This window comes from Amphibalanus amphitrite, unplaced genomic scaffold (genome assembly GCF_019059575.1).
Source record: "Amphibalanus amphitrite isolate SeventyFive unplaced genomic scaffold, NRLGWU_Aamphi_draft 001081F_arrow, whole genome shotgun sequence".
NCBI classification, from domain to species: Eukaryota; Metazoa; Arthropoda; class Thecostraca; order Balanomorpha; family Balanidae; genus Amphibalanus; species Amphibalanus amphitrite.
Genome location: NW_024882575.1, coordinates 72,493 through 133,440, shown reverse-complemented (window position 1 = coordinate 133,440; position 60,948 = coordinate 72,493). Strand labels below are relative to the sequence as shown.

The window sequence follows — 60,948 nt, the reverse complement described above, 5'->3', positions numbered from 1 at the left end:
TTAGTGCAGAGAAGTGCAAAGGACATCACAAAAAGGCGTATGTAGGTATATAAGAATTGTTCATGGGGAACCGGGATATAAATTGATTCACCGACCACTCCGACGCTGTGTACGGTCTCGACCGGCCTCCGGACTGGAACAACAAGCAACAGAGGTCTAGCAATGTAGTATGTGTTGTTCATCTTCTAACAAATGCTTTGCATTGTCAGCAGAGACTTGCATCAGCTTTTGGCAGACGGGTACCCCCGCCAGGACCGCTGAGCTCACTTGGGGGTAGTGTGGGGATTCCACAGGGATTCCTGTTCGTGCCGTCCCTCGGATTCCCCTGTGGTGCGCGGCAGGCTATCAGGATGTGGGGCACGGGAAATCTGTCCAACAGGCGCTTCGGTCGACGTCCGGCCTCTCGACTCTTCGCGTCCCACGGGCACGTCTTATCCGTGCATCAGGCATCCGTACACTTCACCCACTTTTCAAACCCTTGCTGTTGCCTGTATTTGTTTACATCCCTTTTAAGGGCTGCCGTTTTCGTCGTCGTGTACACGCGCCGTCCTGAAATCATCGGCGATCGGGTAGCGTCATTTTTGCAGGGTTGTGCTCGACTCAAAAAAATTTGCCGACTCGACTCATCATTCAACTTCAGAATGCCCTGACTCAACTCTGACTCAAACAAGGAGCTGATTTTTTCCCTTGACTCGACTCATGACTCAAGCAGCTCAATGAAAAGATGAGTTGACTCAAACTTGACTCAATTTTTTTGTTGAGTCAAGTGTGTTGACTCAAAATTGACTCCGATAAAAAAGTTGTTGAGCGGGGGGGGGGGGGTGAAAAAATCCGGCAGCAGGGCCAGGCCAAAGTTGTTAAGCGGGGGGAGAATGAAAAACTTATACTATATATTGTTTCTAGAAAGTTGAGTCAGCTGACTCATGTTCCTAAATGTTTTTGACTCAACTCAATGTCAAAAGTTTTTTTACTGACTCAACTCTGACTCAACTCAACACCTTAATATTTTTGTCCGACTCAACTCTGACTCAACTCAACAGCTCAACATTTTATCCGACTCGACTCAAATCTGACTCATTTGAGTCAGAGTTGAGTCAAATTTCTGACTCGACTCATGAGTCAAGCACAACCCTGGTCATTTGCCGCTCTTCCACCAGCTCCCCAACGCGACACTGACCCAACCTAACAGGGAGCCTACTGGGTGAGCTGTGACACTCCATCCAGTCGCGTATTCATCGCGGAAGATTGTTTTCGAAGATTGCTTCGAAAAACAACGCAAATCTGGCGTTGTTGGATGGTATAAACAACAGTGCACATTAAGCATAGGGGGCTAATTATTTCTTCGATGTGTCTTGATCACCGATTTGGTTTTCTCATTAGGTATATTTCCAACAAGACTCAATACAAATGAAGTTGCGAGCGATCATGTGGTCAGCGCCCGATCAGACACACATCTGAACTCACGGCATCATTTCGAATGCGGTGTATTGAGGCAATACCATACCCCATCACAACCAGTAACCGTGCATCCTTTGACTGGCCCCATCCAAGCATGAAGAACGGGAAAACAACTCACCTTGGGCTACCTTACGGTATTGAATGCTCAAATTGGACAATAAATAACCACCACTGCGACATGGAATCGTTTAACGTCTGACGTTGGTAATTGGTATACAAAAAAAAAAGACACGCTTAAAATTAACGACTTACAGTCTCAATGCTTGTGCATTTACGATACAAATGGTGAAAAGATGCAAATGAGCACAATATTTAATGATACAAGTGTAATATCAGAACAAAGTTCATCAAGCTGAGGATCGCGAAGAGAGCCTGGATTCCATATGTCAGGTAACCATACATGAAATAGATTCAAGTCTTCATTTATCGATATATCGACAATAGACATGCAGTACGTCTCGCTATCTATGAACCGTTTATGAGCTTACCACTAAGCCCATTTGGCACTTGAGAGCTGCTGTATAAACACTATAAATACGTTTCTAGGAATCACAAACAACTCGACTGCCCTTTCTTTGGCTGTTCTTCCGTAACTTGTCTAGCACTGCACGACTCAGTACACGAGACAAGGCATAGACGACACATTACCGCACCTCACTATAAGGCCCTGCGCCTACCGGGAACCAGCGACCCGTCATACTGCTTCGGACCCGAGAAACCAACCGAACCGAGACAGCACCCTGCCGCCACCAGCCGCCCAGAACAGACCTCCCCTCCACCAACGACCTCCAGCAGCGCCGTGATCAGGACGGCGCCCACTGGCACCGACCTCCAGCAGCGCCGTGATCAGGACGGCACGCTCCAGCCGTACGGCGGCGGCTGAGCGGCGGCGGCGGCTCCGGCTCCGGCTGCGGCTGCGGCGGGCGGCGCGCGCTGACTCCTGAACAGGCCGCGGGGCCGTGTGACGGTGACCCGCGGCGGGCGCGGCTCCCACTGGTCGGCGTCTGCCCAGCGCCAGCGCCAGAGGACGGGCAGCGCGGCGGCCACCAGCAGGCCGACACCGACCAGCGGCCGGAACCACAGCCAGCTGACGGCCACTGTGGCCAGCGAGACGGCCACCGAGACGCTGAAGTTGAGCGAGGTGACGCCGAGCGCCACCACCTCGCGCACCACCGGGAACCGGCTCACTGCAGAGGGTAGAGGGGGCGTTAAGGTCAGACGCAGCTCACACGGCGGACAGAGAGGGAAGGGCGGTCAGGCACGGCTCACTGCCGAGGGTAGAGAGAGGGAGTCAGGTGTGTGCCGTACAGAGGGGTAGAGAGAGAGGGAGTCAGGTGTGTGTCGCACACGGCTCACTGCGAAGGGACGCTGGGGGGGGGGGGGGGGAGGGAGCTGAAGTGCGAGCACGGCTTACAGGTTTACAATTCATCACAGTGATCGTTGTATCCAACTTCCAAAGGGTCAAAGGCTGATGGGAGTACGAGCCTAATCGACTCGTAGCCTAATCGCACACCGGGCAAGTTGGAGAGTTCAGCAACACGTCGTGTAGCTCACTGAGATGAACTTGTCATACACTAGGAAATCCACACGGAAACTCGGAGACCATATTTGACACCCCCACTAAGACCAGCCCCTTCCAGCATCCCGCCGCCGCCGCGCTCACCGAGCACGTTGAGCAGGCTGGTGAGGCAGCTGAGGCCGACGAAGGTGAGCAGCCAGCCGGCGCCGCGCAGCCACCAGGTCAGCGCCCGGTTCGACGACAGCTCGTCGGCGAAGATGTCGTGGTGCGTGCGCCGGCCCGGCTGCAGCAGCAGCAGCTGGTGGCCGTTGGAGGTGCGGTACGGCACCAGACGGTCGCCCTCCTGCTTACCGACCACGCTCACCTGCAGGGAGGGGGGGGGCGTGAACGGTAACAAGGGCAACCAAATGGGGACGGTAAAGACTCAGGGGAAACGGGACCGGCGACGACGAGAGGAATTCAGGCCCTCAATGATGGCGCACACTGCACAGTCGCTGACGTGAAAACTATGCTACGACGCGTATGATAAAACGCACGCCGCACGGTATATCACAACGTAAAATAGCGTACAATTTTAGATGACTCGAACATTGACAAGGGATGTAGTATTTCTAACCCATCTCTCTAACATATGACGATATGTAAGTTATAATTTATGAATTGTGTGCTGATTGAATGTATATCTGCGTTTGCAAGTGCAACAGAATCTGTTTGAAAAACACCTCGTTGTTAGTTATCAGGATGATGAAGCGTAAAATAAGTTTTCTACGTCACTGGTCAAGGGACAGAGCCGTCAGCATGTTAATGTTGCCCCGCTGCAGGCCGGGGATCAACATTGCAGCGATTCCGGCTACTCCGTGTGATCACGTATAGCGCTGACCAACATATGCGCAGTTAGCGTCTCTAGTGGCCGGGATTGTGTAAACAAACACCGTCACCCTTCCACTGGAACCCAGCCGACGGACTGCCACCACCCGCCCCGCGGCGTCCCCCCCCCCCCCCCCCCCACTACCCTCGTGACCCTGGGTCTGCCAAACACTGGAGACTGGAGAGCCGCCTGTCCTATGTCCGCAGCCGCGTCTGCACTATGTTTATGGGGTCAGACGTAACTGTAAACAGCGCGCATCGCTGTGCTAAAACATATGCCCAGGATGCTCCGCAATCCTCGATGCAATTGCAGCCGCTGCCGGGTCCGAAATCCAAATGTTGCAAAATGTTGCAAGTGACTTGGGGCCCAGCTCATTAAAATGTTTAGGGGCCCGCCAGCCTATGATCGGCCGCTGCTGCGGTCCGGCGAAACATAATTGGTAAAATATTCTGGTAAGTTTTAGCCCTCTTATCAGCCAAACAAAAACGCGTTGCCGGGCCGGAGCGTCTTCTTAGAAACATCAGCGGCTGGGGGAGCTAATAGAGACCACTCAGGCCCCTCCCTCCCTTCCCCCCACAACACACCCATCCACTCAGCAACCGACTGCAAACATGCACCAGCCACGAGTGTTCCATCGCTACCCGCGAGGTCAAGAGCTATGCAGCCCGTGTGATGCGATCTGATTTGCAGAGGCACTGCTGTTGAGAGCGCCCATGCTCTCCGACAAGTGGGTCTGTCAAAGATGTATGACAACTTCAAGAGTGGATTGTTTGATTGATTCGCGCTTTGCCATGACTCTTGTTAGTGCAGCCTGCAAAATGTTATGTAACGGGGTCAGCAATCAGTCGAGGACATGGACACACTCTGTTACCACGTCCATATCGAACTACACGGGCTGCCAATATCACAGCACGGTGCGCCAGCTTATCATCAACTGGTACTCGGAGATGGGCACCGAGATGAGCAGTGAGCGGTGATCACCATGGCTGTAATTGGACACCACACAAGTGCCATGGTCCCTCATTTTAGTACATCCTCATTTAGTACCAAACATTTTAATGTATACCGAATACCGATATAACACTAATTGCACATTCAGGATAGCTGCTCTTCATATTTATACTATAGTAATTAAAGTTTGTTAGTGAGCTCTTAGACAGGGTTTTAGACGATAACAGTCGCCCATTTCTTTTTATCTGATGAAAAAATGCGATGACGAGGAAAAAAGGATGTTTGTCCATATCAACCCTCGAGCTAAACAGAAAATGTGAAGTGCTAATACAAAAGAACCTGATGACATGCTAGTTCTTCACAGCAGCCTCGGCCCGTTGCTATCACAGCGAGGAGAGGCAAACAGCTCCGATGTGAGATGTATCGGTATGACGTCCACGAGTCCTAACTGTACCGTGCTGATGCTGACCGCCGGGGGCAGAGGGTGCGCACAAAGAAGGCAGTCCAGGCGGCGGCACGACCTGGTAACCAGCAGAGGCCACCTTGACACGTCGTGGTCATCTGTTACCGTAGTCAAATGCACGCGGGCGCGCACGGCTTCGTTTTGATATAAAAACCAACAATATAGGTAACCAGCCTCTGGATTACTCGAGCAGACCAAGCAGCTGTCAATGCCACTTTGATGAGTGATGTTACATTTTTTAAGTAGAAGATAAACAAATAAAAGAAACAACTAACAAGCAGTATCATGCACCGTCATCCGCGCCAGCCGCTCCGATTGGGATGACGCCAACACCACCGAGTCATCTCGAGCGGCCGATTCTGCCCGGTCACGCAGGCGACAAGTGTTTACAGCGAATACCGTCCTGATTAGCAGTCTGGCTGTGTGTCTTACACTCGAGAACGCCTATCAGGGATGATTGTCAGCCTAGGAGCAGTGCCACATCACAAAAGCCGTCCAAAGTCTCTGACGATTCACCACTCGAAGGACCACGACGGGTCACGGGGTGCGATCAAGTCGCCTGACGACAATGCGAACGTTCAAACGCAATAAAAAGTGAGTGCCATTCGGCCGCGAGATCAGATATCTATCAGCATTATCGGTGTGCGAGGTCATCCAAGCACAACTGCCTGGCGACCGACCGCCTCCTACCGGATGACGGACCTCGATAGGGCGAGCTGAGAAACCCGCCACTCCCAGTTCCCCAGTCTAATTGCTCGGTCCGGCGCTCCCAGTTTGCTAGCCTCACTGTCGCCAACCTCATCTTAGCAACCGATGTGGGATGTCTAATTGGAAACACGAAACATGCAGCGGCCATCGTGTGTTTCACATCGTCATTTCGGAGAGTTCACCATCACCACACAACCACACAGCAATAAAGTCAATCCTTCCAACCCGTCCCTCCCTCCGTCGATGTGTTCCCAGCCCGACTCACCGTGTCTCCCGACTTCCCGGCGTAGGCGAACTGGACGCGGATGTCGCCCACGGCAGGCGACTCGATGTTGTCGCAGTGGTAGAAGATGTCGCCGTGCAGCTTGATGCTCCGGTCGGCCGGCCGCTCGTCAGAGGCGAACACCGTGAAGCGCGTCAGCAGCTGACGCAGCTCCTCGGTCACCAGAAAACCGGCCAGGTGCGCCACGGGCGCCTCCTGAATCCGCGACTCGAGCGGCATCGTCCTGAGGAGGGAAGGAAGGGCTGGGTGAGAGAGACGAGCAGAGGTAGCGGGCGAAGGTAGCAGGTGGGGAAAAGTGGAATATTTCGTGCTAGCTATACAATATTATGCTGGCAGATTATTATGTCATTTCGGCAAATCTCCCCAGTTTCCGTTGGATATTTCGCTGGAAGCGGATGGGTCCTGGACGCGCAGCGCAGACCTGACATCCTAGACAGTAATACTTGTCTGTCCGAACAGCGGAGCAGGGATCGTCACGCGGAACACAGGTCGGTGTCGGTCCGCTGACCACGTGAAGGTGACTCAGCACGGAGAAACAGCTACGCCGAGCACTGACTCAGAGACGGCGGGTCAGGCCGGGGTCAACGACGAGCACCTACGACATGGCGATCAAATATACGTGACACGAATCCACAACGGGCGTCATCGCTGACAGGGGCAGGCTTTGTGGAAAGGACAATCATCGTCTCATGACAGACATGTGATTAGAGGTGCCACAAGCGGATTGAAATCAATGAAGTTATTGCTAGGAAAGAGGTCTTCCATTCCTTACTGCTTATATTGGTTAGTTATCATTTAACTTCTTTAAATAGCGCATGTTGTCGCAGCCCGTAGCGCACGTTGATAATCAGCCGCTCCAGTGGTAGATCTGGCCGCGCAGCTTGATGCGTCGGTTCACCGGACGCTGGACCGGACGCCGCTACTTATCCCAGTCATCTTCCAATTGCCCTTAAACGTAGGAGTCATTAGGCCGATCGTGTCGTTTTAACTAAGCCTTTCCAGAGCACGATTTCAGAGGACGTATGTAGATCTGACTCTGGATACACGTCGACTTAAAGTTGCTATCCCGATCGATTTATATCCTGGTCTGATAATACATTCCGAGTGGTTTCAATGATAACAGGACAGGCGGATATGATTGTGCTGTAAAGGAAGATCTTTTCTTAGTTGGAAAGTACTTTCCGTCATTGCCGGACATAGACGTTTTTCGACCGTCGCTGAATAGTCAGCGGGCAGTTTTACAAACAAAAAGGGGCCGCCAGTTCTTCCCGAGGACGAGATAAATAGGAAGGGCCCACAACATACTTTCTTGCTCCTGATGCTAAAAGGCACAAACTGACAAACAAGGTCATTTAATGTAAGCATTCAGACAAAAATTAGTCAGTTTGTCGGCAACATTAACAATTCTAAGAACCTGGAAGATAAACTATCGCCCAGCACTGCATTTCAGCACCAAACACAGCATCCTATATGCACGGGCTACAAAATATCCTCCCAATCCCATCACAGTTCATACTCTAAAAGCCACTCTCATCTTCAGAACATAGAAGATGTGAGTAAAATGAAAAAGACAATGTAGGAGCGTAAACAGCGTCGACATGGGTGAACAGTTAATTCGATAGTTTTTTTTTTCTTGAATGGTGAAATGTGAGACTGATATGGGTAGCAGTTCAGTGTCGGCCATTGCAGGAGAAGCTTAAATCAACCTTAATCTGGCTGGGGGAGGAAGGTTTTAGCGTCCAAAGGTGGTGGAATAGAGGTTTAAAAACTAGAAGCAGAACTGCAGTTTGGCGACTGATTACGCTGAAACTTCTAACGAAAGCTAACCAGAGGTCTAAAGAAGGTCAAAACAAGCAATATATTGCAATGCAGCGTTAGATCTTCACCATGTCGACCATCCAAAAAATAGGGAGAAAAATAAAGCAGTTTCGAGAAACTGAAATCCTATGAACCACCATTGGCATTCAATGATATTGGCTGTTGACTTGGCACTGCCTTTGAAAAGAAAAATATGGCAATGCACCATACCTACACATTGAAAACTTGCAAGTCATGTTTTCCTTTAGATCAGCTAAGTCATCTCCCAAGCACCGGCTGGTACTGTCGCGACTACGATGCAGCGAACACGCGCTGCATTGAAATGCCTTCAACACCACGACAGCTGATAAGGTAAACATTGATAAGTTAGAAATTATGTAAGCAGCTGCTAGCCAGTTTTATATAACGTAACTACTAATTCGGATTCCACGCCGGCGCATGGTTGTATGTGTGTGCTGTATCATATCGACATGCCGCATTCCATTTCGAAAATACTCGTAGTACTGCAAACGAAGACTACAGTTGCTTGATATGCAATTATACGCTAAATCGACAGATGCTGTAAAATATATGGAACACTTAATGAGCTAAAAAAGGTTATTGGGGGCACAATATGAGGCATGACAACGCACTTTAATGTCGAAACATTGACGAAATGTCAAAGTAACGTAAAAACCGGAAGTCATGTGAGATGATAATCCACTGGAGCACAAAATCGTCAGTGATCATCGAGTTCATATTTGGGAAACGACTAGAACGAACGGATCGGCTTAGTTGATGTCGGATATTTACGATAAACTGAGCCGATGATGCGACGTTTCTCAACACTCACTTTGGGTTTTCGTGGTTGAACGGCGAGTTGAACGACGAGCTGTCCACCAGTTTGTCTTTCCATGTTTTGTAGTAGTTGTACGATGTCTCAACTTGTTGTCCATCGGCCGTTTCCACTGTCCTGGGAAGATTGAAAAAATGTATCAAAACATGGCAGGACTATCTGCTCATCAGTCGCATAAAATCGACCTCACTTGATTGAAGCTAACAAAAATGTGAATACGAAAAAAAACAACCAAATGTTTTTAAATATGCACTGCTTTTCCCTGATACTGCCCTAACAATCCACAGAAGATTATGGAGTATGGAATAGCTTCCAGCTGTCTGTGAACCAGCTCCACCCACCAGGCCTGCTTTGATGCCTTTGATGCCTCTGAAGCCCCTGCCTAGCTGACCCACCGGCTGTTCCACTCCTCCACCCACTACGGCTGCTCTGACGCCTCTGACCCACCTGCTGCTCTGTTCTTCCACCCACTGGTACATCTGGACGCGCCGCTTCAGCTTGACGGCGGCCACGGCCACGCCGTAGCGCGGCTCGGTCAGCGGCTGCGGCACCTCCAGCTGCGCCGTGAAGTGCACCAGGCGGCCGTCGTTCTCCGGCAGCGGCCGCTGCGGCGCGCTCAGCGGCACAGCGCTGCTCAGACCCTCCGACAGCGCCTTGGCGCGCTCCACCGCCCGACCCTGGCGTCAGAGCCAGGTCAGAGGTCAGGAGTCTAATGAATTTTAAGTACCACACCCAAAATACCAGAATGTTAAGCTATGCACAACAAAATAATACTATAACACTAAACACAGTCAACAAAAATTTAGATGTTCAGAAAAAGTAAGAGGCTATCAGACATCACATGGAATGATTTAGCATCTCCACATGAAAAAAATATCAATTTATCCTCTCCATGACCTTCATAGGTATCATTTTTCACTGGATAAGATATCTAAAAATGTATCTTCAAAATCAATTCGATGAAGTTAACATAAAAGTATTAGCAATATTTTGAATTCCTTAGGACAGGAATGTGTTGCAAATACACTGAGTCAGTTACCTCATTCCAAAATTGCAGTCCAATACCACCAAAAAAGATAGTTATGCCAACAAGGGATAGCACCATGCTAGCCTTGATGGATTCCCAGAATGATGGCGGCTGTCTGGCCTGAGTCCTGGAGTGTAGCAGTGGCTCAGTATCATCCCCAGCAGCCCCAGTTTGCCTCTGTCGTAGCCCATCCTCGTCCATCCTGAAATAAAGATCAAGATAAGTGGTAAGGTTTCATCCTGTAACAACTCCACCAATATAAAATAGGTTTCTCACATAGAAATGTAGTCATTAGTTATCAGAAACTATGTGTGATAGATAACTGAATAAGTCTGCACAAAGTCAGTAGGCGGAACTATGGTCAAGCGTACCCATTTTCGGGAACGCATTTTCGTTCCCATGTTTGGGAACGATAAACCCAAATATGGGAACGCCATGTAGGCATTATTTAAAACAAGAAAAAGAACCGTTAAATGACGTCCAAAAAATATAAAACGATCGTGAACCGCCTGATCGTTGTCTCAATATTGTTGGGAAAGAGTTTGATATTGTAAGGCCCATCGTAGTTTCAAATCGTTCCCCTATTTCTAAAGCAGTCCATCATCCGGGCCGCGAGCCCAAATTTGGGAACGCTCTCGTACACTGGCGCTGCAAGCGTTCCTTATTATGGGAACGGCGTACCCAAAATTGGGAACGATTTCACCGACGCCTTTCAGGGGCTCTTTTCATTAACAAGCATCACGTCCAACGCCGCAAATTATTGGTAACGCAACAATCATCAGATGACCTTTCCGGCAAGACCGTTGCATGTTTCGCCCGGTCTTCTGCGCTTTTATTCCCGTCGATCTCGCAGCGGGCACGCCCCCCTCTGCAGGATTACGTAATCCACAACGCTCAGCGATGTTCAACAAGGTCTTCCATACCTATATCCACCGTCCGCGCCGAGGGTGGAGACATGTCAAGCACCTGTCTGCTAATCACCGAGAGTTGACGAGCACAAGAAGTATCCAAAAATGGGAACGCTGAATATGTTACACCCTCAAAACACCTAGTCCCAATGAAAATCTAGTTTTTTCCTTTCTTAATGAGTGTAAGTGGCAAAAGGCCTGGTAGGATGGGCACGAGGAATGATCGAAATCAGCATAAAAATTATAAATAAGCCACACAGAGCGACCTATATCAGAGAAATTCCCCCCAAACGATCATGCTTAGAAACGCCGAAGACAAAAACCACGCTCATGACGCTGCTTATAAAACAACGCTAAACAGCTAGCATCCAAATAAAATATGTCTTTCAGGGCTGATAAAATACAGCTGAATGATTTTAAACCACTGAAACTGAGTTTACAACAGTAGTTCGGTAAAATCACTGACGTTCCACGCGGTCGATCGCCCCGACACCAAAAGTCAACAATATTACCTCGGGACTGTCCGCGTGTTCGCTTGCATATGTCAGCATCTGGTGTCGCTAGAATGAAACTTCATAACCAGGCGAAAATTATTATACTTGACCTCAAAATGTAAAAAATGCTTCATTTTCCTTAAAATTGCATGTTAAATGTCGTATAACCCATATTTCCACCATTCTGTCATTTTTAAAAAATCATTAAAAATATCATTCCACGGTCAATTTCCTTGTTCCACGGTCAGATTAAAGATAACTTTATGGAGATTTAGTAGATACTTAAATCAGCGTGCACTTTTTTGAGACGTGATGCACTTTTGAGTTTTAGTGGGCGAACGGCCGAAAAATTGCCTTCCGTTCTCATAAATGGGAACGCCCGTTCCCATATTTGGGAACTCCGTTCCCAAAAATGGGAACGTTCCTATATTTGGGTACTCATGACCATAGTTCCGCCTACTGAAGTCACTGGGATATCCTATAGCACGTAATGCATGATTCTTTCATGTATCTCACCCAGCTGAAAAAAAAAATATTTCCCTCACAAAGAATAATGTTTTAAATAATGCAGCAGTAGGTATAAAAAAACTCAAGGAGCATTTCAAATCTGTTGTTGTTAGTAGGTACCAACCTCACCTATCAGCAATGTACGTATAACTCAAGACAAGTAGGTACCTATTGATCAAGTTTGAAAGTCTCTGCATTGCCAATTGGCATGCTCCCACCACACATCATCTAATAATGCCTTTCTAGGTCTGTCATTGGAAAAAAATGTAGAATAATACTCAAGCTTGCTAAGCAGCTTGAAACCATTGCCATGCCTAAATCAAACCTTTGCGAGGGGATAAATTGGATTATTTTCACATGAATGTAAGCTGAACCATACACATTACAGCCTACTTAATGGCTGTTACATAATAATGAAACGTGCATAGGCACGTACATACCTGGTACATACCAGTACATACCTGTTTCTCGGCAAAATCAAAATACCTATCCCAGAAAGCGTGCCAAAGGTACGGCCCTTGGACCGGACAAGGCAACGTGATCTCCGGTTATCTTCCAGTACAGTGCTTCCCTAGATCATGGTTCACTATTCAAGAGCTTCAAGAGTAATCTGAGATCAACACTCCTGTCTCCTGCCCGTTTTGGCCTAGGTATTTGAATAAATCCAATGAAATCAATGAAATACGACCTATGATGTTATTTTCCAGTCTGATGAAAATAAACGTAAAGTCGCAACTGCGCATGATATGTAGCAAATAGAGCTGCCATATGAAGGAATGAGCAGAGGAATATACCAAAATACCTCCGCGAGGATAGCTTCAACATGCACTGGGTGGTTCTGCATCTCGTTGACTGCCCGCGGTCGGCCTCTGCAGTATGGCTTCCACGTGCACCTCGCCAACTCGGAAAGACTGAGTTCTTGCATCGGCTCATATCATGCAGACATATAAGAATAGCTGCTGGCTGCTGTTATATCATTTTTACCGTTATTACACATTATTACGGCTCAAGCTACTTCATAGGCGACGGAACGTACGGGACGGAACACCGTGCCCCCCGTTGATTTTGCCATTTTAACATTAGCCATATGGGCGTTGCATGGAAAGAATGGGACCAAAAGTTGGCAGTGCCCACCCATACTAAAGGTTAACACCCTTTTAAAGGTGTTCCGCCGCTACTGAGCTACTTCCTCAGCCTCTGCTAATACATAGACGTTTAATATTTCCCTTTGGCTATTTCACACTTCTCTATGCCTCGGACCGAAATCGGGGGGGGGGGGGAGAGACCCGCCAAGAACGCGTGTGTTTAATGAAGAGACGCATTGGCCAGTGGCTACCCCTCTTAGGCTGGATACACTGTGCGAGCCCCCCCCCCCCCCTCCGTTGTTTATATCTAAAATAGTTTACCATTGCCAATGTTTGGAAGTCCTTGTGGTTCTGTGGTTGGGTTGGTGTTGGGTCTTACTTCAGCCACCACATGTGCGTTGAACATCCGATTTCTACTCTTTCGTTTCATTTTGCATTGTGAGTCCAAAGGAGAAAGTATCCAATTTCGCCAATAACAGATATTCAGCAGGGTAAATATTATCATTTTGACTAAAAGCTACCCCTGTCCATAGTGCCGCACGCACACCACCAGGCACCAACCCCAGTCCAATAGTAAAACACAGTTCGTTCGGTACCACAGACGGTATATTATTTCACATTGCGTCAGTATCGTCGCATTAAGACACTCTCCAACGCCCCACCCTTTAGGCCCTCATCGGTGCAGGGCCGGCCCCGCCGCCGCTGGCGGGCGAGGCTGGCCCGGTGCTCACAGTGTGAACCGCGCCTACAGCTCCTTGTCGAACATGTACTCGGCCAGGTTCGGCTGCGAGACGAGCATCCTGCCCAGCTTGGCGATGTGTCCGGAGAACTCGCGACTGCCCTTGTGCTGTTCGTCCAGCATCTCTGCCGTCAGCCAGTCGGCCGCCTGCGAACAGAGACGAGAGCGCTAATGAGGAGACATCGCTAGCCCAGAACGGACCAAGGTGGTAAGGCATCGGTAGTTTGTTTTGTTAGAGACAAGCTATGTTTGTTCCGTGTTTTACTACTCGCCTCTAGCAATACCTACAAGAAACAGAACAACTAACAAGCTCAGTGGTGGATCGGCGCAAAAGATAAACTTAAATTAAAGCGCCTCTCCAAAATGAAAACAAAACTGACAGTAATCGCGCAACTGGGGTCCGTCAGTACCGACCCCGCCGAGCAATCCCCTGGACTGGTAGGGCTCCCCGGACGCCGGGCGGCCCCAGCCCGGTCAGCTGGTGGTAGGGGTTGATGTGGTGTGTCAGTATGTTTCGCTTTATGCTGTTCTGTGTTGGCCGTTAACGCATGACGTTGGACTGTGCGGACCACCGACGGTGCGCCGCAGCGGCAGAGACCGTCCCCGTGGGGAACGTCCCAATGGAACAGCCAGACCTGCCGCTCAAACGGTCACCCCACAGAGGGAGTGGTCTTGGTGGGGGCCTGCCCTCAACATTGGTTATCTGGTGATGTTGACCGCCAGCCCAGAAAAGGAACCGTGAGGGGAATGCAGATGGGTTTGTCCTGAGAATGGCGAGGATGGATGGAAAAGAGGACCGAGGTGATAAGGCGCATCCAGCGTCTTATATCGGTCGTCATCTGCTGGTCTGACTGTAGTTTTCAGTAGCTTCAAACACCTAAATCACATCACATCCTCCCAACACGCCGTACTCCGTCCCTAGCCATCGATAGTCAGTACACCTGACGGTTAGGCTGTGCCGCACGACACCGATGTGCTGCGGGCTAGCCTATCTTTACACTTCTTAGACGTGAGAGGAGGGCGTGACAACGTAACCACAATCGCGATACTTGATTCTAATGATTCTTGTGGTACGTAACCACAATCGCGATACGAGATAGCTATAGCATGACATGTCATGGACATCAGACATCTACGTAATTGGTCGATGCCTCATCAGGGTGGTAGTAAAGAATGGCAGGCATTGGTGTTTTCATTTGTACGTTTTTGCGGCTATTTAATGACGCGCCGAGCGATAGAGGCATCATTTAAAAATGAACGAAATACTTAAGACATTATTGTAGTACCATTACCCTAAGCCAGCACCATTACCTTACATTAGAACCATTGGGTACAGGCATGTATTCCCAATCACATTCACATGCCGCTTACCATGTCATAGAGTTCAGAGTTCAATGATACATCTATTATTAAAACAAATTTATTCCCACACGAAAAAAAAAAACGAGACACAGACGACACGACTGGTCGGTGTACTCACATGCCTATCCCGCTCGCTCATGGGAAGTGGGGATGGGGAGGGGGGTATAGAGACGGCTGGTTGGTATATACTCACGTGCCAGTCGCGCTCCCAGGCAGAGGATGGGGGAGAGTTAAAAGATACACGACTGATGGGTGTGGGTACTCACGTGCCAGTCGCGCTCGCAGGCGTTGATCATGTCGGACACGTGGCGCGTGACGGCCTTCTCGATGGCGAGCGCGTCCGTCAGACCCTCCAAGACGTTGGTCCAGCTGTACTTCAGCGGGGCCTGGGGGACGGGAGGCGGCAGGCGTTAGACGGCAGGGAACACCAACCAGCTTCCTCACAGAGTAGACTTATCGTGTCTCCGATTAAGAAATATCTGCTTCACCATAGTTGAACTGCTGTGGTAGCTGGTTTTACTATGTGACTACCTATGTATTAACACGACTGCAGCCGACGTGTACACCGCGGGGACGTACGTAGGAGGCCTGCAGGTAGCTGGTGTCGCGGTCTCCGCGCATGGACAGGTAGTCGGCCAGCTTGATGGCGTGCTCGCGCTCCTCCTTGGCGTGGTCGAAGAAGATTTTGGACACGCCCGGCCGGTTCACATTGTCCTGCGCAAAGTGGGCGCCCTGCAACAGCACACACAGCGCTGTAAGCACGGGGCGCCCTGCAGCAGCACACACACAATACTTCACACACAGCCTGCTGTTATCACGGCGAGAAATCAGTCGCACATGCACGTAATATATTGCAACCAATGATCGAACGTTTAATTTCTAACGTCGTTTAATTTCTCAGACTCACTGATACGGGTCAGGTCACGTAAAATGTCAAATTTCTGTCCGCTGTCGAGGATCAATTTAGAGGTCGAGTCAGTGTTCAGGCCAGAAGCCAGGTCAATGTCAGGTAAGGTCAGAAGTTCCATCTGCGTTAAGGTCAAATGTGGTCACATGTCAGGTCGAAGGTCAGGTCCGGGTCCGCTCTGGGCCGGCTCCGGGCACTCACGGCAGCCAGGTAGGTGAAGGAGGCCTCCAGCTCGCGGCTGATCTGGTTCCGGATGGCCGTGGCGCAGCCCTCGTCGTAGTTGAAGTTCTTGGCGCAGGGCTGACCCTCACCTAGGCGCAGACAGGCCGTCAGTGTCACGCCATGATGAACGAAAGGCGAGCTGGTCAGTCGTGTTTATCACTAATAAACATCCATGTAAGCCAGGCAGCAGCACAAACGTTATTGTTTCCGTGTTAAAGCAAAAGCACTTAAATCAAAAGGCAGAAACAAACGCGGCGGCGGCCGAGCGGTTGAACTCACACTTGTCCTGCGGGTCGTTGTAGTTGACCTGCAGGGTGGCCTGGGCCGCGGCCGTAAACGCCAGCACAATCAGCAGCCTCTTCATGGTGAGCTGGAGGGAGGTGGGTCGCCGCAGAAGGTCCCCGCGAGAATAGCTGGCCGCCGCGCTCGAGTCGCCGCACTGGACGCTCTCTGAGCTGTGTTATCGTGGCGCGGCGGCGGCCGGCGGACCGTCGGAACACCCCGCACCCGCCGCCCCCTCCGGCTGCAGCCAATCGCGACACATCCGCTGGCAGGCGTCAGCGCCAGCCAAAGATCAAACAGGGGCGCCCACAGCACGGCCGACGATATTTTACAGATATCTGCCTTGTAGTTGAGTTAAAACAACTTCATTAATTTGAATTCATTGATATAAGACCTAATTTTGAAGCTTGCTATTCCAATTTCGAGCCGTATCGAGATGACAGCGGGCCGTCCTGGTCAGACCCCTGACCGTCTTGACCGTCGGGCCGGGAGCAAACAGAGCGGCCCTCCGAGACGGACCAATGGCGCGCCGTTGCCGGGCGGCCGCGGCCAGATAGAGCCGGCCGAGCCGCGTTAGTACGTCGGTCGAGCATTCCCAGAGCGGACTCTCGCCGCGCAGAGCAGCGCCCGCCGCACAGAGCAGAGCCCGGACTGCAGCCAGCCCCCGCCGGACATACAGAAGGTAACGGCCGCACTGCCAGTCGGCCCGCCGGACCCAGTGTGAAACTGGCCCGCGCCACCCGCACCGACACCGGTCACAGACCCTCCCTCGTGTCGGTGTTTCAGTGATTGATTTGTTTTAGTGATTCTCGTTCGATCCCTCTCGGCAAACCATGCGTAGGAGCCCACTTATGAGCGACTTATTTCTCGGGTGTCTGTTGGCCAAGACCATGGTTGGATTTCACCGTTCATTTGTTTACAGTCAAAGCCGCCACACATCGATACTGTTTTCTGATGATTATTTTCCTGGTGTCGTGTCTGATTTTTTTTACATGCGAACAAAATACGAAGTTAAACATAGCGGTACTGACGGATGCATTGGACGCTACAAGGGCAATCTTTAGTAACATTACGTTAAATTGACTTCTTTCGGCCCTTCTAATGTACTTTTTACACACGGTGCGATGTTATCGATTTATAGGCATAATACACAGTTTACAAATAGGCAGCGACCGACCGTCTCCTTTTATAAGTCGAATGTTGTCAATAGCTGTTCGTTCAAAAACAAGTGTCGGTATCACTCGTACTCAGTAGCGGCGGAATACCTTCGATTAAGGGGGGGGGGGACACTGCCGATTTTTGGTCCCATTCTTTCCATGCAGCGCCCATAGGGCTAATGTTAAAATGCCAAAATCAAAAGGGGGCACGGTGCCCCGATGCCCTTCCCGTTCCGCCGCCTATGCTCGTACTATAATATCCAATGCAGTTTGGTCGGTCGGCTATTACAGTCGGTTAAAAAACAACTAAAAAAAAAACATAATAGTGTGCAACATAGTGTGCTGATATCCAGTGTCCAGAAGGAGTAAGTTAAAAGATTACTCGATTTACTTTACAAATAAAAACGGTAGACCTTTGGAAAGGTTTACGAGATATCATCGACGGATAATAAGTGTTATTCACTTTAACATGTTCATTGTCCAAAAATTTACACTTTTGTCCAATGTACGGCCACAAGCCGTTCCCTGTCGGCCGAGTCGTTGCCCGGGACTGTTTCCAGCAGGTGATATAAATACGGTCACGGGGACACGTCCAGCTCCTATTTCTGTCAGTCTGAGACCGCTGTTCCCTGCCTGTCCCTCAGGTGCGACCCCACAGCTGTCAGGATGCGCGTGCTGAGCTGATCCCTCCCGGGTTCCCTGTCCCTCAGGTGCGACCCCACAGCTGTCAGGATGCGCGTGCTGCTGCTGACCCTGCTGGTCGGAGGCGCCCTGGCCTGCCAGAACCGCCTGGACACGGTGGTGCAGGAGGCCATCGGAGGCGCCACAGGTGGGTCCCATGGTGAAGGAATGTCAGGTCAGATGGCTGCCGGGGCTTGGACGTAGGTCAGAGAGTGATACACAGACAGACAAAGCTGTTTGTTAAACAAAGCTGAGAATTATTTATAGTTATACCTAACCCCAGACTGACTGAGTCTGTACAGTCTGTAGCCTGGACTTCTCCCTGCTGTGACCCCAATGACCAAAAAGTGCGCCGGGAGTGTCATGACCTGACCGTGCCCCGTGTCCGTGCAGACCTGTCCACATCCGTGCACGATGACTGCAACAGTGACGTGGGAACCTTCCTGGCCGCACACGCGCCCAACTACAAGCACGTGCTCAGGAAGTCCCTGTCGCTCTCCCTCAAGTACCTGGCCATTGTGAGTAGTTTGATCGGCATATGGCGCCAGTTGTGCCCATTGAGGTGAACTCAAGCGGCGCAATTGTTGGGTACAATATCGGCATCATTGTCTGTTTCAATCCCCCTTTGATTGTTTCTACCACCTCTTATCGCACATGATACGAATTTAGGCACACCATTTTGGACGAGAGAAATGTACAAATAGCTCTCGTGTTTTCCACGTTGATGGCGCTAACTTTCGTCGTCTTTGCCACCCAGTCCAGCCACTTCGGCAGCGACCTGAACCACCGCCTCGGCTTCAAGAAGCTGTTCCGTGAGGCCTCCGACCAGCGCTTCGACCAGGCCATCGACATGATCAAGTATGTCATCAAGCGCGGAGGCAACGTCAAGGAGCACTTGAACGTGAAGGTGAGGACACATCGCGGCGACAGGAGGCCGACCTCACAACATTTCCGGGCGAGGCATCGATCGCCGTGCAGGGAAACGCATCGCCTATTATTTCTGAGCTGAGACTGCCGCAGCGAGCTCGGACACCCGTGAGTGACCCGCCCTGACCCTCACAGGTCACTGCAGCGCCGCTGAGGCCCCAGGCGCTGTCGTCGCTCGGCCTCGCGCTGGCTGACGCCAAGGACATGTACGCCGAGCAGGCGCGGCTGCACAGCGCGGCGCTCTGCCTCAGCCCCAGCGCCGTCGGCTGCTCCGTGGACGCCGACGTGAGTAGAACGCGCCGCATCCGGGGGAGCCGGGATTGAACGGGAGCTGGGAGGGACGGGAGCAGGCAGAGCGGGGACCAGAGAGTGGGAGCGAGAGCGGGACTGAATACCAGGGCACCCGGATGATAGCATTATCCTGAATGGAGATCTCACTAGTTGCGAGATAGTTTGTAGCTACTAGATACTGGATAGTAAATTACAGCATAAGTCGGTGCCGTCGGGAGCGATACCTCCTGTACCTCACGTCTGACGCTACCGGCCGTGTTTCAGCTGGCGCACCAGTCGCAGGACGCCATCGAGTCCGAGGTGGAGCGTGTCAACGAGCTGGCCAGCAAGGCCAACCAGCTGGCGGCCATGTTCACCAGCACCGAGTACAGTCTCGCCGAGCACCTGTTCGACCAGCACCTGCTCTAGGGCGCCCCTGGCGGCGGAAGGACGAAGCTGTGTATCCGGCCGTCGACACCGGGCGGCGCTGTGACGGTCGGCGGCTGACAGCGGACGGCGGGCGGAACGCGGTGTTCTCTGTTTGGAAGTGTCTTTGTGCCGTGATCGCTATCGACTACTGATGTTGGTGAAATAATACACTCGGCCAACCCTGACCTGTGATATTAACTGACGACAGAATTTTGTTCTGGAAACGGAAAACCGACCGGCATTTCGAGGTTTTGGTGTTTGCCGTAAGGTCTCAACCGTGACGTCTATTATTGAGACTCTAGCTTGACTCAAATCGGGCTGTATCAGGTATATAGAGCTGAAAGCGAGACAGAAAAAGAAGTCCTGCTACTGGTAGTCCGTACTGCAGAGGAAGCGACATATTGCACACAACATATCATTGTCCGTCCTCCGTAAATTCCACAGGAAACGCCTCCGGAAATGCAGCGACCACTCTGGAGGAGAGTGTATGCCACGGGAGGAGGGGGTGCAGCGGCAGTTGCGGTGGGCACTTGCGCCGAATTGGTGATAGCAGTCACCCGTGACGGAGCGACTCAACCCAGCATCGTGCCTCCGTTCTCAGAACAAAACTAGGGACGGCGCAGAGGACCATTTCCAGTTTTTGATTTACAGTTGTTTTGGGACATTTTATCAAGCTAAACTCCCACTTATATCGACGTTTGTATTGAGTATTATAGCCGTTTAATATCACAAAGGAAAAATGTGACATCCTTCAAAAAGTCGATCTTGGTATTCGGTATTCACGCTTGTCAAGACTGTGTAGGAAATAAAAACGCACACCTACCGGACAAGGCGCTGAATTATCCATGTCATTCATTCGTGTTAATAACGTGACAAGCTATGAAACATGTCACTTCTGACACTTCTAACCTGCTCATCCCTGTATTTCTGCAATCCTGGCCTTAACTCAAGAAATGATGTGAAGGCATGAAACAAGTACTATGAATGAAAGACGTTACAAGTATATTCCTATTCAACTTCCGAAAATTACGCACACCATAAACATCCAGTAAGACCACGAGTTTCAAATAGGACAGAAAGCGGACCACCCGTGACAGAATACTGCTCATGTTCCTGTTTTTCACGGCCCCGCAGCCACCACTGCCCGCCGGCCGTGTAAGCCAGTGACGTTCTCAGTTGGGCACACCGGCGGTCCTGGCCGCCTTCAGGGCGTCCACGTACCAGGTCAGCTCGGTGACCAGCCGGGCGGCGTTGGTCTCGATGCGCTCGTTCTGCGGCTGTCCGTCGGCCGAGTAGCTCTGGGTGACGGTGGGCACGGTGAACTGGGCCGGGATGCTCACCAGGCCCAGCTCGCTCAGGTGGGGGCGCGCGAACGCCGCCGCACGCATACCGCCGAACGGACCTGGACAGGCGGGGAGGGAGAGTCAGGGGACAGCCAGACCATACCGCCGAACGGACCTGGACAGACGGGAGGGGGTCAGGTCAGGGTCTGCTGAATCATACCGCCGAAGCGATCTGGACAGGCGGAAGGGGCAGGGCAGAGGATTGCTGAAATATATCGCTAACGAACTTGGCCAGTAGGGAGATGACAGAGTACAGACTGTACCGGGAACGAAAGAATAAAAGGGGCTTGAGAAGCCATGATGTGCCACCAAACATTTCCGGTATGGGGTGTAACATCAACCTGGATAGTGCCATCATCATCCGTCAGACATGCTTATCGATCCGTATCATTGGATTCAGCGACACATCTGCATGTTCCAGTCTTTTAACGAGCACCTCTCGCAGTCCAACACCTTCTAAACTGGCACACGAGATCCGCCTATCTCGACCTCCCTGTGACAGTGGCAGCACTGTAGCCCGTCCAGCCTCTGCACCAGTGTCTGGCGGCGCCACTGGGGCCCGTCCAACCGACCTCTCCTGAACCACGGCGACACCTGGCGGCCGACCGAGGCGACCATCGAGCGAAACTTACCGAATAAACTTACCGAGCCAGCAGTAAACTCACAGAGCCAGCTGTGAAGTCACTGAGCCAGCAGTAAACTCACCGAACTAGCAGCGAACTCACCGAGCGAGTAGCAGGCGATGCCGACGGGCCGGTGTCGGAAGGAGGCCGGCGGGAAGTGGTCGAGCATGTTGACCAGCGCCGGCGGCAGCGAGCAGTTGTACTCGGGCGTCACCACCACGAACCCGTCGGCGGCCGCGATCTCGGCGTTGGCGTCTCGCAGCCACTGGGGGGCGGCCGACTGGTCCGGCATAAAGTGCAGCGGCTGCCGCAGCAGCTCGAACGGCATCTTCAGCGGGTCTGAGGCACAGCGCCGGACGTCACGGTCAGTGGGTCTCACATCAGGGTCAGCGGCGCAGCGGCGGATGTTAGAATCACTGCATTATTGTTTTCATCGTCCACGGTAGCGTGAACAGCTTATTTCATGGTCCAATGTGCCCAAGCACCAGCACATGGATTATGGAACCAAACCTGAGCAACTGTTTTCGATCACCGGAGAAAAGACAGCGACTTCTTGTTTTACGGCACTGTTCATTCATTCTATAAGTCACACATTGGAAAGCAATTCAGCCTCGGTGGCACGGATGCTCACCGAAGAGGTTGACGGAGTGGTTTTTCTCCTCGAGCAGCTTGATGAGGTGTTTGGCGACACGCTCTCCATTGCGCCCGTCACGGGTCGTACCCAGGAACATAATGATGCGCGACATGACTGTCGGAACTCACAGCCTGAAACACGGCCAGGCCCGGTCAGACGAACGGAGCGGTAGTGGGAGCAGTCAGAACGGGCTTAGACTACAATGGCAGGCTCACAGGTGACCAACCGAACGACAGAGGTCTTTTCATAGTTCCAGGGGAGGTTATGACAGGGACAGGACCCTATCTAGCATCAGGGCTAGTCATAGAAAGCCAGACTGTGGGTAAGATCGGCTGGGGAGGGAACACAAGGTAGGAGGGAATACAATAACGCCTGCAATGTGCAGGCGTGTGCTCTGCGGCGGCACCAAGACCGGTGCCGACCATCCAGCATGACTCAGCAGTTTTCGACGGAGGGCGACTGGCAGGGCGCCATGGCGGCACCCGTGCGTCCCAGAGAGCGGGGAGAGAGAACGATTAGCCGCGCACTGTGACAGCCCGACCCGCACAGCCGGCCAGCTCGGCTCATGGGACAGCACTCTGTGGGCTTCACACGGGAAACATGCCGCACGAATGGCTGTTTGAAACATGCTATGTTGCGTGCCATGAGCCATGAGGGTCAAGTAGTCCTCACACGCCCAGGGTGTTTCTATCTAAAGCCGTCGTTCGATGAAAAAAGAGCGACTTGTTAGAGAGCGGAGTTGTGTACACACAAGGCACTAAAGCTACATACATTTACACGTAAATTTATCAGCATTTTGGCCACAGACATCAACCATCAACCAAAATTTCAGCACCCACGTGCCGACCCGACGTGCTACCCCCAACCCTCTCCCCCGCTCAGACCTCACCTGTGTTTGTGACGACGGCGGCAGTGCTGACAGTCCCAGTCGCTCCCTCGCCGTCCTCTCGTCTTCTGGTCCGGCCCACACCTCCACGCGGGTAACGCTGCCGCCGCCGCCGACGGACGTCACTATTGATGTGAGCCGCCGGCCGCCGGCTAGACCCAAGGACGTCTGTAGAGCTGCAGGTTACGCGCCCCACAAACCCGCCGCGGCTCCCATGAGTCGAGTGGGAGCCCGGGCCCGACACTGGCCCAAACCACTGTCTCTGAACGTTCAGCGCGGGCAGGTTCATCACCTCAGGTGTGTTCTGCAGCGCAGCATCATGCTTCGCCTGGGTGAAAAGCTAGCGGCTCTAAGTTACAAGTCATCATGAGGGATGCAAGGTGACTCATCTCCTACTGGAAACGGTTGGTGACAGGCATGTGTTAGGCGATGCGGTATTGGGCGTCGTAAAGTAATCTTGGCTATCGCCACCGTGTTAACACATATGGTGCCGAGTCCATTCAATAGGACAAGGCCTGTCTATTGCTGGAGAACGCGGGCAGCCCGAGCCTGCAGCCGGACGCCTTCAACAAACAGTACTTTTTGCCGCCGACTGTGGTCTTTATCGACCGTGTCATGGGCGTCGCCAGGGTCGGTCGATAGCAAGGTCAGGGCATCGTCGGTACTCTGAATGCGCCGTAACAAACCATGGGACGACGGTCAACACTACTGCCGGCCCCAACTGCCGTCAACGACCACTTCGGAGTACCCAGCGTTTAGACCATGCCAGAGGAGGCTCGGGCCTCGGTGTATTTTAGCAAATGTTTGACTAACACAAAACTCAAATAAACATAGAACGGACGTCACCACTGCTCGAAATAGTCGTTGTTGGCCAGCCGGTGGTACACCCGGCCGCCACACGAGTCCCTCCACGGCTTCGGAGGGTACAGCATCGCCTTCTCCAGGCCCGGGATCGACGTCTTGACGGCGTTCAGCGTGATCGGCGAGGTGACGAAGAAGTCGGGGGTCCGGCGTGGCCCGCACAGGCCCAGCTTCTGACAGTCGTCCTCCGTGAGCTCGTTGATGAGCGTGTGATCCGGGGTGAAGCCGACCACGAGGCCGTCGTTGATGCACAGCAGAGGGTTCCTCGGCTCCGGGGGCGGGTACGGACAGGGGTCCACCATGCTCGCCGGCTTACGAAAGTTGGCGACGTAGTCACATTTTTGGTGATGTGAATTACGGGAGAAGTCTCGAGAAGCTGACTGAAAGCCCGGGTCGCCCGGCGACTCCAGGTAGGCGGATAAGTTTGTTCCAGTTGGAAGGCTGGCAGGAAACTGGCCCCCAACGTTGCCGCAGACAGGGGCGATGCTCGGAGGAAGTGGGGTGTACTTTGGCCGGAAGCGCAGCTGCATCGGGATGCACTGGCCGGCCTTGTCCCTCCCGGCCACGAAGTTCCGCTGGTTGTGGTGGTAGGACGGCGCACATCGTGTGTATGGAAGAGGCGAGACCGGTCCGCCGAAGCAGCTGATCTTTTGAGGACTGCTGGGAAAGCCCAGGGACCTCCGAAGCTCCTGCTGAAACAGCACTTGCCGGATAGTCCTGGCACGGCGCTGAGCCTGATACAGACACTGCTGCTCAGGCATCCTGTGTTCCGAGTCTTTCTCCGGCAATACGAGCAAAATATGAGTTTAAATTATGTTCATCGTCTGTAATGTAAAAGTCAGCATCTTAAAAACCTAGTGTAATTAAAATGCTTTCAAACTAAAAATAATGCAAAAAGAAGACTTTCTTTATATGATTTTGTCAATAAATTTGCAATTCCAGGTTCATGTCAAGGTTCATGTCTCAGTCACTTTTTGTCTGGAGTTGCTCGTGCATTCGTCCAAGTGATCTTTCTTACATACGGTGCCGAACAACAGGTCCGCTGAACAAAAGTGTATTGACCTCTTGGAGTTCTCTTGGAGATGTTTAACCATTGAACACGCAGAGAAGAATGACGACTTCTGAGTCATCCTACGTCACAACTAGGTATCGTAAATTAAACTGAAGTCTTTGTTGAATTACACCGAGCACAGCTTGGGCATAAGGGGGTTGAACTTAAACTTCAACTATTTCCTTCTTTCGCACCTCATCCACATCGTACCACACATCAGGATAAAACAGCGCGGCAAAATACAAACGTCTCAACATGAGCCATAGCCAGTGGGACGTTTGCAAGGGATGAACATTCGCATTCAATGCTTCCAAATACCATACGTTCTTTGCTACACTTGGCATTCAATAGACAAAACAATTCAAACAATAATCTCCAAAAAGGGTTTTGCGCTTCACATTGGAAAGACCACTAGACCACAGCTACACACATAGAAAGTAGCAGAATGTCACCATTATGCTGTTGGCACTTGGCTGTGCCACTTGCAGCAGGAATGACAGCCGACACCCACAAGGTGAGGCAGCGATCGACCAGTTCAGCCGCTCACAACAGTAGTCTGTACAACGCACCGCGCAAAACGCAACACGATCGAGATCAAAATCAGCACGAAACACCGCGTTCACTCATGTCCATGCACGATTCACCGCGCGACTTTGTTCGGCTCTGCCGCATTAATTCAAACCTGCAGCTCGACTCCGGTCCTCTCGGTGAGCTGGCGCGCTGCGGCTTCAAACTTGCAGCTCGACCCCGGTCTGCTCGCTGAACTGACGCGCCGCCTCGGCAGAGATGGCCGGGCAGTGCCGCGCGGTGACCGAGCGCAGTTTGGCGCAGCGGCGCAGCAGTGGCAGCACCTCGGCCGTCAGCGCGCGGCAGCCGCTGATGTCCAGCCGTTCCAGTGGCGGCGCGTCCGGCCCGGCGAGCGCCTCCAGGCCGGCGTCTGCGAGCCGCAGGCAGCCGCTCACGTCGAGCTCCGTCAGCTCTGGCAGGCGCTGCGCCAGCTCGCGGCAGCCGGCGTCGCTGACATCCGTGCCGGCCACGCTGAGCCGCCGCAGGCGCCGCAGCCGACTGCTGGCGTCCGTACAGCCGGGCCGGGCCTCCGACGGCGGCGACAGCAGCTCGCGCAGCCGCGCGTCCGTCAGGCCCTCGCAGTGCGCCAGGTCGAGCGTGTGCAGCAGCGCGCAGCAGGGAGTGCGCAGCGCGGCCACCGTGGCGAACGGCAGTCCCTGCAGGCGCAGGTGGCGCAGGTGGCCGAGCCGTCCGACCAGCCAGGCCAGCTGGTCGCCGCCCAGCTGCGCCCAGCTCAGCTCCAGCTCGGCCGGCTGACGGCGCATGATGAACACCAGCTCGTGCTCGCCGATGCGCCGGTGGGCGGCCGACAGCTGCTGCCACAGCCGGCGGTCCAGCGCCGCAGAGCTCCAGGCGCGGCAGACCAGTAGGCAGGCGGCCCGGTCGGCCGGCCCCAGCCGCTGGAACACGGCCACCAGCGCCTCCCTGTGCAGCGCCGGCTCGGCAGCTGCGGCCGGCTGCGGTGGCGACAGCGGCCGGACCGGGTACAGCGGCCGCCGCAGCTGGCGCCGGCTGCGCGCCTGCACGTACTCGCTGAGGTTGCGCAGTGTGGGGATGCGCGTGCCGCCGTCCTTCTCGGGGTGGACGAGCGCCGGCGCCGGCGGCTCGGCTGGCTCTGCCGGCCCGGCGGACACCTACAGCAGCGAGGGGGGCTGCTGGCACCACACCGAGACCCGGGCGACCGTCAGCGGCACCGCCCGGCGCAACGCGGCTCTGCACCGACACCGGCCGGCGCTCCGGGCCAGCGCGGAGGACCAGGCGACCGCGCCAACATACCGGACTCGGACCGGCAGCGTACAGAGCCGAGTTACGCCAGACGCTGGATATGCGGACACCAAAATATACTGACGCATCTTACCTAGGCATTACGCACGTTTTAAGCTCTGATTAAAATATGAATATTAACTAGCACGACTAAAAAGCATCAATTAAGATACTTTTTCTGACACGTACTTTGCTGTCGCATCAATGTCATTTGTCATAGATGTGATGTCATGTCATGTGATGTCATAGGTGTCATGATGACATAGCCATGACAATGTCATAGACATTGTCATGGCTAAAAACCGGGTGGCTTGATATACATCAATTAATTCTTAATCCCGGCATAACATGCCCAATCAAAACTGTAGTGTGAACGTTCTTGAAACGTCGTATAAGCAGCATTGCAAAAATGTTGTGCAATTACTTAATTTTGAACAATAAAGCCAGCTTCCTAAATTTGCAGCAATCATTCATCTCCATGAACATCATATACCTACTATACATATGTGAAAATGGTTTTTCATTTATACAGCTTAATTATGCACGGCGGTGTAGCCTCAGGACCCAAGCAAGAACGCAAAATGTTGGGTGACGATGAAACACCCCTTCGATCTGGCCTTGATTTAGCTCTGTCCTTGTTTATCTTTGGTATAATTCAGATGCTATTCACCTTACGCCTGTGCTGGCCATGCGTCCACCATGAATTCCAAGGAGCCAAGAGAAAGCCGCATAGATCGATGATGTAGCTGCACAAGAAAATAACTGTGGATGCTGATTTGGTGCTGATTTGTCTTGAGCCACTGCCATGAGTTACTGGTGTTTGACAACTGCTGCAGTGGCCGGCCCCAGTTCACTCTGACCCGTGTGTGGTGTATGACGTGTGGGTGTGTGGCTGTGCGCGCCCCCGTCGGACTGACCTGGCCGGGGTCGGGCGGCGGCGCGCCCTCGGGGCTGAGCTCGGGCCGCTGCCGCTCGTCCACGGAATCCAGAGAGAGCGGCGCCGTCAGCGGCTCCTGGGGCTCCAGGGTGGGCGGCGCCGGCGAGTCGGCGCCCGAGGCGCGCTCTGCCCCCTCCGCCGTCTGGGGGACAGGTATGTACAGGACAGTCAGAGGAGAGACAGTGGTCAGAGGTCACGGAGTCGGCGCCCGATGCGCGCTCCGCCGCCTCCGCCGTCTGGGGAACAGGCACAAAGCAGTCAGAGGTGAGAGGTCACAGAGCCGGCCCCCAAGGCGCGCTCCGCCACCTTTTCCGTCTGGGCCAGGCGGAGATGACACGTCATAGTTCAGAGTCGGCCTTCAGCCTCCACCGTGTGGGCTAGAGCAGCACACAACTCGACAGTCTCCAGAGAAAACTGAGAGTGAAAACACTTCCACTACACTGCCTGGAATTATGAAAAAGATTGGCACATGCTTGGAATCATAACAAAATCACTTGCACGTACATTAAATCATGCATCTACATTTATGAAATATTGGTATATTTTGGCAGAATATCTTCTTTGATACATGTTTCATTGTAGACCAAGGAGTTGTGAGCTTTAGCAAGCTTTCGGTTGGTTCTTTCTATAGTGCGAATCAGTTTTTTGGTACCAGACGGAAGACCCAAACAGCCCCCAAACAGCACATGAACCAAGAACACCACACAACACTCACCAGAAAACATCTCACAGAAAACACAGACATCATCAAAACAGAACACAACAAATATAGACTCTTCATTGCTGAAGCCTTACTCATTAGACAGCACACACCAACACTCAACAAACAGGTCAACTCATGTGTCACACTAGGCCTGTGGCGCTAATCCGGACGTCAAGAACGATGTGTCCGTGTGATTAGCCTTGTATGTGACTATTCTAGTCACCCGTACTTTGCGCGATTTCCTTCTTAGGTGATAGGTATTTTTGTGTATATGTCTAAAAGAAGTGGTCTTACCCCTATTCACGAGACATTTTGTCATGTATTATGTAAAACAACTGCATCTGGTACTGTGTTTTTCGATTCGTGAACGACTTGTTTGATAATGGTTTAGAGACAATAAACCGAAACGTCACTTATTTTTAACGATTTTAACGATTGTGTGACTCATTAATGAGCAATTTTGGACAACTAATATTTGGTCTTCCGTCTGGTACCAAAAAACTGATTCGCACTATAGAAAGAACCAACCGAAAGCTTGCTAAAGCTCACAACTCCTTGGTCTACAATGAAACATGTATCAACTTTATGAAATACTATATTCTTCGTCCCCTTAGCCGGCCCAACAGCCGGCCCCTCCCTCTCTCTCTCTCCTCTCCTGCTCTGAGCTGCGCCTCTCACGGGGATCGCCCCCACCAGGCCTGCCTCACCTCTCTTATCCTCTGACCTGCGCCTCTCCGGGGATGAGCCCTCACCAGGCCCCTCTCCCCTTTCCTCCCCTCTCTCACCTGCGCCTCCGCCGGGGAGGCCGGCTGCGGCTCCTCCTTCTTGGGCTCTGCCTTGACGGCCGGCAGGGTGTTCTCGGCGCCAGGCGGCACCCAGAGACGCTCCTGCGCCGAGACCACCTGCGAGGCCGGGACGCCCACCGGCTCGTCCGAGCGCGCCTTCTTCGGTCGGCCCGGCGGACGGCCCGGCTTGCGTTTGACGCCGGGCGGCAGCAGCGCCGGCGGCAGCACGGGCGGCGCCTCCTCCAGGCCCATGTCGACACACTCTGGGCACGTCCAGCAGTTGGGCAGCGCCGACAGCACGCGGCCCTCCGTCTCCGTGTTCAGCTGGGGGCGGCCGGGGAGGGTAAAGGATGAGACAGGAGCAGCTATTACTGCAGTACTGTGACGGATACATCACATCAAAAACACATGACACAGCAGCTATCAGTACGAACGACACAGCCCCTCGTCTATCGTCCTCCTCCAACCTCCACCATTAACCGCCCACCGTCTCAGCTCTCTATCATCCGCCCCTACATGTCCAGTCTGTCTTAAAAGTACCTCGCAAAGTGACGGTGGATCCAGCGAGCCTGACTGAGGAAGGGCCTGCTAAATTTGGGTCACCGAAGCAATTGACATCCTCGTCCATTCCCTTGGTCAATTGGTCGGTAATTTTCAAATTAAAGCAGGCCCTTTCTCGGTCAGGCTTGATGGATCCACCGTCACTTTGCGCGGTACTTTTAAGACAGACTATCCAGCTATCCACCCACCTGGCGGGTGGTGCAGGCGATGTGCGCGATTCGGAAGCAGCTCCTGCACTCGTACAGTGTGCTCTTCTGTTCGGGACGGTTACGTTTTCCGGCCACGGGGGAGAGTGGTCGACCCCAGCCGGTGAGGGAGCAGTAGCAGCACACCGCAGTCACCGGCAGCTGCGGCTGTGGGCGGTATATCGGGGTCAGGTGACGGCTCGACAGGTCGCATACACAAACGACATGTCACAGCACGATACCACAGACGACAGCAATCGCGTGTAACAACCCATAACTCGGTGAATTAAATGTGTGTCGGCTGGTCATCAGAATATGTCGTTCCTCGTCAGCTAGCTGCGTGACGGGCCCTGGCTAAAGAATTTCTAACAACAGCTAGGAGCCACCTGCCCCTGCTCTAATTCAATATTGCCACCGTAGCCGGTGGCCCAACGTACCTTTTGACAGACGCGCCGCTTGCAAGACTGTTTGATGATGCCCGGTCCTCCAAACTTGGGCATATCTCTGCAGCAGGCGCACTCCCGGCACTCATCCCGGGTGCATCCCTCGCACTCTTTACCTGAAGAGCAGAGGATCGGGAAGGTTAGCCTTGAGACTCCCGAATGGCCCGGCAGCGAAGCGCAAGGTCTCAGGAGAAAGGACGAAACTTGAACTATAAGAAATAGTGCACGAAAAAAAAACTTACCAAGTCTAAGCATACCATTATCGAAAATGTCCTTTACTCGAAAACACAAAGCTGTTCTTAAAAGTGTGCCCAACTCGTAATAATGTGAACGGTTTTCAATCGTAACTAACATCAACATACATCACTAAGTTATCATACACAGCGACAAATCAGCAATGCAGACACAATCGACGACCTCGCCACATAGCTGTCGAACTCCGTCCCATCACTGAACAGACATCACCCAGAGGCGCCCATGACTCACAGCGCACACGGCGGCGCCGGTCTCCCTTCTTGGTCTTCAGCAGAGGCTTCTTGGTGATGGGTGTGCCGCGCGGCCCTCGGGGACCCTTCTTGGGCGAGGCGTCCGGGTCAAACTCCTCCTCGGCCGTCTTCACGTAGCCCTGCAGCATCAGCCGCAGCTCCTGGGCGGAGAAGGGAGGGCGAGGTCAGCCAGGATGGTCTACTGAACGCAGGCGGCCGATATCAGTGTGATCGGCGCTGGCAGAAAGCAGCCTACACTTGCAAAAATATAATGAGGTCACTCTGAATAGAAAAGCTGTGTAAATGCTCAAAAGCCTAGAGCACAAAACAGCATTGTCATACAATCGAATAAAAATGCAGGTACGCATTACGTGAATTCCAAGCATCCGTAAAACGACTTAGTCTCGACTCCCATTCAGGCCTAATCGTGGCCGCCGAAGAGCGCCCTACACTAATCAGACCTGAGCGGGGCTCGACAGAGTGCTTACCTAACTGAAGTGCCCTCAGCGGTGCTGGGCTCTCGTTACAGGGAAAAAAAAGCTCCTATAATTTATCCGACGCGATGTTTCTAAACACACCGCTGGCGCCACCTAGCACGCATACAAAAACACTGATCCCGCTGCTTGCCGACGAAATCCTACACCCTAGCTGCCCCTGTAAGTTTTCATAAATGTTTAACCACTGTCCACTACCCATATACTGTAATGCATTCAGAGGCCTGTGCACCACCAGAAGAGTCTATGACTGCCACTCCCCCATATGAGTCCAGTCCAGACTCCTCCATATGCCCAGAGCCGCGGTCTTCCCCGCACTCCCCGGGCACTCCTGTGTACCCCGCCGCCCCTTACCTGTCCGTTGTCGGGCCACTGCAGCGCCGGCCGGCCGGTGACGGCCAGTTTCGGACAGTCGAACCGGTGCTGTTCCACCAGCTGACGCACGTCGCCGATCAGACCGATGGGGTCGCGGATCAGCTCGGGCACGCACTTACGGGACGCCGGCTGACTGTGCAGGTACAGCACGATCGCCTGGGGACAGAGAACGTCCGGGGGAGGTTAGGGAAGGCCGAGGATTAGCGGAGTCAGTTACACCGGAGGTGGGTATTTTGGCGAGGTAGTGATGCAGGCAAAGTAGTAAGTGTTCACACACTTAGGGACCGAGACGATGACGAAGACTGAAACACCAAAAGATAGCAATGTAGCCAAAAAGCACAATGGATAAATGTTATACTGTGCTGAAGTCCCGCGGCCCAGCCCGTGCCCACGCTCACTCTCAGCCCTCCCTCTCCTTCCCTGACCTTGAGTCCGTGCAGCTCGAAGGGCGTCAGGTGGACGTGCGGCGGTGCCGGTTTATGCGGCGACGGCGCCGGCTCGGCCAGCTCGTCCAGGCCCAGTACCAGGTGAGAGCGGCCCAGCAGACAGTGCACGTACCGCTCCAGCACGTACCAGAGCATCTCCGTGAAGAACGGGTACCGGTACTTCTGCTGCACCTGAGAGCGCAGAGCGGACGACAGCCCGTTAGCGTCGTGACACGACGGTCACCGCGGAAATGAGTGACGAGCGGAAAGCAGCTGACGGTCTAGCGTCTGTGTGCCATGGGTTCGGCAGCAAACATTACGTAAAAAGCAGCAACAAGCGCAAAGCCGAATGATCTTTTGAAGTCAACAGTGAACAGGTAGACTAGCAAGCCAACAATTGTTGCCGGACAAAGATAGGTGTCCAAGTACGAGTGCATACACCAATTAACGGCCAGATATTCTGATGGTCCTTACCAATACCTACAAAACACAAGAAGTCGCGTAAAATATGCTCCCGCACAACCTGGCAACTTTCATCCCGTCACAACAAATCGTTTGAAGCATGCATGCAGGTCGACAAAGGAATTTCAAATCGGGTCTATAAGCCCTCTCCACACTAGTCAAATCTCTTCTACTTCACGATCGAAACAAAAAATATCGGCAGCCGGGAGCTTTCAAAGCTCCGCAGAGCAGAGCACAAAAGCAAACACAAACTAAATGGAAAACAAACCCGCGCCGGGCATCGCGAGCACTTACCCTAGTCGCGTCCTCCACTCTGGCGATCTTGAGTTGTTTTTCCACGGCGAAACTGTGCAGGAAGTTTCCGCCGAACACCAGAGAGTCGGCCGGCGTATAGACGGCATGAATCCAGCCTGTGGCCGGCCGGGGAGCGCGGAGGTGACCAGGTCAGTGGACGTCTCACGGGACACGGAAATGGACGCGCACCGCGCCGCGGGTATACTGGCACTTTTGACACTTAACTGGTGCTTTCGGGGATCGATTTCATCGACATTTCAGAAAAGAGAAACAGTGGTTGATAGTGTGAGGTTGATAGATTTAGTTGGTCAGAGTGTGAAGTAAGATAACAAACTCCATCGAAGGAACAGCTGTTGCTCGGTAAATTCCCATTGTCTCATTTGTTAAAGCATGTAGTAATCGAGACCCACATCAAAAGCATAACAGTTTTCCTACTGTATAACCGTCCCTGTTTTCCTCCTGCAGCTGGTGAGCCGCACCAGTCCTTCCTCCCTGCCTTTTCCTCCAGCACCCCTCCAATAAACACGACTCACAACCCCACGCGGACCGCTTTCCCTCTGACGCCATCCGCCAGCACCTCTCCCCAGCTCCGTCCGTTCCCATCACCTCCAGCACCGGTTGCTCCCTCACCGGTGGGGATGAAGAAGGTGTCCCCCGGCCTCAGCTCGATCCTGCCGCACCGCTCCACCGTGTCGCCGAAGAAGACGTCGCCCTGCTTGCCGGAGAGCACCCAGTCCTCGTACAGCTGCACGTTCTGGTCCGTCGGCGGGATCAGCCAGAAAATCTGCCGACGGACGTCAGGGCACAGTGTGAGATACGAGATACGCATCATCCATGGACACACACATTTTTTTAAGCACATTTAATCCGCAACAAAGTTTTACAGGAAGACGAATGCTGAAGCAAAGCTGACAAATACATACGGCAATACTATGAAACCTTAGAGATTAACTATAACCCAGCAATCGTTTCACGGACCTTGCCGCCCTTGAGGACGTGGTACCACACGGATGTGCCGCCGAAGTCGATGTGGAAGTCGGTGTAGCAGCCGTTGACGGACATGAGGCAGTACTTTTGCACCTTGGGGTACATCATGTCGTCCAGCACGTTGGTGGACTCGGTCTGCAGCTCCTTGAGGTGGCGCGGCCACACGCGGTCCACCCAGTCAATCTGCCTCACCTGCGAACAGACGGCGACGGAGAAACGTACTGGATGAGCCGAGAGGGCATTCCTGCCCTGCATACCTATCTAATTAAAATGAAATTAAACATGTGCTAACGTCAGACTGAATGCAATTATTGATCAACATCTAGCAGTACTTCAATTATTGGGACCGCGTAAAGCCAGGCAAAAAAAAAAAAAAAAAAAACAGCGAAAAATATAGAACAGCATGAATCATGGCCGTGCCTTTTCAAATCACTCTCAGTCCTGTGACCATATTAAGCACCTGGGTCGGACTGATCCGGTTTCAGGTTGCAATATATGCCAATTTATGGGCTCCATCGAACCATGAACAGACGGACGGACGGAGCGGGAGGGGTAGTGGCCGGGGCAGTGTAAGAGACGCGGCGCCGGGCCGGCCGGCGGCAGTCGCTCGGCAGCGGCACAAGTCAGCCGCTCACTGGGGCGTGCACAGCGCGCACCACTGGCCACTCACAAGTTACGGCCGCCGGAGGAGAGCTTTCCGATAACCGGGCCTTATTTAGTGCCCAGTGCCGCTCCTAACGTCACCGGAACGCCGCCCGTAATCTGGAGAGACCCGGGGCTTCGCCGAAAACCGGCCGTGAGCCACTACAAACTGCGCGAGGGCGGGGACGGCGGCCGACCCGGCGCTCTGAGAGCGGGGCGGCGGGCGACCGGATGGCGCCGCGCGGCGAGAAATGTGACGCCCAGAGCCATCCACAGTCACAATACGTCACGGAGCGACGGTAAGGTACCGTTCGGAGTCGTCCGAACGTCACAATAGGTCAAATGGCGCTGGAAACATATCACCCAGCGTCATCCAGACGTCATAGTCCGTCACGGGATGTCGGTAACACACAAAACCAACTAATATAAGCGCAATAAAATACTGACAGCAGCCGTTATAGAGGCGGGCGGCAGACTCCGAGGCGTCAGTAACGGCGTCGTTAGGGGCGCCGTGCGTTTTAAGCGATCGGGACTACGTACCACGGTAGGCGCTTCGACCAGTCTGTCGAGCTTGGTGTGACTGAACTCGAGGCTGATGACGTTCAGCAGACGATCCTTGTCGGGGTTCTCAAAGTACTGCTGCCACTCCTTCATCGTCATCTCCATGTTCTTCTGGGTACGCACGTCCATGACGTCCAGCATCCGGCGAGAGCCTGGCGGATATGGGGAGCGCGTATCAGACACGTCCGTGGGGACACTGGATCGACGGCGTGAGGCATGTAGTGTCACGGGGATCATCCATTGTTCGCGGTCAGGCGAAAAGTGTACCGAGGCGGGCCTCGAAAAGATGTAGACAGGTGAAGAAATAAAAATGAAAATAATAGGTAGCAAAAGCAATGCGTCGTGTGCTTATGAGTAAACATACAGGCATTGCAAATACCAACCACTGACCAACGCCCCCCCCCCCACTGATGGTCAGGCGGGCGTACCCCCCCCCCCCCCCACCCACCCCCCAATACCCCCTCACTGACTGACAGCTAGGCGGACGCCCCCTCCCTCCACTAACCACCAGGCGCCGACGGCCAGGCGGACGTCCCCTCCACCTAGTGACCGAAATCCCCGCCCCAAAGGACACTAACCGACGGCCAGGCGGACGTCCGACCGAAATCCCCGCCCCAAAGGACACTAACCGACGGCCAGGCGGACGTCGTTGATGGTGAAGGTGGACGGCGGCACGTTGATGCCCAGACCCTCGGTGGAGTGGAACACCAGCGGCGTGGAGAAGCCGTTCGCCTGCACCCAGGCCAGGTCAAACTCTGAAACGGCAGGCCATAGAATTAAAGGGGCTGGAAACGGCGGAGCCGCTCGACGACAGTGAGGCACCCTGAAATGGCATTTACAGTTAGCAATGGCAAACGCTGCTAAAAACCGAAAAAAGTAATTATGTTGAGAGAAAGGTAGGCAAGGTAGTCAGTGCCGTTAGTGCAAACTACAAACTGTATTTTTACACAGAACAGCAGGCTGATTTCCGCCAACACATCGCCGGAAGACATTCAATTTCAGACGGCAATTCGATTCTGCATAATGACCCGTCCGATTTAAATAATGATGCTGAACGAATCCTAGTCTTCAATATCCAGTGCGGCAAAAACACAATCCCAGGCCAAACAACTAAGGCACAGCTTAAAAGGGTAGCAGCACAATACCCCGAGTCAGACGAATATGCCCTGCTCGAATATGGCCTTTGTCGAGCTGCACGTAAAGCAAGTTAGGTACCGGCAGTAAATGTAAATTGTAAATAGACTGCATCAACACCAGAGTTACACAAGATTTATTACAGCTACATTCGGAGTTTTGTGTAAATTCCATGGTCTACTACCAGCAGAAAAATATAAAGTCTGGGTATGCCATTTTGATTCCTTATTTATTTTTATTTTCAATTTCGAATACGATTACAATGCCCCGATACTCCAATTAATGAATAATAGCAATATTATTCTTTAAAAAAACACTATTTCATCTACAATTTGAAAAGTGTCTTGTATTCTATATGTAAATAGATACAGACAGGTAGCTGCCGCTGGTAACTGGTAAGTAGGTACTATTTTTCTTGACCAAAACAATGACAGACCATCAAGGAAAACAGGAATACCGATTAACCGACGGATAGTCACACTTATTCCTACAAGGAACAATTGAATAATAACTCACCTTCGCCTTTCATTTCTTTGACAAAGCATTGTGGAAAATTGTCGCTGACCATTTTCTCGTCAATATCGAATAGCCGATGTCCCTCCAGCTCCTCTTCAGCCAAATTCCAGTCATCGGTGTAGATCTTACGATCCTTCTCACGCTGAAAGCACACAACGAGTAATCAGGCATTCAAAGTAACTGTTGACAAGTCGAGAAAATGCTTAACCCTCGCTGACACCAAGTTGACACCTTCATCGATAAGACATCTGCTCGACATGTTACTCCAGCATAGTCCCTTCGCAGCCGGATCAGTTGTTTGTTGTTTGTTGGGTTCTGGGCGCCCTGACACTGGGGTATTATGCGCCCAGGCAGTGGGATTATGTGCGCGTCTCCAACGAGTTACGCAGGTATGTCTGGGCTCACCACGGCCGGCGGAAGACCGTCCACCGTGAAATGCCGCATCAGAATCGGACTGCTTGGACGCGACCTGATTGATGATGGCTATTTAACAGACTTTTACCCATTTTACGGTACAAAGAACTCCAAAACTGCTCTGAAAAATGACACCAATATTTTTCGACATCATTTTAGAAAATGAAGGGAAAATATTGGATACTAGGCAAATAAAATTTGTCAGAATTTTTAGTGAGCACAGCACAACACTATTAGAAATAAGATAAGGATTTACCCATATGACCATTAAGTTGTACAATATCCTGTTTATTGCACATAAATGATACACCATTTACCATTACATGGTGCATGCTAGGTGCAGCAGCTGCATAAATCAATAGAAATGAAAGTGTGGGGTAATTACTTATTGTCCCTAGTTGATTCTACAAAACATGCTCATTTCTAGGGTGTATGTTTGATAAATAATGTGAAATGGAAACACTGAATAATGGTTCACCTGGAATTGTTTATGTTACAACTGTAAGGCACAAACTTCTATGATGTTCTTTTGATTATTGGCTTTATTTGGTGCATTTTTCTGTATACGTAGGGAACACAGAGTTAATGAGTTGATTTCTCCTGGATAGGACATACCTACTTAATGCATGCCAGTGTGAATTGCTTCTCCCCATGATGCAGGCCTGAACACATTTTCCCTCAGATAGGGTGGCTTAGTATCTATGCTGAGTGCTGACATGCTTTGCAGGTTGCAGTTCAGTCCCTAGCTCTCTGGTTGCTACAGGTTCCACTTCATAGCTTCAATGAACATGAAGTAAAAAAGAAAGCTTTGCAATTAAAAAGCTGAACTGGGTGGGTGCCAGAGTGTGAAGTATATGAGAGATGCAGGCTGCACTAGTTGCTAAAAAACATCAACACCAATCAGCACCAACCACCATATATTATATGATAGAGCCTGCACAAAATGAGGTCTTAAATTGCACCAACAAATTTAGAGGCATTCATTTAGGGGATGAAATGGTAAGGAAAAAGAAGTATTGCCCATAAATGGAAAGGTAAATGGACAAAATCAATGCAAGTTTTTTCCCATGTGTGCTTTCCTCTTAGTATTTGTTATTGACATTCTTCCTCAAATGTGCCATCATCTAAAATTAAAGACAGAATCATTAGCTGCTACATGCTTGGTCTGCATCTCATAAAAGATCCACACTTTGCCACAGATATCATCATGGAGCAAAAGCCCTGCACTAACAGGATCACTCTAACATTGTCATAGGTTGCAATCTGGGATGATAACCTCAAAAAGCTGATTCAGCCTATCAGCAGACTGTCCCAACACATGAGACAATGCCTATGTTTGTCAGGATATCAGGAAAAATGATTCATAGATATAGATATCATTCATAGCTATCACTTCACACAGTGATATCTATATGAAGTGTCAGGAAAAATGATTCACTTCAAGACAAAATATACAGATATCACTTGTTGCACTTTATCATATAAAGGTGAGCAATCAGAAGAATTTGTTATAAGACTCTGAAAAGAGCTGTACGTACTGCAGGTGTTTCGGGACCACAAATACACCAGCCTAGCCCCAACTCAGCCAGCTCGGATGACCTTGATGCCTGGGTAAATGTGAAGATGAAGTACAGTGAAAACAAAAAACATAATCTAACCTGACCTATCCTTGCCTAACCTAATCTTTCAACCCACAAACCTACAACCTACCAGCCCACCATTTGTACTTCATCTACACATATACCAATGACTGATCCCACTTCAACTTTATTGTGGCCTCAACACCAAATTGGCATTCTGGGTGGTAGATTTGCAGTGCGCCAACACCCACAGCTTTTTACTATTCTTCATCTGACTGACTTAATAGCTCAATCTGAGGCACTTTAATCATGTGTTTGCCTGATCTAGATTGAGATGCCTTATTTTGTTACTTATCTTCAGCTTGAGCTGTTTACTCACCTTGTGTATAGATAGGTAATAATGTAATGAGGTATAGATAGGTACCGTAAAACGGGGTGTTAAGGGACAGTTTTGAGGTGTTTTGTTATATAACTCAAGAAGGGTTGGGGATAGAAGCATCAAATTGTCAGCATTTTATGTGGAATTTGGTGCTTTACATGCCTGCTACATAAAAGTTTTAAAACTATATACATGCATGTTATTTTTTATTATTTTTCATCACTGTCCCTTAGCACCCCAATGTGGGGTGTTAAGGGACACCTATATTATTCCAAGAAATGGTCATCAAATGCCCACAATTGGGGTGTCAAAGGGCACACAATTTATTTTTTGATATGTTTTGCATATTCTGTCACAAAACAAGTCAGGTTCATTCACCACTAATGGCCTTTTTAGCCAATTACATGTAATGCAGTTTATGCTTCTGGAAAATGTGCTAATTATAAGGTAAACAGAACCAAAAAGTACCCTTCTGTCATCAACAAACACCCATTTTGAAGCTAGTCACTTGCCATTTTGTTGCCCTCTTTGTATTGGCCTTTTTATGATGACATCACATTTACCTACATCAGTCTTCATTGACCCGTCATTATAAAAGAGTGTGTCAAGGGAGTTTTGAGGTGTTTTGTTATATAACCTAAGATGTGTTAGAGATAAAAGCATGAATTTGCCAGCATTTTATCATTTATGTGGAATTTGGTGTTTTCCATGCCTACTGAAAGAAAACTTTATGAAATTATATTTAGATATTATTTTTATTTTTTCTTCCCTGTCCCTTAGCACCCCACATCCACCTCAAAATATGCATGTGTCCGGAAAAGAGGAAGATGATGATGAATGAATGGGCGGATTTGTATACGTTTTTTTCAGGAAACGCGTAATACATGTGACAATACACCTACGCATTCATTTTCCCTGTACACCTACTAGTTTATGTGGTACACACAGAGTTTTGGAGATTTTGTGAAATTTTGTGAAAATGTAGCATGATTTTAAAAACCATTTTTGAACCAAATTACTTGCATGAAAAACCATGCCATTTTTTCCTTTAGTCAAGAACAAAACAGTGTCAACTACCACTCTCAAGTTTTTATTTAGCTTTCTCAAATTCAATTATTGAATTAGGAACTTAACATGCCTCAAAGTTTTTCCCACACAACTGTCCCTTATCACCCCACTGTCCCTTAACACCCCATTTTACAGTAATAAGGTATGCTGCATATTCATATATTATATCCTTGATGGCCCTATATTACCACTGTGCTGATGTAAAGCATATATATGTAATGACTTACCGTTTTAATTCTCCTCATCTTCCTGCTCTTCTTCGGAGAGTTATCGCTGTCTTCCCCAGAATTAGAATCCCCGGTCATGACCTAAGTCAGTATCTTGCTTGCAGTTAGAAACAAATGGAGTTGTAAATGAAAAATATCAACTATGACTTATACCATCCACAGTGAAGGAGATCAGAATAAATGTGAAAAATACCGTGAACTTCCAGGCAAACTGAAACCACAACACAGAGGCGGCCGCCCTGCGGCATATGTCGACGTATAATGCGCAGAAGTTACAGAAAGGGAGAGACATGACAGCTAATTATTATTCTCTTATATCCTACACTGTGTTTTATGCGATGGAGGGTATTCATAATTTGTTTTCAGCAAGCGCCAAGTATTGTAATTTCGTCTTCTGTATTTCCAAAGAAGATATGGCTAGAAGTAGTGAAATGCTTGACAAATGCAAATTATTTTAACATCGTCGTGAGAAGTCGAGTAGATTTTTCCGGAAGGTATCGACTATCGGTACCTATTGCTCGCCTCAGGCACATGGAGCCGGAGCGGCTAGCGAGAAACAGTCTCTCTCCACCCCACTGGCCACAGGGAGCATGCCAATTAACCCATTCATCTCCCTCGTTCCTGTTATGTTTCCGGTATTGTCGATGGGTATCCTTATCACCCTTAGGTATTAATTCATTCGCTCATTCATTCATAGGTATTCCGTGTCTCAACATGGGCTGGGCAATGGGCATCTTCACTGGAACTGGCTACCGGCACACAACATACCTATTTGTAAGACATCTTCAGGATCAAATAAGCTGACTGACGCCACACGACCACACCACGTCCCATTGCTCTGGCGGGGTCATGCCCGATGACCCCGCCATTCGATGTGACCCGATGGTCATTCCCATCCGTAGCGCAAGGGGCGACCAGGCGGGCGGGCCAGAGGCGCCATAGCTTTCCATGCCATTAGCGCCGTTAATACGACCGGCAGCCGGAGCCGGTCCGTTAGTCGGGAGCAGCGGCCGGTTGAAATGCGCGTCAGAGTCCATCCGGAGTCCAGTGCCCGCCGACAGTGGACTCAATCCGAGTCCGACGTCCGGCGAGTGAGCATTATGCAGAGATGCGCATCTCGGACACTGGTGGACAGTGGATGATATGACATGAGAGACTGCCTGATCGGATAAAATTGCATTTTCACCCAGTTCATTGGCTCATCTCCGGAACAATTAACATCATTGGGCTGAGCACAACGATATACATAGGTATACCTACATAGTATTGGTTAAAACTATTACCTTACGTTCTCCATAACAGGCTAGCTACAAAAAGAATGCACATAATTCAGGTATCTTGTCATTCACGTGAATAATTTGTATGGACTTGCTGAGCTCATCCGTATAAATCCAGAATTATCGAGATATGATTTATGGGAGCATTGATCCGATCCGCCTTTTGCCTAGCTCTCAACAGGGCTGCGGGATCGGAGTCGTAGTCGGAGTCGTTCGGAGTCGACAGTCTGGCTGGAGTTGGAGTCGGAGTCCGAGTCGGTCTGAGTTGAGAGTCCTGACAGGAGTCGGAGTCGGAGTTGGTGTCGATATTGGAAGCTGGAGCAGGAGTCGGGGGTACCGAAAATCCATCGATTCCGCAGACTTACCGGGGCTGCGGAGTCGAAATCGGAGTCGGAGTCGGAGTCTGAGTCAATTTTGGGAGCCTGAGTCGGGATTGGAATCGGAGTCGGAGTCACCGAAAATCCACCGACTTCGCAGCCCTGGCTCCAAATACCTCTTGGCTTTCACCGACTGCGCCTCCTCCCTCCGTTACCCACAGATCTCAGAAACCGTGCTTCTTGACGGGCTTGCAAAATGTTTCCAGGACGACATGACACGAAATAGATATACGAAAGCTCTAATGCCAATGATAGCCAATGCCATGAACGTATGTATTTGGCGGCAGTCCGGCGGCACAGGAGCCGGCGCGGTGAGCTGCGTCAAGGCCTTGCGGCACAGCATGCGCCAGGCGGTACTGCTCTGCGGCACAGCATGAATCAGGCGTACGATGGCAGAGTCATCTATCGGCTAGGCCATAAGCTCACAGATGAAGCGATGTTTTACCTGAATGAAATAATGATTTTTTTTCCAGCGTTTTCTATGACAAATGATAGATGTGCTTAGAACGAAGTAAGCGATAAGTGATACAACATTATATTGCAGTAGGTACCTAGGTACCTACTTGACAAATTCTTCCGTATTTCCAGAATGACAAGAAACAACATAACTACCTACGACTGGTGGGAATCAACATTCATAGGCGGCGGAACGGGGAGGGCACCGGGGCACCGTGCCCCCCTTTGATTTTGGCATTTTAACATTAGCCCTATGGGCGTTGCATGGAAAGAATGGGACCAAAAGTCGGCAGTGCCCCCCCCCCCCCTTAATTGAGGGTGTTCCGCCGCTACTGTCAACATTTGAGCGGCATATCCATTGAGGTAGCCAGCGGAAAGAGACAGCAAAGACAAATATAAAAACCATAACTGCTCGCTAATATCTTCCAATTCTACCACCATATATAAATAAAAGTCAGCTATTTCTTCACGCCTTTCAGGCCGGACAATAGCCCGGGTCCGGTGATGTTTCCCATTTGACCGGGTGCGCGCCGCGCGCACCTGGACGGTGCTGACCCGTCGCGCCGTTCGACTCCCCGATCACGGTGCCGGTCCCGGCGGCAATCTGTCTGTGTCCGGCCGGCCCGCAGGCCGACAATGGGCCCCGTGCGCCGATAACGACCGCCAGTCGCCGCCATTGACATGGCTCCCTTTCCGACCGGTGATAAAAGCTGCCGTTCGAGGCCCTTTCTATGGACCGAGCAACAGCTAGAGGTATTTCAAATAACGGCCCGCTCCGGCTCTGCAGTCAGGCTGGCCAGCTCCAAATGAACCCCGTCCTCACTAAACCGATAGTAAAGAGGCCAGATTAAGCGCACGCGGCGATGGGGGACGTGAGTGGACTGCAGCGGGCGCCGGCGGGACACCGCCGGACTGCGGCGGCCGCGCTCCGAGGACGCTGCATGGGTCGTTGGACGAGTTCGGCACGCCGTTACCAGATATGGGCATAGTGCAATAGCCAATGGTCGTATCGAGACAGAGGGGTGCAGAAACTGCAGAATGACCTGCAAGCCAGGTCAGTTACATCATGATCTCCGACTAAACAGCGTGCAATTTTTGTTGAAGCGAAGATGTTCAGGGCATTGCATTCCTGCAGTTCCAACGATCTTTTATACGTATATAAATTCAGTGTGGATGTTCTGAGTGTTCTGAATGTTAATTACATTGTTCTTGGTCTATCACCAGATATGAAAATTTATGGTATGAGACAGATTTCAGTAGGACGTTAAACATGTCTAACAAAAGGCTGAATACATCCCAGTTAACGAGCACGTTTCTTATATGTAACACACATATGCATACGATCTGTACAATTGTGCAGATAATGCAAAGGTTAACACCAGTTGCATCGCGTTTTCCATCGACTCCTAGCCCAATTATTTCCACTGAGCGTCTGGTGCTCTGCCGATTGAATACAAAACGGATGATGAGGGCCCCCGAAAAAGAATGTTGGGTTCATTGCCAGGCCAGATAGGCATTACAGGATTCATGAAATGGCCGTTGTGCAGATATGTCAATTTTAGTAATTCAGGTGTTACTTACCAAGTCGTGGGTGAACTATTTTATTCCATCATCTCCGCACCCCAGGTTACAGACGTCCGCTGAAAAATTTACACCACATTGCTCCGCCATAAAACGAAGAGCTTTTGGATTTTCTGAGACTGCTTTTATGATTCGCTTCATAATTTATACCACCAAAAGCAATTATAGCATTTTATGATAGCACTCTAGACTCATATCCGTTTCCGAATGACTACTCTCGGTGATTGAAACATTCATTTCGAACAAAAATATTAAATTGGAACAGTCGAAAATCGTCATGTATTTAAGCAATCAGATATAATGATAATGGAAAGAGTGTCGAAATATCTGGCTGAAATTTAAAAATAAATTATTTAGGTACGCTTCAAACGATTGCTACAAAATCTGAGCAAGTTTGTTGAGTTCGGCACAAGAATACCAAAGAAAATCTCTTTTTTTTACTAATACAAGGATGTTACCGTATTCAGTCTTGGCTAAAAGTAAAAAAGAATTAAAAGAAAAAATGATTTCTGTTAGTTACCAACGCTGACGCCTGCCTTTCATATGGTGCTCTTCTGATGTCTACACTCTACCTAGTTACAAGACGCATCAGAAAGTCTTCAAACTATTTCTGTAATGCATAATTTGAACCAGAACTGTTTGATAAGAACTTCGTCCCAACTGCATCCAGCAAGCTCACTTGGAAATCCTGGGATCAAGGTAGAGCGCTCCATTTAATAGCTTAATTCACTTTATGGTGATTTAATCTGTTCAGGCGAGACGTGTCGGGCGCGGCAGCGGGGCCGGAGGGTCGTTTGGGCCGGCCAGTGGCCTCTCTCTCGGTGGGAGAGGTGCTGCTGAGGCGGACTGCGCAGCGGGGCTGATGGTTCACTGGCCGGTGAGCGCAGCACTCACCTCAGAGCTGGACTGTCGGACGTGGGCATATCACAAGAGACGTGTATAATTTGATGAGCTGATTCATTCATTTAGTATAAGTATGTAATTGAAACACAGCTAAAATGCGAGAGATAAGATGTGGTGCACGAGATTGCAAGGTCAGAAATCACACATAACCCGAGGAGATTTAGAACGTTTCACTGTTCTTCATCAGTTCTATTTCTGATTAAGAAGCATGCGGTGATCCAGCAATCCTGTGGAAATGCCTATCAAATACAAATTACAATGTAAAGTGTTATAGTATTGCACCACATAGTATACGATTGTCACCATTATCAAGCTACAAAGGCATAGCGACTCTGCCAAAGAAGCTTCGGATGATGCATTAGCTGTGCTCATTGATTGTCGACGATTTGCCGTCATCTCCATTGACTATCGTGGCTGGACAAGAGGTGAGTTCCCCTTTTCCGCCTCGCCGCTAACCAGCAGACTACGTATGTGGAAGGAGAGCCCAGTCACGGAGGTGGCGACGGTGAATGGTCAGAATGCTGAGCACAGCGCAGCGGTTCAGCCTCGCGACAACAGAATGGACGGCGCGGATACTGCTGACTGCAGCTCCGGCCGGCAGGGGCGGAGCGGGCTGCAGCGCTGATTTGGTCACTGGGCCTGCTAGGCCAGGCTGCCCGCTGAGCCTGCCCCGCGGACCGCTGAGAGCGACTCACTGACCACTAAGGAAGCCTTGGCGACCTGAGTGTGACTTCGGCTGCCGCTATTTTTTTCTTCTTCTATGAGTGCCGATGGTCTGTCTGAAAGTGTCATTCCTCTCTTTAAAAGTGCCTCTGGTCTGTCCAAGTACATACATACTGTACCTGGTCTGTCTGCAGGACCGTACCTGGTGTGCGCAGATCCACCAGTCGCAGTCTGATCCCCACAGGTGCTGCGCCGTCTTGTGAAGCCGGTTCTCGGCCAACCACCTCCGGGATTGAGACGAACACGGTGGCTGCAAACGTGCTCAGACTCGGAGGTGGGTCAAACGGTACAAACACGCACACACACAACACGAGCTCCCAAACACACATCAGGGAGAGAGAGAGAGAGAGAGAGAGAGAGAGAGAGAGAGAGAGAGAGAGAGGGAGAGAGAGAGAGAGAGAGAGAGAGAGGAGGGGAGGGGGTGAGGGAGAGAGAGAGTGAGAGAGGTGGGGGATACGAGAACATGTTCTGACAGACATAGCGGACTTTCATGCTAATGCAGCTGCACGTTTGATGATTAGCTCGCCTCGTGTTCGGGGGTTCCCACTTGCCATCCAAAGCAGAGAGCTCACGGCGACCGGAGCACCAGAGCAGAGAGCTCACGGCGACCGGAGCACCAGAGCAGAGAGCTCACGGCGACCGGAGCACCAGAGCAGAGAGCTCACGGCGACCGGAGCACCAGAGCAGAGAGCTCACGGCGACCGGAGCACCAGAGCAGAGAGCTCACGGCGACCGGAGCACCAGAGCAGAGAGCTCACGGCGACCGGAGCACCGGAGCAGAGAGCTCACGGCGACCGGAGCACCAGAGCAGAGAGCTCACGGCGACCGGAGCACCAGAGCAGAGAGCTCACGGCGACCGGAGCACCGGAGCAGAGAGCTCACGGCGACCGGAACACCAGTCGGCGCCTGTCAAACACGTCCAATGCACGATTTGTTTTCTTACCGACACAAAACAAATGTGTCGCCCGCCGCCGGAGTCAGTTTTTTAGGTTTCCTTCTCATATACAACATTCGCCATCCCAAATTTGCCGTGCCGTCCGTTATGCGAAAATCGTCGAGGCGTATGGCCGGCTGACGTTTCATCTCAATGTCATCTATCACTTCTTATAAATTCGGTTAATATAGAAGATGCCATTCGGGATAGCCGATAAATTCAGCGGACGTCCTCGGATATTGGCCGATTTCCGCCCAAATCGACGTCAGACGGTGATTTTTGCATGGCGCTGGACTCAAAGGAACCTTGGACGACATATCCGTGTCAGCGGTGGTGTGAAAATGACAGTGCTTATAAAAAAGGTACACCAGGCGACAGAGTAAAGGTGTGAGCTGTCGCTAATGAAGACAAGCAGTGATGTGAGTGTCCATGCCGAAAATAGGAATAAATTAATTTCAATCCACAAGCTTCATAGGGAGGAAGATAAGGGGCAGCAAGGTGTGAAAATATAGTGGTTTGAGAAAGCAATTAAAGATAAAGGTTTTAGACAATAAGTCACAGGGAGAAAGACAAGCCAAAGATAGAAAGAGAAAAGCAAAAAAGAGAGCGAAAGGGAGAGAGAAAGAGGGAAAGAGAGAGAGTGAGAGAGAGAGAGAGAGAGAGAGAGCGAGAGAGAGAGAGAGAGAGAGAGAGGGAGGGAGAAAGGAGAACATTCAGGCAAAAAGTCAGAGATAAGCATGCGTACGTATAAGGTGCGTTCAATAAGTATGTTCCGGAGAGCAATTACATAAAATTCACGCGGTCTACGCACGCGATTTTTTCAGGGATTAGAATTCAGACCTTTATGTCGAAGTGACCGCATTTTCAGCCTCTTATTCCATTTCTGTGACGATATGGAGCAGATCAAATAACACAATTTTTTTAGACTGCCTTAGAAATGGCATCGGCCACCCGAGAGGATCAACGTTCAGTGATACGATTCCTAGCTATCCAGGGCTAGCCGGCGGCTAACATCCACGCCAACTTCGTGAATGTGTACGGGAGCCATGCTCTTAGTGATTCCGCAGTTCGGAAGCGGAAGAAAAAGTTTGGGGAGGGGGAGGGAGAGCGTGCGCGACCTGGCACGTGCAGGCAGGCTGAGGACGATGGTCACAGCCACTGACGTCGCCAAAGTGGAGGAGATGGTGATGGCCAACAGAAAGATTACTGTCCAGGCGATAACAGAAAGCCTAAACATAAGCCTACGCCAGGATCATTAGAGATCATCTCCTGCCAGTAATCGCCAGTTGCCGCCCCCGAGAAGGCCCGTGGTCGGTTCATCCTCCACCAGGATTGCGCGCCTCCTCACTGTGCCCTCGTGGCGAGAGATGCCCTGCAGGCAGAGGGCATCGAGGTGCTCTAACACCATCCCTACTCTCCATCATCCCTCTGGCCAAGCGATGGGAACGATGCGTTCGCCTGCAGGGCGAGTTCGTCGAGCCGTGAGCCATGTTTGGTTGAGATGTGCCAAAAAATAAACGAGTTACCTATATCAAAACGGAACTTACTTATTGAACATACGTATAAGAGAATAGGAAAATTAAGTGGTACTGAGAAACCCGGGGAGAGGTGAAATGGTAGGCTCTTAGGCGAGGAGAGGGATGCGAGTGGCTCCCAGATAGACGAGACAGGCGTACACACAGACAGATATACAGACAGACATAGCGCGAGGCAGGGGAGCGGCAGCGGTGGGCCGGGATTGCTCCCAGGAGGAGAATATCCCGATAAGCACCGGACTTTACCTAATTGGATTTGGTCGGGCCGCCCGGCGTTCGGCGGTTCCCGGCCGGCAGGGATTATTGGCTGCGTTGTTAGCGCCGGATTATTGTTCCGCTCGCGCTGAGACCTGAGCTTCACGCGCTGTGAGGACGCGATTTCGGAAAGCAGTGGCAAGGGGATGTCTGTGGCTGTTGTAACGGCAACAAGTGACAAGTAAGGAGCGCTCACAAAGTTGTGTGTGCTTACTGCTTAGCTTATGGAAGCATCATGCCTACCGCACGTGATATATCTATTAGTGCGAGAAAAATATATTCCAATCGAAATCGGCACCGTGGCGGGTGACCTCCCTTAGGTGGCAGGCTCGCCTACATAGGTTTCTCAAGAAGCTTTCCCAAGAAGCTTTTCCTCTTTCGTTTTGTCTTTATGCACAAATGTCAATCTATCGATGACACAATGCAGTAGATATGCACTATGTAGCGCAAAAATGGCTCAACCGAACGATTTTCACGCGTTCCACATAAAACAGTTCAATCTCATTAAGCCTGACATGCTGAGTAATGCAATGAGAAAAGTTCTGACGTAGGACTTGGATAGACCAATAGCGTTTAGGATAGACTAATAGTTGCTCCGAACTGTTAAAGGTAGTGTGCCACCTTTGAAAGATTTCCCATTTTATTTTTCCTAGGATAAGAAGCTTCTGTTTTTACCTAATATCGCAAAAAAAATCAAAAATGAGCCTGGAATAGTGCCTTTTTCGCCTAAAAGTTTATCGGTTTTTAGATATGTATAACAACTGTAGTGGGCTCACCTGCAAACAGGCGTCGGCAACAATCGCGAATACGGCGCACATGTGACAATAAGCAAAGAAAGGTCATTATAGTGTTACGACCATACGACGTACGGGAATGAGCTATCAGCTGTCTAATCGTAGACAACACAATGTCGAGCCTTAAACTGTAAGCCTGTATTGGTATTGTTTCTTTTATTTGGCTGTCGAACATTATTTATGGTTTGAAATATGATTTTATGTAAAATAATTGATATGAAAAAGCCGTCTCATAAGTTATGACCCCATTTCACCACACGCAAGTGGCAGAAATGACAATGATCAGCTGACGCATTTTTCTTGGCCGAAGTCAGAGCGCGCGGCCCGACGCACCACCACCGCACCACAAAGTATGAGCAGAAGCCGCGCCCAAAGCCAGGGCCCCGGTAACGTGAGGTAGCCGAGTCGGGGCAGCGTGCGCTGACCCAAGCCGGGGCCGCAGCTTTGGGCGCGGTCTACCGCATCCCCGCGGGCAGCCCCGGGCTATCAAATGACACCGGGACGACGCGCGGCTCCGGCTTGGGTCAGCGCACGCTGCCCTGACTCGGCTACCTCACGTTACCGGGGCCCTGGCTTTGGGCGCGGTCTACCGCACTACCTAACAGGCGTGTTCGAAACCGCAGGAGCTGATGATGAACGGGTTTATCGAAACTTGATTGGATGAGCATATCGGTAATAGCGATTTCAGTGTGTGCATTTATTGTTCATAGTGGTGTGAAATGTGGTTGGGGTACGACCGACAACCCGTCGGGGCGAATTTCGCACTGGGGTACTCAAAATTTGAAGAATATAAGACGTTTCCATGAGTTTTGAAGGTATGGATAAGTTCTAAAAATCCGGTTCTCCTTATCTGGGCCATTAACTCCATACGGTCCAGGAAAGCTGGCACACTACCTTTAAGGTCCTTCACTTATCCAATTTCCGGCTTGGTTAATCACAAAGAAATAGGGCGGGTCTAAACTTACGCCTTTAAATACACTAACTTTCAAATGGTGCTTCAGTGCACCAAAGTCACCAAACCGCTAACTTAAAAGTTCTCCTGAGTCCTGACACAAGTTTACAGCTAGCAAATTAATTTATCTGATTGCAAACAAACCATTTATGAAAACAGTTCTAAATGAAGGGTTGCCGGCTGTTTGTATCATAAGCCGATGCTTGTGCGCACACCTGCGACCAAAAACAACGATCCGTTTGATTCCACTCATAATGAAGGCTTGAACACTACTTGGCGATATCATAAAGCATCCCCTCGCTGGTCAGGAAGCTGCTTTGCCGTAGCTCACGGAAAATAATTTCCTCTCTCCGAGGGCCTCTGGTAAAAACAAGCACTTCATTAGCTGGAAATGAGGCGCCGCCGACGTCCATTGCTGGCCAAATAACCGCATAATGACCTACAATCTTGACCTGGCCGATCTGAAATAAAACAAATGTGATATAAATGGAGAGGTTTGATAGGAACGCTGCTGCAATGAAGGAAAAGAGGAGAAAGGGCATAAATAAAAGGACAAGTGCCTTACGCATGCCTTCTCACGTTTCAGGCAGGATGCATGCGGTTTGCTTTTTAATGTGTCACGCAAGCGGTATAACCTATCCTCGTATTTCTCAAAGTCTTATGAGTATATCCGAGTATGACTGAGAGCTTTAGAGGAAGAGTGGACCGTTTAAGTTCTTCTACCTAAATGTGTTACTCTATTCTCGGTTGACTCTTGATTGTTTGATAAGAAGGGCCGGCGAATTTTCGTCAAAAGCAAATACTGCGTAGCTAAAAAATAGCATAGACCTAAGTCTTTGTCAGCTCAGGGTGATAACGAGTGCGATAAGATCACTAAATAAGCCACTGGACCACCGAGAGTGGCCGCCTCCGTCCAGCGCTCGACTCGGGGCGCGTGTTACCCGTGCTGCCTCGGTCGGTGCCGGTGGGCGGCGCGGCGGCACGGGTCGGCCTGGTGCGCTGCCGGCTTTGTTCTGGGTGCGATGGTGCGCGAACATTGCGCGATGGGACGACTATAATAGGCCGTGCTGGGTCGGCACGCCGTGAAAATGGCACAGTCTCCCAGATCAGATAGGAAGACAGACGTAAATCATAAACCAGCCAGCTCGCGTGCACGCTCTACTGGCGATTACGCACACAGCACGATTGGAAGTGACGTTCGGACCACTTTTAGCTGTGGAAAAAATAGAGATCTCACCACATATTGCTTAGGGATCTGTCTGCCATTACACTGTAAGTATTTCCTCGTTATTTTTTTATACTCATTCTGGTACCAAGGCACGACATGGCGTCTGGCCGACGGCGCCCCCGTCCCGTCTTTACCGACAGAGGCCTCCGTTCCGTATGCTAACAGAACTCCCCGTCCGGTCTACCAACAGAAGCTCTGAGTTCCTCCTGCACTCGGTTCGCTCCCGGTCCCCAGTGGCGGCGGAAGGTATTCTAGGATAGGGGTGCAAACGATATTGAAGCGCCCCTTCCCGCTGGGCGCCCCTTACCATGCCGATGGCCGTCCCTGCACTGGAAAATCAGTTTCGCCCCTATACAGGCGCCCATAGAAGTTTGCAGAGTGCTATTCATAATTATCTCCCCAGTAAAAAAAAACGCAAAATACGCCCTAGCACTAGGGGTGTAACCGCCCATACGGATAGTGCAATTTTACAGGCCCCAATCTCGGACCTCCCTTAACATTCATATGTTGTAAACGGCAAACCGCCCCCGATAAATGTTACATAAACTAATTTCCTCTCGCATATCGGCCATCAGGCGCCCCTTTTTGTCGCATGGAGCCTGCAACGCTATAAGCCCTCATATGTTCGTGTTGGCGTTCGGAGGCTATCGCCTTCAAAGACGTCTCCATAAATGTTTCTTTTTCGTCCCACACACAGGCTTTCGCATGCAGGCGCCCCTCTTCCGCATGGCGCGCTTCTCGAGTAGCTGCGCCCTCCTAGCCTTTATCGCCTGGCAAGATTATATTCGACAGGGTCGGCAGCATCTGCCTTTGTTTCAGATAAGGATGCCGTCCACTCTTCAGCATATCAAAAGATACTTTTCCCACGTCATTGCCACCCTCTTCGTGTCACAAGTGCCTTTATCAGTTGCGGTGTCGCCTCGCACTGCTCAGCTTTATGGCTGCCGCACCTCTTAACTTCCTGCCTCCTCTACAGATTTTCGAGGCGCCCCTTTCCATAGCTTTAGGGTGCAGCTGCCCCCCTTGCCCCCCTGCTTCCGCCGCCACTGCCGGTCCCGCCTTCCCTCCCGGCGCGGCGCTCGTTGGCGGCTCGGAGTTGGAGCCGCGGCCGCCGCCGTCAGTTCAGCGTGACCGGCGGCCCGCCGCCGGCGCGCCGCGGGCGATCCGTTCTGCGGCGCTCGGCTGGTCAGCTGGGCGATTGCCGGGCTGTTTTTTAGTGGCGCCGGCCGCGCGGCTGGAGGCCGGCCAGTCGGCTGCCGCTCTCAGCCGCCCCCGGCCCTCGGCACAGCCTTTCAGCGGCAATAAATCACTCGCAAAGGCCAGCCCGTGCCTATGGAATGCTACTAGCTGTCAGATATGTCTGCAGGCGCCGAACTGGCAGACGCCCAAGAAGCCAGAGCACTTTGAATTCCTATCCATCATTTCATTCATCTCTCTCTCTCTCTCTCTCTCTCTCTCTCTCTCTCTCTCTCTCTCTCTCTCTCTCTCTCTCTCCTCTCTCTCTCTCTCTCTCTCTCTCTCTCTCTCTCTCTCTCTCTCTCTCTCTCTCTCTCTCTCCCTCTCTCTCTCTCTCTCTCTCTCTCTCTCTCTCCCCTCTCTCTCTCTCAATTTCAGTGTTCTCAACATATCAATTTACCCCTATCTGTCTTTCCGTCTATCGTCTTTTTCTTTCTTTCAAGACAAATCCTGGGGGGTGGGGGAACAAGGGCCAGGAGGAGGAGGAGCCCTCCTATAATTGGGCCACAAGTGCCCGTTGGAGGGAGGCCTGAATACAAAAAAAAAAAAAATGCTCGCCAGCGTGATAGCGTTTGACCCTGAACATTTGAAATAAAGGGAAGCGCACTAAAGCATTAACGAGTTGCAACAATAAACTGTGGGATTGAGACCGTCCCTTGCATTGACAGGAGAGACAGAGAGATGGCTTGTGACATCAGCTCCTGTCCACCGGCTGAGTAGTGTTCCGGAGCTGAGGACCGCTCATTAGTTGAGGATCGCGAGCATTGTGCCAGAAAACACCCGAATTGCATAGGCTGGATCCGACAATGCCAAGTCGCTTCAGTATCATCACGAACAGATTTATAACGTTAACACAGTCGCGTCAACATGGGCTTATGATGAAGAGCAGCTCTCTGGCATGTAAGACGATTATTTCGTTCAGGGAGCTGAGTGTTCGGTTCCCTGCACTGAGCCATATGGCCTGGTAGGTTTTATAATGCAGCTGTTTCAGGGAGAAACTCGGAAGCATAATGCTTTTGAGGATATTTCAAACGTTACAGGTATGTGCCTGAGCTTAAAATTAATAAAAGGCATAACTATCTATCTAGCCAATAGATCGACTTATCAACATTTTTTTTATATCCATTCTGTCACACCATGTATACTTTCTCAATACACGTATGTAAGAATCGAGAAATAAGCGCTATTCGGCAGCACGTCTGTATCTTTGAGTGTCCCTGGATGGGACGGGCTTGTCGAAAATCCACCAGCTCAGTGTGGCGCGACGGTGCGCACCGTGTTGCACGGCGACCGGCCGCTCGGTACACGGGCCGGCCGCTCGGTACACGGGCCGGCCGCTCGGTACACGGGCCGGCCGGCCGCTCGGTACAGGGGCCGGCCGCTCGGTACACGGGCCGGCCGCTCGGTACACGGGCCGGCCGCTCGGTACACGGGCCGGCCGGCCGCTCGGTACACGGGCCGGCCGGCCGCCGGGCCCAATGTCCGCCCGGCGCGAGTAATCTTTACGAGTTGGTCATATATAGGAAAAGTAATTACGGCTCTGTCACTAGTCGGACGGCAGAAATCTCGGGCCGCTCCGGCGGCGAATCGAACTGCCGCCCCCCGGGAGCGCCAGTCCCAATCAGTTCTTGACATTGGCTAATTGGATTGGTTCTTTGGCGGCCAGAAAACATGCCGTTTATAACCCTGTCACGTCGCTTCGTTAATTGGTCTCTAGCGTCGGTACCTGACGAGATATAAGCACTGCGCCATCATATTTTGGCGAACGGGATGGGAGGGTGTCAGCTGAAGACGCCAAATATTGGACAAAGCGCTGATGTGTTAACTCTTACAAACAAGCAGGTGGTGATTGCAAATTGAATACGTCAGCTGTTCGTCGTTGATTGTATTGTACGTAAATAAGCACTCCTTTAGTTACGTCCTCATGAACTTGCTCGTCATATTTCGGATGGGGAGGAAAGCATTCCTTTGGGTGCTCTATACTCGTATATATATGTTACAGGCAATGTGTGGAATCAGGCATTCTATAGAATGCCTAGGCATTCTATAGAATGCCTGACCGACCAGGCATTCTATAGAATCCCTAGGTATTCTATAGAATCCCTGACTGCTTAGGCATTCTATAGAATGCCTGGCTTAAGCTCCCAGGCATTCTATAGAATGCCTAACTATTTTGATTGTCCGAAACACACTTCGAAAATTAGGGGTCAGTGGCAGTAATGCTATTTGTTTACCTAATTTTCATTGTTGGCCTAGGCCGGTCGTCACCTCACACCATTTCAGGGCAATGAGCTGAGAGGAAGCGAGGGAGGTATTGGGCTATGCCGACCACCAAATGGTGCGCCGCAAGCAGCAGCTGATCCAATTCCGTTGGCACGGGAGAGCCACGGCGCAAGGCACGCGGGAGAGTCACAGGCCAACCAGTCGCTTAAACGGTTACCCTCGGAGGATTATGCTGCTACAGATACGAAGCTGCATTAGAAGAGTGTTGGCTGGGAGGGTGGACCGTAGGCTTGAATCGAAAGTGATTGCGAATGACGATGGTTTTGTTCTGATGTTAGAAATGAAGGTGAAAAATACACCAAAGGTCACATTTTATGTCGTCATAAGCACTTCGTGTAACGACTCTCAATATACATACATGGACAGCTCAACCTACACCGCAATGTCAGGGAATAACCTGAATAAATGGTTCATTATTCCACGTCTGGGCGGTGGCCCGGCCGTAACAAGAGCCGGATTAGGTGTTGTTCGATCTCCCCTTCCAGCTTGACTTCTGGGCCATGCGGTATTTGAAAGGTCGTCAAAGACTCAAAATTATGAAATTTTACTTCAGTTCTTCTTTGGCAATGTTCGAAAGGGTGCCATTTCTAAAACAAATGGCTAAGCCATTTTTTAGGTCAGCCCAATTTTTGTCCATTTTTGGCTCGTAGCCGTTTTCTTCAGTTTGACCTTAAATCAATTCCTTAGAAGGCAAACACCTCCAAAAATGGACGATTTGTCAATTTTTTTCTGTGTAATTTTTTTTTTACCAAAGGCGTTTCCGATATTGACATTACCACCATCGTCTTTCTAGCGTTAAGATAAATACTCTGTACTCTCAGAATGAAATCCTGATACAATTTGACCTAATAAGGTCAGATTGAATACCTGACCGGAAAATTTGACTGAATGAACATTTGACTGAATGAACATAAATAGCTGAACGCAAGGTAGCCTGGCAGAAAATAATAATGTTACATGTCGGTCTGTGCTCATAATCTTATACAACATACACTTATATGTTGGAAAGACTCGTGTATTTCCTAGGCATTCTATAGAATGCCTGAAAATCAGGCATTCTTTAGAATGCCTAGGGATTCTATAGAATCCCTGGTGGGTCAGGCATTCTATAGAATACCTAGGGATTCTATAGAATGCCTGGTCGGTCAGGCATTCTATAGAATGCCTGATTCCACACATTGCCTGTAACATATATATATATATATATATATATATATATATATATATATATATATATATATATATATATATATATATATATATATTTGAGAAAGCTTGTAAACGTTTTGAGCTTCAAGTGTTCAGTGTGCACTGCTCACACCGATATGTGGTTTGAACTCCACAACTCATTTCACTTCTTCGACGATGGCATGTCTGCAATAAACATTTCTAATCATCACTTGGCCAACATGACACTTATCATTTCTGGGCAGCGATTGAATGTCGAAAGTTACATTGTAAGTCTCCCTCTCTGCTGACGAGGCAGCAGCTATAGGTACAGGGATGTATGCTCACTGCCCAGCCAAGTTTCTACGTGACAGGATATCTGATTTGTGACTCGATCTAAGTTGACCGGGTCCTGTCTGGTCTGATTTCCACAGAACAGTGAGCGGAACTAGACTGTAAATACGCACCATTCACGCATCCAGGAATTCATACGATCATTGCTCCCTGTAGCGGTTAGCAAGCTTCATTATCTAGTTTTGAATTCATGTTTCATAATAACCCGCATTAATCCATTTGGCATATTTTACAGTACTCTTACTAGTTTTATTGAAATAAACTTATTGCTAATCTTAATTGACAAATGTCCATCTAGCACAATAACTTCTTCTAAAGTGCTTAACTTTATTTCGACGCACGCTAGCACGAAACGAACGCATAACACCATCCACTAGCGACCGGCTTATTCATAGTCACTCATTTCAATGCACTCAATCTCTTCGTTGTTATTCTATGAATATATTTCCTTTGAAATAGCATCTTAATGTATGAGATGCTACCAGCAATCTCTATCGCAATAAATTGAGGCCCTTGCTGAAGGCCAGGATCTACGAACGAGACCGTTCAGTATAAAGCCGCAGTTTACATCTTATCAGGGGTAAGATTGCATCCTTTTTTTAATTCTTGACAGCTTTCATTAAACAACTCTCATGTGACTTGTACAGTGTAGTTTTATCAATATTTCTTTCACATATTTTTTGCTTAGCAGTGAGCACCCTTAGAATATTATGATCGAACAGATTAACGCACTATATCACCCTTTCCCGGCCTGTTCTTTGTTACAGCGGCTAGTGATTTTTTATCAACCAGCCGGGGCTTCCGAACTCTCGAGTTCTTAAAGGCCGGAATGATTCTTAGCGCCGAGAGGAGCGCATTGGCACCCGTAACTCACCGTTATTGCCGCGCTCCCCTCCCCAAACCCATTCAATTTGCGGCCGAATCACACCATTCGTGCCCGGCCGTCGCGGAAGCGCAGGTTGATGGCCGGACGTCTATTACTGTAACTATGGTAACAGACAGACGCCGGTGGCGAAACAGACGCACTCGCTGTCCGACAGACACACAGGACAACGTTACTAATTGCAATTTACATATGCAGACGTGCAGTGTAGACATCCGGTCAGCAGACAGAAACAAATGAAAGGCGTCCAATGCTGTATAAGCAGGCTGGTTTAGAGCACAGGCTGACTTGGGGATGGGTTTTATTTCTTGAATAATATTTTCACAGACAATTTTTTTTTACACAAAGTTTGTGACGCATTGTATGAACGCGGGATGGTGTCTGGACTGAAGTTGTGGCACCGGCTTCGTTGCTGGGCGACGTAACTAGCCTGTGCATTGCCATCCTCTGAATGTAGAAATATGGTGAAACACGTCTCACTTGAGAGGCGTGGAGCTTAACTTCTCAGTTCTCTGCTGTACTTGCCATTGATCATTAGCAGCTCCACTGTGTTATCCCAATTGGACAAATATAGCTGTGACAGCGTTTGTTCAGCGCCTGAGTCATTGCATTTACTAGTTCTAACTACTGGTCGGAAGTTCTGATTCGGCTCTCACTTCGCTGCGCACAATCAGCTCTTGCGACTGAGTGGGAGTGGGATGGACCACGGTCGGACAGACCAGGGTCGGACGGACCACGAACCAGGTCCGCCTTTGTCCCGCGTTTCCCGATGAGACCGCTCGGCGGTCCGGTCCGTGTCGCTTCCTTGCCGTGTGCGGTAGACTCAGTGAGGTTTGGTGCTGGTGTCCAGCTGAAATTGTCCTGTGTTCGGTGCTGGTGTCCAGCTGAAGTTGTCCTGTGTTCGGTGCTGGCGTCCAGCTGAGGTCCCCTTCCCTTTCCCGCAACCAAAGTGCCTGTGAAGCATGATCAGGTAAAAGAAATGCTAAATGACTGAAGTAAAATATTCACAAATTTTAATTTCTAAGTGAAAATAGGAAGTTAAGGTTGAAGAAGAGAGTATGATAAATTATCCAAGAGGCAGATGGCATGAGTAAAGGAATAATTGTGAGGAACTGGAATATACTCCAATACTATGGGTGACGTGACGGCTGCATTGCTGCCGAGCATTACAAAAGAAAATTGGATTTAATAAAGCTGAAACACTAATTGATGGGCGAAATGAGCAACAATGTCCGTAAAAAACTACCGCCCGGAGACGCAACAACTATGCCGCTTTCTATTTTTAGATCATCGGGCATGTTTCTTGAAAATATTCTTTCATTTCGGTAGATCGACCATGCGAAACATCTCATTCGTAGATCTTCGGAAGCTTCCATTGCATTTGCCCGACCAATTTACATAACTGAAGTTAAAAAATCCGACAAAGGTCAACGGCATTCCCTTTTACAGTCTTGCTTTAGCGTCATTTTTGCGTGTCTCCAGCTCGTTTTCTTTTTTCCTTCGTTGTATCTATAGGGTCGTTTTACGAAGGTTTCAGTGCGGATTACCACTACCGAGTAAACTGTAAAATTTACATGAACCCGATTCATGCTCGGATAATGTCAATGGATTTCCTAGTGGATTTTGCTTTGTCCCGGCAGAGAATGTATCTGAACGAGAGAATATACTGTCCTCGAACGCCGGTCATCAATAATGGGGAAGTGGGAAGTCTACTCTTCCGGAAGTCTACCTTCCACCTGAATTCATCTCAGCATAAGTCAATAGCCAACATGCTTCCCTACAGGCACTATTCTGTCACTCGTGACCATACGAAACCAGATGCAAGTAGTCTCTTCTGAAAATAATCTTTTCACAGCTCATAAAATAATAATATCCTTTTCAACTGCAGCTCTATGAGACCCACGAGGGAGTCGTTCACCATTGTCCGTTGACAGAGCTCTGACAATTCGTCTGCACGGCAGCAGTGGAGTGGAGTGGAGTGATCTGTGATATGTACAGATGACCGGACAGTCTCAGCGCCGGTAACCCATGCTGGATGGTGGCAAGGCCCTGAAACTACGGTGGTGGTGGCAGCGATGGCGTGATGGTTACACAGTCGGTGGCTGCTCATCCCTTCCTGTCCTGTCTGTCGGTGGCTGCTCATCCCTTCCTGTCCTGTCTGTCGGTAGCTGCTCATTCCTTCCCATCGCCTGTCTGGCGGCGGCCCGGCGATGGGTGCCCACCGCTCACTTCTTTACCTTTTGTCGATCTCTCCAGACCCGACCCGACCCTCCCAACCTGTCTACTTCCGATCCCCTCCCCATCCCTTCCGACCTGTCCGCTGGCCGGTGTCGGCGGCCGCTCACCGCACCCCTTTACCGACCTGCCCGTGGCCGACCGGTGCAGGGTGCTTCATCACGGGGGCGGCGTGGCGTGTCATCTCTTCTGCCCACATCCATCATCGCTGCGACAGGGGGGGGGGCAGATTACACCCCTTCACATTGGGACCGAGTGCGGGGAGATTATATCCCTTCACACCGAGACGAAGGATGGGAGAGGTTTTATTCCTCCTCACTGAGACGTGGGAGAGGGGAGATCATAGCCATGCACATTTTACACTGCCTGACGGAAACGGGAAGAGACTATGGATATTGCACGGTTTACGTGGAGATAGATCCTTTTGTCAGCACAGCTATGATAACCGGGCTTGAGCGCAGCGACTGCAGAGAAGAACAAGAGAAGGAAGGGAGAAGAACACTCATTCGAGCCAAATATTGTGTGAAAGCCATTTAATGTACATACATTGTACAGTGCAAACGCACGATTCCTAAAGGACAACCAACAATGGATTTTACAACATTTTGCTTTGTCTTTCCGACAAACCTTTTCTCCTAATATCCCCAATTCTCCGGTCGTCGATCCCTCTTTGTATGCAAGCGAGGAGGGCGACGCTAATCTTAAGGGGCACATTAACTGCATCGGGGTAGGGCCTCACTGTTTTATGGTTATGACGGCATTGTGGCTCTAATGAGATCAAGCGCGGCTCCATATCCCGCCCGGGAGCCTGTGTATCCCCAGTCAGCGCACCCGCCGGTGCCGTCCCGGCCGGCGCGAGGTGGCGCGCACTCGTTGATAGTCATGGTGGCTCGCCGCCATCGGTCATGCAGCAAATGACCTGAAAATTAGCCGCCGGCTATTTGCCGAGGCTCGATTTTACGCCGTCGTGCGGCGATGGCGGCGAATTGA

General features: G+C 50.7%; 5 protein-coding genes across 6 annotated transcripts; 1 reads left to right on the top strand and 4 right to left on the bottom strand.

Annotated features, from left to right (window-relative positions):
• Positions 1-1,468: 1,468 nt before the first annotated feature.
• LOC122369868 (transmembrane protein 43-like) lies at positions 1,469-12,578 on the bottom strand. Its single transcript, XM_043344959.1, has 7 exons — positions 12,301-12,578; positions 9,943-10,132; positions 9,351-9,580; positions 8,901-9,020; positions 6,233-6,473; positions 3,122-3,341; positions 1,469-2,645 (listed from the first exon to the last, which is right to left on the bottom strand). The coding sequence occupies exons 2-7, from the start codon at positions 10,129-10,131 to the stop codon at positions 2,305-2,307; spliced, it is 1,341 nt and encodes a 446-aa protein (XP_043200894.1). The 5' UTR covers position 10,132; positions 12,301-12,578; the 3' UTR covers positions 1,469-2,304.
• Positions 12,579-13,512: 934 nt separating this feature from the next.
• Positions 13,513-16,686, bottom strand: LOC122369865 (ferritin subunit-like). The gene is made up of 5 exons (XM_043344957.1): positions 16,434-16,686; positions 16,134-16,243; positions 15,605-15,757; positions 15,292-15,411; positions 13,513-13,810 (listed from the first exon to the last, which is right to left on the bottom strand). The coding sequence occupies exons 1-5, from the start codon at positions 16,516-16,518 to the stop codon at positions 13,670-13,672; spliced, it is 609 nt and encodes a 202-aa protein (XP_043200892.1). The 5' UTR covers positions 16,519-16,686; the 3' UTR covers positions 13,513-13,669.
• A 256-nt stretch (positions 16,687-16,942) lies between these two features.
• Positions 16,943-20,085, top strand: LOC122369864 (ferritin-1, chloroplastic-like). Of its 2 annotated transcripts, none has more exons than XM_043344955.1 (6): positions 16,943-17,118; positions 18,304-18,422; positions 18,668-18,792; positions 19,032-19,181; positions 19,337-19,486; positions 19,757-20,085. In XM_043344955.1, the coding sequence occupies exons 2-6, from the start codon at positions 18,326-18,328 to the stop codon at positions 19,898-19,900; spliced, it is 666 nt and encodes a 221-aa protein (XP_043200890.1). In that variant the 5' UTR covers positions 16,943-17,118; positions 18,304-18,325; the 3' UTR covers positions 19,901-20,085. The 2 variants fall into 2 exon arrangements, with proteins under 2 accessions (XP_043200890.1, XP_043200891.1); XM_043344956.1 differs by having other exon boundaries at positions 16,974-17,118; positions 18,238-18,422.
• A 501-nt stretch (positions 20,086-20,586) lies between these two features.
• Positions 20,587-25,216, bottom strand: LOC122369867 (NADPH azoreductase-like). Its single transcript, XM_043344958.1, has 4 exons — positions 23,390-25,216; positions 22,498-22,631; positions 21,969-22,205; positions 20,587-21,302 (listed from the first exon to the last, which is right to left on the bottom strand). Exons 2-4 carry the CDS (start codon positions 22,610-22,612, stop codon positions 21,073-21,075), a joined length of 582 nt encoding a protein of 193 aa, XP_043200893.1. The 5' UTR covers positions 22,613-22,631; positions 23,390-25,216; the 3' UTR covers positions 20,587-21,072.
• Positions 25,217-25,285: 69 nt separating this feature from the next.
• On the bottom strand, positions 25,286-41,045 carry LOC122369863 (jmjC domain-containing histone demethylation protein 1-like). The gene is made up of 15 exons (XM_043344954.1): positions 40,786-41,045; positions 37,118-37,259; positions 36,097-36,222; positions 35,447-35,619; positions 34,256-34,456; positions 33,908-34,061; positions 33,278-33,393; positions 32,522-32,713; positions 32,076-32,252; positions 31,229-31,388; positions 30,737-30,858; positions 30,303-30,467; positions 29,554-29,877; positions 28,046-28,207; positions 25,286-26,998 (listed from the first exon to the last, which is right to left on the bottom strand). The coding sequence occupies exons 1-15, from the start codon at positions 40,861-40,863 to the stop codon at positions 26,027-26,029; spliced, it is 3,264 nt and encodes a 1,087-aa protein (XP_043200889.1). The 5' UTR covers positions 40,864-41,045; the 3' UTR covers positions 25,286-26,026.
• Positions 41,046-60,948: the final 19,903 nt, after the last annotated feature.

Coding starts and splice junctions, on each gene's coding strand:
- LOC122369868 (XM_043344959.1), bottom strand. CDS start 10,131: ATGGACGAGGATGGGCTACGACAGAGGCAAACTGGGGCTGCTGGGGAT. Junction 9,581..9,942: donor GACTGCAATTTTGGAATGAG/GTAACTGACTCA, acceptor CTCTGACGCCAG/GGTCGGGCGGTGGAGCGCGC. Junction 2,646..3,121: donor CAGCCTGCTCAACGTGCTCG/GTGAGCGCGGCG, acceptor TACCCTCTGCAG/TGAGCCGGTTCCCGGTGGTG.
- LOC122369865 (XM_043344957.1), bottom strand. CDS start 16,518: ATGAAGAGGCTGCTGATTGTGCTGGCGTTTACGGCCGCGGCCCAGGCC. Junction 16,244..16,433: donor CAACGACCCGCAGGACAAGT/GTGAGTTCAACC, acceptor GTCTGCGCCTAG/GTGAGGGTCAGCCCTGCGCC. Junction 15,758..16,133: donor CCTTCACCTACCTGGCTGCC/GTGAGTGCCCGG, acceptor GTGCTGTTGCAG/GGCGCCCACTTTGCGCAGGA.
- LOC122369864 (XM_043344955.1), top strand. CDS start 18,326: ATGCGCGTGCTGCTGCTGACCCTGCTGGTCGGAGGCGCCCTGGCCTGC. Junction 18,423..18,667: donor GGCCATCGGAGGCGCCACAG/GTGGGTCCCATG, acceptor GTGTCCGTGCAG/ACCTGTCCACATCCGTGCAC. Junction 18,793..19,031: donor CCCTCAAGTACCTGGCCATT/GTGAGTAGTTTG, acceptor TTTGCCACCCAG/TCCAGCCACTTCGGCAGCGA.
- LOC122369867 (XM_043344958.1), bottom strand. CDS start 22,612: ATGTCGCGCATCATTATGTTCCTGGGTACGACCCGTGACGGGCGCAAT. Junction 22,206..22,497: donor CCACTCCGTCAACCTCTTCG/GTGAGCATCCGT, acceptor GCTGTGCCTCAG/ACCCGCTGAAGATGCCGTTC. Junction 21,303..21,968: donor CATCGCCTGCTACTCGCTCG/GTGAGTTCGCTG, acceptor CCGCCTGTCCAG/GTCCGTTCGGCGGTATGCGT.
- LOC122369863 (XM_043344954.1), bottom strand. CDS start 40,863: ATGACCGGGGATTCTAATTCTGGGGAAGACAGCGATAACTCTCCGAAG. Junction 31,389..32,075: donor AGTGGCCCGACAACGGACAG/GTAAGGGGCGGC, acceptor TTCTCCGCCCAG/GAGCTGCGGCTGATGCTGCA. Junction 30,468..30,736: donor AGCGGCGCGTCTGTCAAAAG/GTACGTTGGGCC, acceptor TACCGCCCACAG/CCGCAGCTGCCGGTGACTGC.